This window comes from Equus quagga, chromosome 6, assembly GCF_021613505.1.
Source record: "Equus quagga isolate Etosha38 chromosome 6, UCLA_HA_Equagga_1.0, whole genome shotgun sequence".
In the NCBI taxonomy this organism is placed as follows: Eukaryota; Metazoa; Chordata; class Mammalia; order Perissodactyla; family Equidae; genus Equus; species Equus quagga.
In genome coordinates, this window is record NC_060272.1 from 40,541,763 (window position 1) to 40,613,851 (window position 72,089).

Sequence of the window (72,089 nt, forward strand, 5' to 3'; positions counted from 1 at the left end):
AGCTGCTCCCTACCCTGAACTCATGAACATCTCGCTGAGAGGCTGGAGATTCTAATGTTGTTGCTGCTACAGTTATTCCACCACATTGCTACTGAGCAGGAATCCAGGAGCTGGCCTGCTTGCTGATAGGACTGCAACTATTGTTAATTTAGCTGGAGTCTGCAGTCACCTGCAATCACCCTTGCTTACCCTTCAAGGATGTTGCTATTGTCAAAGGCACCTTCAGAAGTAGAGAAATGTGACCTTTCTTTTCCTCCACCTTTCAGCCTCCACCATTGTAGCCTGTTTCTTGTGTGTATTTTGTACATAATATATTTTAGCCTTTTGAAACAGGCAGGAATAGTTTAAATATATCCATTTTTAAGATGAATGAAGTAATACAAAAGGAAATTGCAAATATCAATCTGAGAGCTTATAGGGCAGGAGAAAGTAATTGTCATAAACTTTATCTTAAATTAGGTGGAGGAATTGTATTTTCATACACATGAGCATCAGCATTTTTTTTTTTTTTTTTTTTTTGGTGAGGAAGATTTCCACTGAGCTAACATCTCTGCCAATCTTCCTCTATTTTGTATGTGGGTCACCATCACAGCATGGCTGATAAGTGGTGTAGGACCATGCCCAGGATCTGAACTCACATACCTGGGGCTGCCAGGGTGGAGTGCACTGATCTTAACCACCAAACCACAGGCCAGCCCCAGCATCAGTGCATTTTGACCTGGTTTTACCTATTACATCCTTTTCCTCAGAGTACTGCTTCTCCAAATGATGCCAGAATAATCACCCCTATATCATCATCTAAGATGATGTAATGTGAACATTTTCTCTCTATTGAAAATTTTCTTCAAAGAAATTATAAATATATATATATGACGATGTTTCACAAACTGTAAAGTAGAACAGAAATGTTATGCTGCATGATTATTTATAGCATAGTACTAGAAACATCTGTAATTCTTTGGAAAATTATAATTAAAACATTGATGGAAACATAATGTGGATACAGTTATTGAAGCTTTTTTTATTTTCTCCACATAGAAGAGAGACATTGTTTCTGGAGAAGACTTTTTATAAAGCACATACACTGATATTACCCTAGAAAGGGAAGATAGTGTCAAATCACTGTGCAAAAGTAATTGTTTTTAAAATTAAATAGTAGAAGAAACTAATCAAAAATCATATATTTTCCTGTCATGTAAGACAATTTAGTCTCTAAATGTCATTGCTGACAATATTTAGGGGTCAAAGCACTTTTAAGGTCAATGGACAGCTCTGCTTTCATAAAAACGTGTAAATTTTGAAGAAAGTGAATCTGCAGAATTCCCTGCAAAACTAAGAGGAGTATTGGCACCCAAACATCTATGAAATGTTTAATGTCAGGAAGCACTACAAACAGATAAACATAGACTTCTCAATATTTTCAAAGCACCATTATCCAAAGTTTTAACTTACTATGACATATTCCAGTAAGTATGGCCACTATGCTTTGGGGAGTAATATTTGTCCAATAATTATCTCAGATCTGCTTATTAGACGTTTGCCCTATTTTGCTTTTTATTTATATGTGTGTATGTTGTCCCTATTATTCTCTACCCAATTTTTATCTTAACCTTTCCTCTTACCTTTTTTTTATATTCCCATTAGATTATTTTTCAAAAATATTCTCTTTATAGTGCTTTTAACTCACTTTATTCTTATAGAGATAAGGCATTTGACAAAAATGCATTGAATAATCAGTATCAGTAAGATACCTTTAGATGCCATGAATAATCCAAAGATAGGTGGATTCCCTCTGTCTCCCTCCATAAAGATGTGCAATCTAGAAAGGGAACAAGATGGCTACAAAAAGCACTATAGTACAGTTTAAAATAAGGGAATTGCCTTAAGGCTGAAAAGGAAAGATATTTTCAGGATGTTTTGGCCCAACCTTCTCCTAATCAATAGAGGAATCCCTAGTAAAATGCCCTTAATAGATACTTAGTCTGTCTCAATATTGCATAGAGCCTTCTAAGTTCATTGATTGTATTCATTACAAAATCTCTCAATATGTGAAGCTGGAGTCTAGCTCCCCATTTTATTTCATGATGGATAGATATTGTGGGCAAAGGCCTTTAAACAGGGCACAACAATACTAAACCACAAAGACAGAAAAACACTGGAGATTTTCTGACGACAGTGAAAGATTCAGTTTAAATAGTGGAAGTAAAAGTGATAAAGGGACAAAGAAATGCAGTGATAATGACGTTTATCAGGAACTTCAGCACTCTAACAACTTTTTAGTAAATGATACCTTTAATGAGTATGGAAACAAAAAAATATGAGTCAAGAGATAATTTGTAAATAATCTAAGCTGATAGTTTGCAAATTGTCTGAAGATCTGTCACTTATTAGCTATGTTTCATTGAAAAAAGTCACATTCTCTGTTCCTCAATTTCCTTCTTTGTAATATAAGCTGTTTAACATCTACCCAAACATGCTCCTTTAAGAATTAAATGGCAAGTTATCTTTGAAAGTGCTTCTTAAACTATTTTCTTGTTCAATTTCAAATTGTTATTTTGTATACATGATTCATAAGATATTACCACTTTCAGTGATTATAAAACTTGGTATTATATATTTTCCTGAGGAGTCAGTCAAAAATACTTGTTGCTTTGACTTCAGTGAACAATTTCTCTGCACTTAGGAAGAAACTGTTTTCTGTAACATGTTATTGGGAATACAAAATCCAAGTACTATCATCTACCATTTATATTTAGCACTGATTAACATTTACGAGAGTAGTTTTCAGGTCTTAACTCCATAGCACTAAGTAAAAAAAATTTTATCAGAACTGTAAAGGATTTTTAAATGTTGGAAAGGTAGTCAAAAATGATAAGTTCTTTGATTAAAGATAAACTTAGGGCATCAGTTAGTTTTGTTGTTGCTTTAATTTTCTTTTTCATCTTTGTAACAAAAGAGAAATCTTAGGACTAATATAATAATATGAGTTCATATACACAAATTGCTTTGGTATTAGTCTACCTCTAGTACTGAAAAATAATACAGGAAATTGGTTAAAATATACACAAAAATATTTAGGTTAGGTAAAAGAAGATAGACGATATTACTCTAAAAACATGATCTCTAATTAGGACTGGAGTATGCATAACACAATCTGGAAGGGTAATTGTTGCTTACCATTTTTGTCTCTGATCAACAGCATTTAAAGCTAAGGAAAACAGAGAAACATACCCAGATCAAATTACAAATGTGAGTGGTGAATAAGAATCCAAAAGAAATGATGATTGTGACTAGTGATTTTTTAATGAAAATAACAAGAAAAAAGGTAAAATATTTTATATTCCACAAGTCTATTATTTCTGTGTATGGGAATTTTAACAAAAGAAATATTATAACTTCATAGAAAATAAAAAATAGTTAACATTTGTTGAAGTCATCTGACATACACACTTCACATATCCACTTATAATTATCTAAATAATATATACATATGTACACATAGACACACACACATTTTGTGGCTTAGACTGGTTCAGTAACTTGTTTAAAGTTCACACCTAGTCAAGGCTTGATGCCAAAGCTTGTAGGTCCATCCATCAGGCAGGCTTGCAAATGATTCTGCTGTATGGAGTTCATAACAGAAATATGATATTAGAAATACGGATTTTCTCCCAAGAATAAGTCTTTCATTATTTGGAGTAAAAGCGTAGAAGCTAAATATATATATAATATATATATATATGGAAATCCAAAGACATAAAGCATTCTAAAAGTTATTTAAAAGGACAAAAGGAAAGGCAAAAGGATAGACAAAAGTTGGAGAACATAACCATGTGACGACAGTACTGACTGCTTGGCTAGGCAGAGTGTCTGCCTTTGTACCACAGTTAAAAATATCTATGTAAAATGTGCTTTTTGAAAAAATGGAAGTTTTCAAATATCTACCTTTTCTGCAGTAGTTACAAGCTAAAGCAAGATATTTGCAACATTACTAAATGGAATAAATAGTACTTTGTGACTCAAAAGTCAGAAGTAAGAGTGGACAGTCATACATTGACTTTATGATGACCAAAAATACAGAATAAACTAGTGATAGGAAATTGAAATAAATGCAACAAGTGATAGTCATATCATCACAGAAATTATCATAATAAAATTAAGAAAAAAGCAATCTTCAACAGACAAAACATCCCTTGTAATTGAGCAAAAGAGCCTTCTAAAGATTCAGATAAAATAGGTCTTATTTCACCAAAGAGATTTTTTTAAGTTTCAAATGGTGTGCTAAAACACTAATATCTGACAATAAATTACAAATCTCCATAAATAGACATAAAACGTGACATGGATGTCATCCTTCAAGTAATGCATCTGTTACCATAAAGACGCTACCTTTTGAGACCAAATCTTCCAAGACTATATGTAGATCACATGATCAACAACAAAACAAACACATAAGTTCACCTAGAATAGAACTAGAAAGAATCTTCTGAAGCTTTAATGACATGTTACATAAAGGGAATGTCATTTAATTTAGGAATGCATATTTTTAGAGAGAAATGATAAGGATTTGTGATCTCTGGGTGGGTGATAAGGATAGCAAGAAGTCTTCCACAATCTTTACATTGGAAAATTATTTTTGGATTGTTATGTGTGCAAAGCCAAAATTATGCCATTTGGAAAATAAAGTTAATTAACATTAATGACACTGATCTAATTTTGAGGGGTTGTTTAATAGTATTATGGAGGAAAATAATAATTCTTACATTTTCCTACACTGATGGACTTGGTTTTGGGTAGATTGCAACAGAGAAATGACTATTGAGACAAAACTAACATTAAAAAACACCATCCTCTTTTTATCACTATAGTGCAGCAGAAAATTCAGTACTTAATAAAAAGATGCAGTTACTAGAAGACATAAAACACTCAAGTCAGATAGTTCATTAGTCATGATGGCTAGCCTTGGCAACAATAAGTCTCAAATATGTAAATGCTCAATGCAAGAGCAGTCTGCCTCTTGCTAACGTAACAATAGTGAGCAGAGGAGCAGGTTCTCAGGGCAGGTCTGCCCAGAGTTACTCAGAGACCCTGGTGGATGGAGCTTCTGCTGTCTTCAACAGGTGATATTTAAGGTTTCCATAGTCTTCTCCATACCACAAAACTGATTTTATGGGTCAGAGGAAAACTCACATCAGTGAATGGGAGCTGAAGGCAGGTCCCTGGATACTATGAGAAACTAACAGGGTCTGGAACTTCAATACTGGCAAGGAAACAGGATGAAACTGGCCCCATATATACTGAGGACTGGAGGTAAACATACTCTGGGGGAAGTCTGGGACTGGTACTGTGTTTGTCCACACGTGAAAGGAAGTGTAAAAAGATCTAATGATCTCCTCAGGTTTGAATCCCTAATTCACAATTTGCATTTAGAAAAGGGAGAACACAGAACTAATTTCATATTCAGAAGGCTAGTACATGTCTGCACTGTTGAAGATTATTGTTCAGTCTCCTTGAAAGTATCCACAAGCAATACTGCCTGTGAGTTGTCATTCCTATGAAGTAGCTGAGGTGAAATAACTGTAAAAATGCTTCAGAGGAAGAATGAATGTAAAGAAAGAAAAACTCACATGAAGTCTGGCCCCTCAGAACAAAGTTACAATATACAGAAAGAACCCAAAGCCATGGAGAAAAACTAATAAACCCACAACAAATAGATGAATTTACAATGTTGAATTGAAAATAGCAGAGTGCTCTGAAAGTTCTAAAATAAGTATAATTTTAAAGTACAGAGTGACTATGAAGAAAATAGCATCCTTAAAACAAGCTAAGAAAAAGAAAAATTAAAAATAATAGAAATGAAAAAATGTGGCTATTGAAATGAAAATAAAAGGATAAATATAACTGAGGAACAGAGAAAGAAAATTAATGAATCAAAAGTTAGAATCAAGAGAGTCATCCAGGACATTATGAAGTGAAAAACATGAAGGCAGTTTGAGCAATTCTGAATTATATTTAATGGAAGTTCCAATAGAAGAGAATGGAATAATCAGGAGAGCATGCAAATTCAAATAGACAATGGTTTAAAATTTTTCTGTAATTGACAAAATATACGTTAGAATGAAAATATATTGCACTGCCGAATGAGACATACAAACAAACATAGGGGCAAAAAAATACCTAGGAAAAATAAATTAGAAAAATAAAATTTCAAGGAAAATTGAAAAATATTAAAAACTACTAGAATTAAAAATCTGTAATCTGACATAGGACGTTCTATCAGGAACGACAGATACAATAAGTCACTATAGTGAGAGAAAGTAAATTCCAATCTTTCCCTCTATATCTAATTTTACTGAGAAAGAAAAATATCAAAACGTTTCTAACAATAGAGTTTATTACTCCAGACATTTGATGAAAATTTACTGAATGATGTATTTTGGCAAGAAAAAATGTAAACCCATGAAAAAGTGAGGAGCAGGACTGATGTCAGCACCTTGGCAGAGTGAGGTCTCCCAGTGAACTCTCCCCTCAGTGATACAATAAAAATCACATTCATATTCCAACAGAGGACAACACAAAAGACATCTGAGAGACCCACACAGCCATACCCTGGAAAGTGGAGGTGCTGGAGGCCCACTCAGAGGACATGGATTGGGGTAAGAGAAAACTTCACTCTCTCCCCAAAAGGCTGTGGTTTGGGGATTGTGCATGGCCTGTGAGAGGGAAGGAAGAGGGGAGGGGGTGACCCTTCATAGGATCTATGGGAAAACCATAGATCCCTGAGATCCCTCGCAGATTAGGGGAAAGCCTCCTACTAAGGTGACTAGCTATTACAGGAGTGACTTCATCAAGCCAACACCCCAGTACAGCAGATACCAAGGGCAGAGTGAGAAGCCCCCAAAAGCAGGCAGGAGAAGAAAGCACCCCGCCCCCACCCACCCAGTGCTTGGCTCCATCACCTAGGATCTCAGCAGAATGCAGAGGGCTCAGAATACACAGCACTTGACATCTACCCAGTGGTGACATGTCATAACCACAAGCAATAATACTGCAATGCAGAAAACAAAGCCACATTCTCTAGCAGTATCAAAAATTATATTAAATCTCCACACCAGAAGGAAAATGACAAATACCCAGACATCAGTCCTGAAGACACAGAAATATATAATCTAAATGACAGAGAATTCAAAATAGCTATCATCAAAAAGCCCTATGAGTTAAAAGAGAATATAGAGAAACAATTCAATGAGTTCAGGAGCTACTTCACAAAAGAGATTGAAACTATAAAGAAGAACCAATTAGAAATATTGGAGATGAAAGACACAATGGATGAGATTAAACAAAATATGGATTCCCTGAACACTAGAGCAGACATCATAGAGGAAGGAATCAGCATAATCGAGGACAGACATATTGAAATGCTCCAGATAGAGGAGGGGAGAGAACTAAGACTAAAAAGAAATGAAAGAAGTCTCCAAGAAATATCTAACTCAATTAGGAAATGAAACATAAGAATTATAGGTATTCAAGAGGGAGAAGAGAAGGAGAATAGAGCAGAAAATTTGTTCAAAGAAATAACAGCAGAGAACTTCCCAAACCTGGGAAGAAGATGGAAATCCAAGTGAAAAAGAGTATCAGATCTCCTAAATATGTCAATGTAAAAAAAACTACTGTAAGACCTATAGTAGTGAAACTGGCAAAAGTGAATGACAAATTAAAAATACTAAGGTCAGCAAGGTAGAAAAAAATAACTTATAAAGGAACCTCTATCAGGCTTTCAGTGGATTTCTCAACAGAAACCTTAAAGGCTAGGAGAGACTGGAATGATATATTCAGATCTTTGAAAGACAAAAACTTTCAGCCAAGAATACTTTATCCAGTTAAAATATCCTTCAGATTTGATGGAGAAATAAAAACTTTTCTAGATAAACAAAGGCTAAGCGAGTCCATAACCACAAGACACCCTCTACAAGAAATCCTCGTGAAGGCCCTCATACCTGAAAAAAAAGGAAGAAAGGGGTTACAAAGCCTGGTGTAAGGGGATAAACAGGTAGACAAAATCAGAAAATTGTAGCTATACATCAGAACAAGTTAGCAAATACCCAAGTATAATATTAAAGATAAAGGGAAGGAAAACACCAAAAACAAAGATAATCTTGTCACTTTAACCACAAACTCACAACACAAGTTGGAATAAGATGTGACAAAAAACATATAGGAGAGGAAGAGGTAGGACACTGAATCAGCTTAGTCTAAGATAATAAGAGGCCATCAGGAAATAGACTATCTTATCTACGAGATTTTGCATACAAACCACATGGCAAGCACTAAAAAAAAAAGCAGAACAGAGACACAAATAATAAATAAGGAGAAAACTAAGAAACCCAGCACACAAAACTACATAACCCAATTGGTAGGCCAAAGTACATGGGATGAGAAACAAAGGAAATACAGGAGAACCAGAAAACTAGTGATGAAATGGCAGCATTAAGCCCTCATATGTCAATAATCACTCAATGTAAATGGATTGAATTCTCCAATAAAAACAAAAGTGAAGAGAAAAAACAATAGTGAGCAAAAACATTAATGACATGTTAATAATCAGATTAAATCTGGAAATTTTATAAAATAAACAATTTTTATTTGTTTTAAAACAAAGTATAAATACAATTTTAGAAACAAAATCTTAACACATGGGTGGGGAATATTTAGAGAAATTTGATAACATGCCAACCTCTTTAAAAGTGAATAGGTTAGAAAAACTATTTAAAAAACTTATATATGTTAAAAATTTAAGGAAAATTACTAAAATTGTACTTAGAATATACAGCTTTCTAGCATGGTAAAAATGAAAGAAGAAAAAGAATTAATTTTCAATCCAACAAAAGACAGATGAAAAGAATAAGAAGTCTTTGGTAGTGTTTTGTTTTCTTGGTAACTGGACAAAAACTGTATAACATTTTTATCAAGTGCTTGAGGATGTAGCTATATCAATTAGAGAAGAATTATTGGATACATTTCTAATAACTTAGCAATCAGAAATCAAAAACATATTTATAAGCTAAAATGAGTGTATAAAACCAATCATTTATCAGAGCAAAATAGTGTCCAAGCATTAAGTTTCAAATATTTTTTGAGGAAAAATCTATCCAGAAGTAACTGTAATCTATGTGGGAAAAATCCAGTGAGTTATAGTAGACCACAAGTTCAATGATCATTCAGAAAATTTTTTAAAGAAATAACCATGTGATGAGCAATGTACAATGTAGATTAAAGTAACAAAATATTCATAACGTTTATTTAGTTCTTAAAATGCTTCGGGAACTAGACCAACCACTTCATACATTAAACATTAATCCTCATAGCAACCTTATGACATACGTGTTATTATAATTATTATATTGTGCAAAGGAAAAACTAAGTCACAGCCTAAATAACCTAGCACAATATTAGATGAAGAAACCAAGAATCTGACCTAGGCAAATCAGTTCCAAAGTCTGTAATCTTGACCACAATGCTCTACTGCCTTATATATTGTTCTCTCCCATTAGTTAGGCTCCAGTATCTTCACTCTTAATGATTATACTGTCCTTTATCATATAATATCATTCTGTTTCACTAAAATTACAGTGTGCTAATTGAGGGGGTTGTAGTGGATTAAAGTGGTATTTTTTTTTTTGCTCCTCCTCCCACAAGAGGTGAGATCTAGTCCCTTTCCTTTTGAATATTGGATGGCCCTGTGGTTTCTTTGATCCATAGAAAGTGTCCCTGTAGAACTCTGAGACCCTATCAGGCAGGTAGGCACAGTTTAGCCTCCCTGAAGATGAGAAATCACATGAAGAGAGACATCACAAGGACAAAGAGCATCCAGCCACCCAGCAAAAGCCCCAGACATGTAAATGAGGTCATCTGGGACCATCCAGCCCCAGAGACCTGTAACTGCCTGAGTCACCACAGGCAAGACCATCAAAAGAACTGCCCAACTGAGCCCAGCTCACCAAACTATCAACTGAAAGAAAGGTGAGCAAATAAATAAACGGTGGTTGTTTAGAGTCACTAAGTTTTGGAGTGGCTTGTTGTGCAGAAAATATTCCCTGAAACAGGGGTTAATAAGCCTTCTGTGATTTTGCTGGTCAGAAACATCATAGGTATTGAGTCTATTTCTGAGCTCCATGACTGCAAAATATCTGACAAAATATGTCTAAAGGCTGATAACCATAATGATGACATATTCAGATACCATATGCATATAAAAAGGTAACAGCTGCTCTAAACCATTATCCTAGACTCAGACACTCCTGGAAGTATGACCCAGGACTACTGCCTCCAGAAACAAGTGTGAGATGATACCTTATCTATGCACTACCAAGCTGAGCAATCATATCTAGCTGTCAGAATTCTTTATTGTGAATCCCTGACTGGTGGATTGCAGCTGCAGTGGGAGGCAAGCGCCTTGACACGTACTCCTTGATGGGCTACATAACATGCAGAGTATAATAGATAGGAAAGAAATGACAGGGATAGGTTTAATGTGTTAAAATAGACAGAATTGTCTTCATCCTCGACTTTATAGCTAAGTGCACCATGCAGTGAAGAGACTGGCAAGCTCTGCTTGAGATGGAACCTCATCTCCCAAAGCAACTACAGATTAGTATACCATATTGCTTATTGTGTGTCATTTGATGGAAGTAAAATGGGTTTGGGACACAACATTTCTTGTGACTATTCATGAATTCTAAACTTACTATCGCCTGACATTGAATCAATTGTGTGGCAGCAGCAGAAGTCGAATTGACACAAAGGCCACTATTCAATATGGCAAAAGACTTACAAGGTGAGAGATATTATGAGAAGAAAGAAACAGATAAGACTTTGATCCTTGGGTAGAGTCCAATCCTTTTGTGCTCTGAGATGGGGAAAATTTTGCCATGGAAATTGTATGATGTAAATTTGACTACAACTGAATAGAAAACATGTCAAAGAGTCAAAGTGACTATGACTCCCCCCAAAATACAGTAACTGCAGTTGACTACATTGGTAGAAGTGAAACTGTTAACTAGAGAATAACAGTAAAAAATTTAAGATCAATATTTTTTTTTTAAAAAAAGGTTTATATTGAGGTTCCAGTACTCTTTTGAAGATTGCAAGAAAATTAAAGTTAATCAAATAGTTTGATGCTTAAGTATTACAGAATAAAGAAATCTATTTGGAATGAGTACCTACCCAAGATTAGTTATGGTTTTGTCATTCAGCTCATTAATGACAAAAACGTAGCAGATCTTTCTTCTTCGTGATAGTAAAAGCCAGAGTCAGGTGAGTGTTCACAAGAAATTGGAATTGTCCTGTTTCCTCTTCCACGTGATAATGGAACGTGCCTGTTGAACAATGAAAATGTTACGAATGACAACCCTGTTGGCCTGGTTACATAATAATCAAAATAGAGTTGCTGCTAATGACAGGCTCCTTCCCCAAACAATGATGGTACAATAATTCAGAGAAACTCCAATATCTTGTTGAGAGGACCAAAGAGCATTATAATACAATAGTGGATTAACTTCCTCAATTATCTTCCATGGAGTTTGAGAGTGTGTAAAAGGTTAGATCAATTCAAAAAGGGCAATGAAAGAGAAAGAGAAACTCCAAGCCTAAGGGTAATGGTGGAATAAAAAGAGACGAAGTCAGGTAGAGATTTTCTGCTATATATTAAAAAAAAAGGAGAGGAATAAATAGAAAAGAAAATCGGACAAGTACCCACAAAACATCTACTTTACAAGTTACCTCTCTTAAAGGATCTTGTCACAATCAATCTATCCTCACCTGGATGAATTTAACACAGATAAAGTGAAAGAACTAAATAGGGGAGTTGATACATGGTGCAAAATTCTTCTTATCTATGAAGTAGGATTTAGTCCAGGAAATTGTAACTCCATCTCTCAGCAGGCTCTCCAAGGCTATGCCAAATTTTTAGGTTGAATATCAGGGTATGTGGAGCAATTCTTCTTTGGCTTTTTGGATACAGGGCCCTGATATACCAGCATCCCTGCTGGTGACAGTGAGGTGACTCTGCAGGGGCTTCAATGGAATTGGGTGGTTATGGAGATGCTTCCTTGGAAGGTATTCAGTGAATGAAATTATTCATGAAAGAAATGAAATTGCAGATCAAAATACTGAAAGCTAAAATGTATTTACCAAAGTCCATATTTGCAACGAATGTGACCTAAGCAGCAAACGTCTGTTATCTCCTTTAGGTCAAATTTCGGCCAAGTCTGTCTTCATTCAGAATAAATTGGACATGCAAAGTGAAACTTCCTAGGCTTATATGATGATGAGTATCAGGCAATATAGAATTCCCAATGAGCAGCAGAAAATTTCAACTTTAACTTAAAAAATGGTAGAGGTGGGAGTAATAACCTCAATGCACCCATTTTATAACAATTTTAGTTTGATAACAAGAAAGATAAGGAGATCATGGATACTGATGGTGGACTAACAAGGAATCAGTAATGTAGTGCACTTGATAGGGTCTGCAGTACCAGGTGTAAACTATCCAAAAGATGCAATAGGCTAAAGGAAACTGGTATAATGTGACTGATTGGGCTAACGTTGTGTTTTTGTGGTTACAACAGAAGAAAATAAAACTCAGTTTGCCTTTATGTGGGAGGAAATTTAACACATTTTTACCATATTGTCAAAGGTATTTAAATTCTACCACATGCTATCATACTTTTGTGAGGAGAGTTTGGGGCATTGGTGAAGAGCAGGCTGAATCATTGTGTTGTTGGCATTATAATAGTAGCAGGATGGGAAAAGGAAGCAAAAGCAGCTTGATAACAAAAGTTACACATAAGTCTTAAAGAAAATGGTTGATAAATTTCAAAAATTCAGAATTGGCTAAGTCTGAGAAATTTTGAGAATCCTTTGCCTCGTACCTCAAGAAATCTTTTCAAAAATAGAGGTAAATTACTGTTTCTGAAGGATTTGACTTCTAAGAAGACAGTCCAGCATTTAGTGCATATATTTCATTCTAGATTATGTACCTTCCTAATGTTGAGAATTTTATTTCCTGTTTAAGATAGACAAAGTGAAAGAAGAACTAAGTGTCTAGGAAGAAGACAATTCAAAGGGAGAACTGAACAGAGTTCTACATTGTGGGATATAAAAAGTGCTGTAGCACTGGACTTGGGCTGAGCCTCTGGGACCATAAGATCCAAATGAATATATGATATTAGACATTTCACCAACTCATCACTATGCTCATTGGACTTTGTGGAGGAAGTCATATCTTGCCTCCACAATCCCCCATTATAGGCTGGTAAAGTTGTAGACCTAAAAGCTACCAAATGCTGTGGCTATGTGTTGCTCTTTTCCACAGAAACAATTGACCAGGTATGGGGCTCTAGCAGAAACAGCACACAACACTAAAGGCATGCAGGATACCGTAATAGATTTGCTTTCTTGATTATCTTGCACAAGATTTGTGGTGGGTAAACAGGTTGGAGTAATTCAGAGAAAGGGCATTAGAAGACAAAAGGGAAACTCTGAGCCTGTGATGGAGGCAATTGAGACTCTAATGAGGAAGTTTCCCAAGAGAGTTCATTTATCAAGTGAAAATAATGTGTGTGTATGTATACTTATATATGTGTGTGTATGTGTGTGTATACATTTATAGATAGATATTGTATATTATAGGTGTTGCTTCAGGAGGATTGTCACATAATATGGCTACCATTTGCATGATAATCAGCCAACCCTAGGACCTTCTTTCTCCCTTAACCCATGGCTGAATGACCTGACCATATGACACTCTTTTGATAAAATAATGTAAGCAGCATAGTGCACTCTCAGAAGAATGGGAATTTCAGCAATTCAGCCAGTAGTGGGAAAAACTCTTGGAAAAGTAAGAAAGGGCAAATCTGTACAGTAAACCAAATTACTTGCAGTAGTACATTTAGCTTTTGTACAAAAACTGGAATCTTATTCTAAAGGGATATGTGTAGATTTTTTAAAATTCTTAGCAGGGATGATAGCCCACCTAGATGTTTTGTTAAGTGGGTCATACACATTAGAAAATTAAAAATACTCACATATGGAGTTCCCTAATTTTGGAAAGTTTCTGGAACCTCAATGAATAAAGAAAAGGTAGTATATGTTGGATGATCCCTAAAAAACCTAGCAGAAAGTTTTGAAGGGACTGGAATGGGATGTTTAAAACAATAGTTGAAGCAGCAGGCTGAGTATAAGAGATGAGTTTCCATGCAGGCTACAGGCTATGCAGTTGGTCTGAATGAGGATATATTTCCTTGTTCTCTATTGAAGTACAAATAGTTGCCTATGACTCTTCAGAATAACAAGAAAAGACCTTTTTACTGTTTTTAATTTGCCATGGAATGAATGCCACAGGGACAGAGTCCAGCTGATAATTATTAAGTGGATCACATTGAACCATTACTTATAGCTTCCAGAGGATTTCTAAGGGTTCTGGGAGGCATTGGTACAGTCTCCACTTTTTTTTATTGTAAATGTGATTACTGAAGCAATGATCAAGAATGTTATAAAAAGATAGGAATAATGTGAATTATTTCAATTTGGAGTACCCATATATATTTTTTTAGCTTAAGGGACCTATTTCTCAATGACTATAATATACTGATGGGCTAAAAACACCACATTATTTGGACATATTTTATTTATTCTCATCTTCAGAGTAGTGTTTTGATAAGAAATTGAAAAGGGCAATAAAAAATTTGCTTAAAAAATGGAAAAAAGGAACAAAGAACTTGTCTGCAGGACCAGGTGACTGGGTTTAACACTTTAACAGGGAGGATATAAAATGGGAGGATTTAGGGTGCCGAAGTGAGAATGCTTGTGTAGGAGATGATGCCATAATACAATTCTGTCTTTCCCACTTGACGAACTGTAATATAGGATCCCATGGTTCCAAAGCCTTGCTTCAGTTTGTTGTCTCCTATTGAGAGACATTTTGCCACATGACATTATTTCTAAGACTTCAAACCTTGCAGTACTTACTCATAAAGAATTTCTGGGTTGGATAGGTCTTCTGTTGGCAGCTCTGACTTTGGCATGAGGAATATCTGTATTGCTCACAAATCCAAGAACATGAATGGATGAAAGAGAAGACAGTGTTGCAGTTACATCCTTTGCCAATTTTATGATTGAGGACTGAGCCTGAACTCAACCCAATCCAGGTAGGAAGAGTCAGGGTAAATCTGGGGATAACTAAAAACAGGGGAAGTAGTAACTTAAAGGAACTTGGAAATGAGTGATAACACCAGAAAAATGGCTCATGTTTTGTTCCCTCAAGAGTATCTCAAGGCAAGAGAATGACCAAAGTTAGTTTTTGTTCCCTGCGGAAGACCACCAGCACTATTTCCTTCTGAAAAATGTCCAATGTACTGAAGATGCAGTAGGAAATTTGCCACAAACTCTTCTTGTGTAATCCAGAGCAAAAAAAAGTGATGTGACGCTCTTTAAAGACCCTACTGAATCTTGGTCATTTGGAACCTTCTTTTAGTTAAAAGTATATAGACAATGTTCACTAATCAATTTCTCATGCTGGAATCTGAAAGAGATTTTATCATTGAATTGCACAGATCTGTGATTGTACAGTATTTGATCACTTGGGCATTAGATAACTGTGAATCAGGCTGATGTACTGTGGAGACAGTTGCCAGAATCTGAGGGATGTTGTATTGCTATGGCTTGCTGGGTATGCCAGAACCTGCTCTGCCTTTCTCAATATACTAAATGCGAATGTGATAAACTGAAGAACGAGACCTGAGAAGAGGTTGATGATAATGAGGAGGGCTAATGTAGAGATGATGCAGGGTCCACACTCATTGATGTTTTCTTCTAGAGCTCCAAGGAGATCCTGTTTAGGCAGTTCTTATGGTGCACATAGACTGACTAGATGTTAGGAGTAGAATATGCACAATCAATGATTTCCTAATAACCACAAAATACGTGTGTGCCTAAGTCCCACTTTGCTAGACTACACTCATGCTCCACAGTAGCAATGGCAAGGGTAGTGGTGAAATCAACACTGACTCTAACGGTCTTGAGGAGATTTAGGTATCATTGATTTGTAGCTAGGTGTTTTGAGCCAAGCACAAATAGCATTTTTGGAAGCATGCCACAATGTTAAAAAGTACATACCATCCCATATAGAAATTTCAGAGGGATTACTTTGGCAAGAAATTAGCCAAATTTGACAAGATGTGGAAAGATGAACAATAGGTGTGTGGAGCACACATATCCATAAAAGGAGAGGCAATTTTCCTGAGGGACACTTTCAGAGACGGCATGGCCCCTGGCCTAGGATGCACTATCTTATATGTTGATGACCATGGAGTCAAATATGTTGTGAAGAGAATAACCGAGTATCGTGGAAGTCCAACCTGGAGGAGCTTACTCATGGGAACAGTCTGAACAGCCCAAGTCGTGAAGAGTGTCACAGAGAAGCGGGGATCAGGAAAGGCTTCCTGGTAACACCATTGGTAAGAGCAGGGCAAAAAATAAGCTGCAATATGTCATCCCAGTGAGAAGTAGATGCCCCATAGTACACAATGATACTAAAATACAATATTTGTCAAAGCTGATTCTTTGTAATTGGATTATGACTGGGAGCACAAACTTGATAGGCCCCAAATTTAATGAACAGTGACTTTTAATAACTACTTGTCTTATTGGAAATATAAAATATAGATGAGACACCGTTGATATGTTGTAGATACATATTTGGTGTACAAAACATTGCTTTAATAACACATCTACCGATATTTTGTGTAATAAAAGATTTGTTGGTTTGAGGAAACTGAGTGTGAAATGATATGTTCCAATGAGAAATTGCAGAATGTAAAGTTATTTGGGAAAAATGACGTTCAATCCTTAATCGGTATGGATCCCATGGATATTGACTTGACTGAAGAGGAGATAAATTTAGTTTCAGAATAATTAGATACACATTTAAAAATAGCTCTCATATTTATTTTATGAAAAGTATAATTAGTAATAAATACAGGGTAAAAAGTTAAATGGGTTAAAAAATATTAAAAATATGAAAAGATGCAGTCAAGACTACAATATCTAGTCAATCATATTAACACTCACTGAATTTTACATATCCAATTGACTAAAGACAAGAAAATCTGACTTTTTTGTTTGCAATATCAAAAATATATCTTTCAAAAGAGACATAAAAGTGTGTTAAAAGTATATATGACATGACTGTATCCAGAATTCAGGGGGAGGCTGTTGTTAAAGGGTTAACAGTGGGTCTGAATTCATACTCCATACCCAGGAAGAGCTGGGGATTTGCCTTCTTGCAACTCTGCCCCCTGGAATGTGTTGACAATATGAACAATGATGTACTAAGCACATTATACCTGGTTATCAGAATTATTTATTGTTAAACTCCATGAATGAGTTGTGGCTGCCCTGAGAATGATGTAACATGGCACAGACTGCTAGAAGGACTCCATGGGAAGACAGTAGAAAGGTTAGGTGAGGAATGGCAAGGTTGCTTCTCTGAGTTTCTGTCTCTGGGTCCTCCTCAGCTTCTTTTGCAATCAAACATGCCCTGTGCAGTGAAGACACTGGAGAGCCTTGGCTATTAAGAGATCCACGGATGCAACTTCTATTTTCTTGTGTGGTGTATTCTCTGCTTTCAAGTGAAGGAGAGAGTGAGGAAGGGCAAGCCAGACGGAAGTCACAGTCTTTTGTAACGTAATTTTAGAAACACCATTTCATAACTTTTGCCATATTCTATTTGTTAAAAGTGAGTCATTAGATCCAGCCCTCATTCAAGGAAAGAAAATTATTTAAGGGAATGAATACTAGGAGGGGTGATTACTGGAGAACATCTTAGAGGCTACCTACCATACTCGTGATAGAAAATATTCAAGTATTGAATTAGCATTTGTCTGGAGTGAGTTCATATGACTTCTAAATTCAATTTTCTATTTTTATAATTTTATAAATTAACAGCGGAGTTAGATTATAAAAATGTTTTTTAATATGTTCTAACAAGTTGAATGGATTTTCATATTTTTATATTTTTCTCTCAAAAAATAGATGCAGAAGATAAGAATTCAAAATACTTTGCCAAAATTCTATTTTTGTAATTTTAAAACTATTTTGAGCGCCTATACTTCTATAAACTTATTTTAAATGAAATTTAAAAGACTCTCTATTTAAAGAAAAATGTAAGTATTATCATGAATTATCAAATTTTTTGCCAAATCTATTTGATGTTTATTTTTTTAATGTAGTTTTCTCGAACAAGGCAAATATTTTTCCTTAACTGATTTCATAATGGTAAGAGTACTATAATTTTGTACTTACAAAAGAGTTTACATTCATTTTTAGCTATCTGTCAGGAACTAAATGTCTTGGTGCAGTTTACAAAGTATGAAGTAAAGCCCTGAGTTTCCAGTTTACTTTTTAAATGAATGAGTCATACCAATTCATGCTTATTCAAAATAAAGATTCTTTACGATCTCTGGCCTTCCCACACACAATTGTAGTACTCATTGTTTAACCTAGGATAATGTTTAAAGGAATGCAGCAAGCACTTCTTAACCCTAAGTGCCTACTTTATTTTTTAAATGCAAGATTTCTTTAAACTGAAATTTTGACTTATTTCTACTCTAATACACAAAATTAAGTTGTATCAGAAGTAATACAAACACATAGGAACATTTTTCTTTTAAATAATAAGGAAAAGTAATTGAATTATATATAAAGTATCAATACCCATGATTATTTTGGAACTCTATGAAAAGATTCAAAAGATATATATTTTTTTAATACTCCAAATTGACTTTTCAAAATCCATCAAAACTGGTGGCCAAGTTACAGATATTTGAATAACTGATTTAGGGCAAATATTCTGAATGACCTTCTAATATTAAAGTAAATAACATAATTTACTTCACCTCTATTGCTGTAACCAGGATATGAGCAAGTGAAAGTCACACTTATGGTGTCCATACTATTACTCTCTCCATATTCGTATATGCTGGGCTTTAAAAAAATCTCTTTGGGCCTTCCTAAGCATTCTCAGTACAAAGTATGCATCTGTGTGATTGGTTGCTGGGTTAAGAGGTTGCACAGATTACTAGATCAAGCTACATTTTATATCCAAATTACTGTCACAACTCTAACAAATTGGGATGCTCAGCTATTGTCAAACAATGTAGGGCCAAGGCTGGCAAATTAGTTAGTATTAGCATATAGACCTTTTGGCAGGAAAAGAAAGCTTTTTACTTGGAGCTGGGCATTCTGGAGGATTTGTCAACTCAAATCTGCCACTGGTCTCATTATCTCATTTGTCTTATTTAGGCTAAATTGGCAGTTATGTCTTCATGGCAAATGTTTGTTTTTACAAATGAGCAATGAAGCAGAATCTGGGATACACAACACTAAAACAGCTTTACTGCAAGTTTTTAAGGTATTTCTAGAGCTGGCTCACTGATCTATAGCCATAGAAAATTTTCTTATTCCTTGGCTTTATTTTATATTGTAAATTTGTGGCTATTCGGATCCCTAACACAGAAATTAGGGATCCTCAAGTCAGTTGAACAAAAATGTATCAAGTATTGAGAATGTGAAAGACTTATTTTTGATACTGGATAAGTTAAAGCATAAGATATTATTTTCAATTTTGATTTTTTTTTAGTACTGTAAGTTAAAATTTTCATACACGATCCTGATTGGCACAATCGTATACCTTATTCACTTACGTGGATGTCTATATGTGTGCACAAAACCACACACACACACATATATTTATATACATACACACACATGACCTCACAGTAACGTGATTTGTTCTGATCAATAACATGCAAGAGAGGATGACAGGCTTATTTTATTTAGCTTGTGAACAAAGAAGCTTAGAAAATTAATAGAAAGACTCTATTCCCTTTCCTTGGAGTCATATAAACACAGACTTACATGTACACATGTACATATAGCCTCAGAACAGCATGGTGTGTGTGTATATGTGAAAGTAACGTGTTAACAAGAATATGTATATAAACTAATATTTTTGTTAAGACTAGATCAGCTAGGTATATTATATTTTACAAAAATAATGCCACATGGAATTGCTAGCAAAAAATTATAATAAAAAAGATATTCTAGGTACCAGCCCAGTGGCATAGTGGTTAAGTTTTGCACACTCTGCTTTGGTGGCCTGGGGTTCACAGGTTAAGATCCTGGGCACAGACCTATATCAATCATCAAGCCGTGCTGTGGTGGTGACCCACAAACAAAATAGAGGAAGACTGGCACAGATGTTAGCTCAGGGCCAACCCTCCTCATCAAAAAAAAGAAAACAAAGATGTTCTAGTTAATGTATGTAGAAAAACAAATGCAGAAAAAGAAAACAATATATGCTACATCATATGAATTTTTCATAGGATTTTCTAGTTCTGTAATCTTACTTTAAGTCACATTCTTGAAATTACGGTTTAAGATCTACCAGACAAGTACTGCCATTCTCTTCACCCCAAATCATTACAGACTTTGTAGATTATGGATTTTGAAAGGAATCTTTGCTCAAATTTACAGATGAATTGGTTATGGACAAATAAAAAATTCCTTGTGAAAACAAAATAATGATTACTCTTTATCTAAAAATGAGTGACAGAAAAAATGCATTTCTCTCATAAGTAAACAAAAGTAGTCACTCTCTCTGTTTCTTATTTAAAATGTGATTAGTGAGATATTGTAAGGAAATTCACAATGCACAGTTTGATTTGGTCTTTTGTCATAGATATTAATTCATATTTGTTCTTCCTCAGGTTGTGGAAGTATACACACCAACATTCCATTTGCTTCAAAGTCAATGACAAGAATAGAACATCACCTATGGATTACAGTAGAGACTCCATTTTGGAAATGCTAGTAAATTAAATCCTGATCTCCAGCAAAAAGAGGAAGATTGGCAAAAGATGTTAGCTCCTGGCCAGTCTTCCTCACGTACGTACAAGACAATGTGAAATGTTGCCCAACAGCAAAGGCATATAATCCTTTGAGTAGTTCCTATATCACTATCACCTGCATAATATGTATACTGCCTTGTACTGTGCTACAATTTCATGAGTTTACCATATTAGCAATTGCTCCATTGATCTACATATACAGTCATCCCTCTGTATCCACAGGAGATTGCTTCCAGGACCCACCCTCCCAATCTGTGGATGCTCAAGTCCCTGGTATAAAATGGAATAGTATTTTCATATAGCCTATGCGCATCCTCTCATATACTTTAAATCATCTCTAGATTACATACGATACCTAATGCAGTGTAAATGCTAGGTAAATAGTGGTTATACCCTATTATTTGAGGAATAATGACAAGAAAAAAGTCTGCTTATGTTCAGTACAGACACAACCATCATAGGCTTTCCTTCCATGGTTGGTTAAATCTATGGAACCTGGATGTGGAAGCTGTGGATACAAAGGGCCTGACTGTACCAATCATAACACTCAATATTTACATATAGCATGAGGAGAGTGAATCTAACTGTAGAAATTATTTATTGTTCTAATTGCTAGGATTCCTCCTTTTTTCCAGAAACAATGCCTTCTCCTTTTCTCTGCCTCTCTATATCTAGCATAAAGTCCCAATGTAAGCAAATATTACCCCTTTCCTCTGGCCGGAACGACTGTTGAATAAAATGGGCCCCTAATCAAAACTACAAAAATGTGTTTGCTGTGATTAGGTCACAGCATGGACAGGCCAATAAAGCAGCCATATGAGAGATTTCCCCATTAGTTTTCATCTGAAGCTAGTGGAAGGAGCTGTTGCCATGTGGCTCAGCTGTGAGGGTTTGTGTCTGTGCAGTTGGGGGTGCCTATAGCTTCAACTACAATGAGAAGCTTGACCAATTTTAGGAAAAATGAAGCCAAAATGAGAGAGAGAGGCAAAAGGAGAGGATGCTAATTCTAAGTCCTTGATTCTCCTTCCTGGATTCCTAGGGCCCCTTGTTTGCATTCCCAAAGTTTGACATACTAACTCTTCCTTTGCTTGTTTGAGCTAACTCAGTATTCTTTAATACATTTTTTTAAACTAGCTCAATTTAATCTTACTTTACTAGAAGACAAATTTGACTTCTAACTAGTAATCATGGGCCAATTTTACAATCTATTTCCCTGCATTCTATTTTACACTATATAAATTTTTTGATGTCATAATTAGCATTGGATCCACAGGAAAACCTATACATCTTTAATTCGCGTGTCCACAGAATTTGACAGGGAAGAAAATCTTTCCGAGAGAAATGAAAGTGTCTAACTTTCATTGAGCTTTATTCTAAAGGCAAGGTGGTAAATGAAATACATTTTACTTTATTTTAATCTTTAGAGCAACCCAATGACGGTATTATTGTTACCATTTGAGAGAAGCAAAAAGGGGCTCAGAGAGGCTAAGGGAATTGTGCAAATTCAATCGATGTCTGTATCGCCCCAGAGCCACGTACTTAACCACTACACCATATTCACTCATAATTTGCTGGGTTCTCTTTTAAGAAAAAGAAAACCATTAATGAACTAATGCATCAACTTTCTATATATCTTTAACAAGATGCATTAAAAATTATGGTAGCTGACATATGGCTATTGACGTTAGTCAGTGAATCCCCCTGAAAAACGCTGATGCTGGCTGATGGAAATAAATATACTGAAGCTCCCAGTATGCATTGTTTTGCTGTTATCATTTGGAGACCATGCTTATACGCCCCTACAGGTTTTCTTATTGGCCTTTATATCAAACCTGGAAATAAAAAATCATAAAGTAAGCAATAAGATATGTATACCATTTATTTATTTATTTGGAAAATGAATAATTTATGATGTCGATTAGGTTTGTCACAGTGATAGGAAAGCTTAAGGAGATGAAGGGAATAGCAATAGGGCTTCCTGCTATTCCTCATTATACTCTCTCTCTCTTTCTCTCCTCTCTCTCTCCCTTTGTCCACCTATATTTCTTTCCATCTATCTCTTCCTCCATCTATTTCATCTGGCTTTCTCCATTGTCATAATCTAATACATGCAAAATATGTACATCCACACCTTCCTACTTTATATTTTATAGAATCAGCCAAAAAAAAAAAAGAAAAGGGTCTGCATTAAACAAGTGTACTAGACTGAGAGCAATTTTAGTGTATTGAGGCAGACACAAATTCTGCCTGAGTAACAGGAAGGTAAAATACATGCACTAAACATAATCATATATATCATATATGATTTATATGTCACATGAATCAATGTGGTATAATCTAGGCTGTGCTGTCCAATGGAATTTACTGCAATGATGGAAATGCTCTCTTCCTTCTCTGTCCAATTAGTTAGCTACTGGCCATGTAGGGTTTTGAGTACTTGACGTGTGGGGAGTGAGACTACAGAACTGAAGTTTTAATTTTATAACAGCATGTGACTAATGCCTACTGTGTTGAACTGTGCAAATATAGAGGAAATAACAAATTTGGAAGGGATAGATTCATAAATATCTAGAGAAATGTTGATTACCATGATGAAACTTTAAAAACTTATTCTGTTCAATTGAATGAATATGCTAGTTAAAGAGCATTTCTGAGTTGACAAACTGAAAATGTTAAAAAGAAAATCACTTAGAAAATAAGTGTATGCCATAGATTCTAATATAACTGTACTAGTTTTTCAGACTGCAGATATTTCAGGGTTATTTACTCTGCAATAATTTTGCATCTATTTTTTTTTAATATAAAGGGGACTTGAATCATCCATAGTAAGCAAATAAGTCAAGTAAGTAAATAAGTAAACAAGTAGACAATGACAATTACATAACACCCACTAGATATATTTAAAATATTTTAAAATAAATCTTCCCAGGATGAGTCACTTCCCAGGATGAAGGGATTAACTCTTCCAGTTTAGCCTTATCCTGTTTTGTACTTGGTGCAATGATACACTTCTGCTCTGAACTTTATTATTAATTTCCCAAGAAAAAGAGCAGTTTACTCAGAGAAATTAAACACAAATCTTACGAAAAGGAATCTCAGAGTCTTCTGGAGTGTTCAAAACTGGTTGGGACAAACACAGTTTTAGAAAGAATGTGGAAATTCTTAGCTGCTAACAACTTTCATTTTCTGATTCAAAAGTCCTTGCCCTGAGGTCACTATTTGAATCACAAAGAAACGTTCCCCAGTTGCACTCCAGGTCTCTTTTACAAATTCGGGACACAGTTCCTTTAATGTGTGGCTGAAGCTAAAGACAGGAATCACTAATTGAGCTGTGTTTTGTATTTATGTGTCGTCTATGTTTGGAAATTGAACTGGGACTATCAAGTAATTTCACTTAGGCCATTGAAAAAGCCATTGGATATTATAATGTTGAGTCACCAGTGGTTTGGTTTGAGTTTAATGCATCTGTGAGCTAAAAGTTAACATCTTTGTATCCTATTACTAATCTCCTGAGAAAGCTAGAGTTATTTATTTCCCCATTTTAGATTCAAAGGGGTCATTTGTTCCTGATTAAAGATAAACATTGATCCTTAAATTAAAAAAAAAAGTTTTCTAATGTCTGGTACTTGGTTTTCCTACTTTGACTTTTAAGTGTGAAAATATAGTTTAGTCAAGCAGAAAAGCTCTTTACAGAACCAATTTTGCCCTAAGTATCAATCTCAACGTATTGGCCTTTTTGAGAAAGCACTTCTCTTTCCACTGCACCAAAATTGCTCCTGGTATCATAGAGATACTGAGATTTCCTTCCTTTTATTTCGTAGTCCTTACAGGGTTCAAAACTTGTTGAATTCTTTTTTCTTTTCCTTGCAGACTTAAGATGCCCAATCGCCAATGTTACTTCCTTCCTTTTCTGTGGTAAGAATGAATATGTCACTGACTTCAGTAATCATTGGAAAAGTAGTTTAAAGGGTAATGCTGTGCTGTGCCTTGTCAACAGTCAGCTACATGAGCAGTCAGCCTCTGCTAGTCCCCAGGTCTTATTAAAGAAAATGTGTGGAAAAGTAGAGCTGACCCTGCTGGATGTACCCCCACTCTATTTTATCACAAGGATTTACATTCCCGAAGAACATGGCAGCAGAGTTATAAATAAACCAACGTCTGTGACTCATGCTAAAGGACAATAAAGCATCTGCACCAGACAGAGAGTCACCTTCTTGTTCTATTAAGTTATCATTCCAATTTTCCAGGTTTTCTGGGACTCTTAAATATGATTTTTCCCCTCTCAGTCACGTATCTCCTTTTATCTTTATTTTCCTCTCTCAAAATTCCTGAAGAATATAACTTACTTTCTCATGCCACATTTTAGAAGTACGTCTTTGTCCCTCACAGATTTTCATCACTGTCTTCTGTTATTTGTTGATGAATTCATCTGCTAATTCAGTCCACAAATAAATTTTGACAGCCTGCTGTATGCACTGTTCTGTGCTAGGCAACACAAAAATTATGCATGAGCAGCATCTTCTGGAAAAAGAATATCCACATAATTTACCTGTAAAAAGTGATCACCTGTAATATAACTATTGCCACCCAATAGATTGGAATATGCAATCTAAACTAAACTATCTAGTTGCTCTAAATTCCCAGATAATGTAGAATGATCTGTGAGGCTTTTAAAGACTACATTCTTCAAGCCTCACTTCAGGCCTACTGAATTAGACTCACTACTGGTAGGTGATAACATGTATGCTATGAACAATGAACCCAGGTAATTCCAATAATGCCAGTGGAGAACCACTGCACTAAGATATTTCAGAAATTGTATCTTTATTACGATGGGTATAGCAAACATGTAGAAATAAAGCACGATCAAGTAAGCAAATACTAACACTAAGTTATAGAAATTATCTTATAATTATGTAATTCAAGAAAAGAATTGTATTTAAGTGTATTTAAGGAAAGATATCTGTTATGGACTGACTTTTATCCCCCCCCTCCCCAAATTCATATGTTGAATCTTAACTGCCAGTGGGACTGGAGATAGGGCCTATAAGGAGGTAATTAAAGATAAATGAAGTCATAAGGGTGGGGTCCTAATCTGATAGGACTAGTGTCCTTGTAAGAATAAGAGACACCAGAGATCGTTTTCTCTCTCCACGCATGCGCAGAGGAAAGGCCACATGAGGAAACAGTGAGAAAGCAGCCCTCTGCAAGCCATCAAGGAAGGTCTCACTAGAAATCAACCCCACTGGCGCCTTCATCTTGTGCTTCCAGTCTCCCAAACTGTGAGGAAATAAATTTCTGTTATTTAAACCACTCTGTGTGTGATATTCTGTTATGGCAGCCCGAGCAGACTAATACAATATCTTAAGGCTACTTGCCCTGTCCTGGTGTTCAGAGGGGACAGGAAGAAACCAGGCATAAGTAAAATAGAAATCATCTAAATTAATATAGTTCCCATCAACTACCAGAGGTACCCATTACTGCTATAGTTGACAGAAAAAAACAAGGTCAAAGAGAGATATGTGTCACATGTAAAACAATGAGTTCTAGCATATAACAGATTCCTCAAGGCCCATCATGTTGTTAATGAATTATCAAAACTGATTATATCAACATTAGTTAGTTATTTCAGAAGCATTGATATCACTCACTGTACTAATTCCTCAATGATTCTTTGAGGTTCTTTCTGAGTTGCTACTAAAACAGAAGAGAAATCTACATGTGGTCATGGTATTCAACAAAAGAAGAATATTTAGGCTGCAAAGCACATAGCACTACAATGAGAGGCAGCAGCTGACTTCATGGCTATTACTAGATTGGTATTTGCCTTCAAATAAGGAAATAAGACAAAAGAAATATCAATAGCCAGAGGGCAGCACAATTTATTGTGTAACATTTTATGATACATTTGTTTCTTGTATAGTTGAGTTTTATTATTTTGTGGCAGAATAAGGTAGAGAGATAATCTGCCCTATAACATGGCAAGGGAGAAAGAAATAGGTAAGTATTATTTATAGAGCAACTATATCATGCTAAGCAATGTGCTAAATATTTTACAATGCAGAGTCAGTATAATCTTAAAAGTTAATGTAGGTCATTACTACAGGTAATAACCTAGAAGAGGCTTAAAACTATTAGTAATATTTTAAAGAACCAAATCAGGAATGTGTTTATTGCCCATACTAATTTGGTTCACTATAATTGTATGTGTGTATTTGGTTTAGAGAGAAAAAGAAGTAATTTCTAGCAACACCATGGAGTAGCTATCCCTAAGACAACAACAAAATTTCTTGCCTTAAATCACCCAGAAATGATGGATGACACAGAGCTAACATTCTGAAGCAAAAAGGATCTTGTCTGTCTTGTTCAATGCTGTGTGCCTTATGTTAAGAACTAATGCCTAACATAGAGTAGGTGCTCAATAAATTGTGACTGACTATGTGAATACATACTTTCACTTTCTAGAAAGCAACAAAAGTCCTAGTGGCCATAAATAAAGAGGGAACAAAAACCAGAGCAGTAAACTTGAGCTGAAACTTAGCACCTTCGTGGATCACTGGAGGGAAAAACGGTCACAGTTCTCAGAAACTGAGGTAGAAATGACAAGTCTTAGATAGGAGACAAATGGTCCTGTAGGAGATGGTGCAGCTGAGACTGACACTGCTGTTTAAGGCTAGGATGTTCCATGGCCTATAGACTCAGCACTCAGGTGGGCTAGAAAAAAAATCTCTCAATCAAAAAATAGAGAGAGCACTAAAAAGCTTGTATGTCTTTTCTTGGGCTGTGTGTGTATTGGAGGGGGTGTTGGGGCCAGGAAAGTCAGGGTGATCTCACTACTGTGATTCTTTGATTTTTCAGGAATAAAATAGAAATGTTAAATAAATTCAGCCTTTACTAAGTGAACTTAGTAAAGTATTCATGTTAACTTTTAAGGGTGACGGCTAAAAGAATAGAAATATGATTGAATAATTCTCAAGCCAGTAATCAAAAAAGGAGGAATTGAGAAAAATGATTAAATTAATAAATCAAATGAATTTATATAAATTGTTTATATAAATGAACAGAATCTCCAAAAATAATATGGATTATAGCAGATGGAAGAATAAGTCTACTATAAAAAAATGGGCCAAAGACCTTAAGAGCTACCTTACCAAACAAGATATACAGATGGTAAATAAGTATGTGAAAAGATGCTTCATATCATATGTCATCAGGGAAATATAAATTGAAACAACGATGAATACTACTACACACCTATTAGAATGGCCCAAATCCAGAACACTGATAACACCAAATGCTGGTGAGGATGTAGACCGACAAGAACTCTCAGTCATTGCTGGTGGGAATGAAAAATGATACAACCACTTTGGAAGACAGTTTGGTGGCTTCTTACAAAACTAACCATATTCTTACCATATGATTCAGCAATCACATGCCTTGATATTTACCCAAAGGAACTGAAAACTTATGTACAAACAAAAACCTGCACCTGGATATTTACGGCAGCTTTACTCAGAATTATTGTAACTTGGAAGCAACTATGTCCTTCAACAGATGAGTGGATAAACTGTGGTGCATCCAGATAATGAATATTATTTAGTGCTAAGAGGAAATGAGCCAGCAAGCTATGAAAAGACATGGAGGAATCCTAAATGCATATTACGAAGTGAAAGAGGCCAATCTGAAAAGGGTATATACTGTCTGACTCCAACTACATGACATCCTGGAGAAGGCAAAACTATGGAGACAGTAAAAAGACTAGTGGTTACCAGTGGTTAGGGGAGAGGGAGAGATGAATAGGTGGGGCACAGTGGATTCTTAAGACAGTGAAACTACTGTGTATGATACCATAAATAGTGAGTACGTCATACATTTGTCCAAACCCATAGAATGTACAACGACAAAAGTGAACCCTAATGTAAACCATGCACTTTGGGTGATTATGATGTGTCAATGTAGGTTCATCAATTACAACAAATATACCCCTCTGGTAGGGGATGTTCACAATGGGGGAGGCGATGCATGTATGAGGTGTCGGTGTTGCAATCCAATGTACACATCAGGATAGATGCGGAAAGGGCTGATGGCCACTCTGAGTTTATTATAACCAGCATTTCAATATATACATAGCTTACATCTGTTAAACATACACAGGTGTTCTGGATGAAGTAATTAGCGAATGCCAAGAATTCTTAGTGGTTTCTCAAGGAGCCCTCCCTTGGCCTCTGTTTTGATATTATCATGTTATTGCTGTGCTCATATATTTTTATCTTGGAGCAGGCAAGGTCTCTTAGGCAATGGTCCCTCCTGCTCCCAATATCGATATCGTCTCTCCATCTGTGCCCCCGGGGGGCCGCCGCCTGGCTTAGGTTGCCCCCCCTCCAGAGGTCTCACCCGTCATTGGCTAACCGGCCTTCTCACCTCCGGGTCACGGTTTGTTGGCAAGCCTTTTCCAGTGATTATTAACCCTTCCTGTGTCAGGGGCGGCTGCATGAGGACAGAGGGTATATCGGAAATCTCTGTATCTTCCCCTCAATTTTACTGTGAACTTAAAATTGCTCTAAAAGATATAGTCTACTAAAAAATCTAAAACAAGAATAAGTACTCTAAATATAAATTATTTCCATTCAAATAACATGCTACATATGTATAAATATGCAGATGTTTGATAAATAAAAGTTGGGGCAGTGGCTACCTCTGGGGAGGGAAGGATATAAAATATCCTTCAATTATAACTGTAAAGATTAAATTTCTTTATTTTTCAATTATTTTATCGAGGTCATGTTGTTATAACACTATGTAATTTCAGGTGTACGTTATTATATATATATATCAGTTTCTGTATAGACTGCATCGTGCTCACCAAGAATAGTCTAATTTTTATCTATTACCATATATATGTGCCCCTTTACTCCTTTCACCCACCTCCCATCCTTTTCCTCTCTGGTAACCATTAATCTGTTCTCTTTATCTATGTTATTTGTTTATCTTCCACATGAGTGAAATCATAGTGTTTGTCTTTCTCTGCCTGGCTTCTTTTGCTTAACATAATGCCCTCAAAGTCCATCCATGTTGTTGCAAATGGGACGATTTTGTCTTTTTTTTATAGCTGCATAGCATTCCATTGTACACATATACCACTTCTTTATCCATTCATCAGTTGGTGGGCACTTGGGTTACCTCCATGTCTTGAGTATCATGAATAATGCTGCAGTGAACCTAGGGGTACATAAATCTCTTTGAATTGCTGATTTCATGTTCTTTGGATAAATAGCAAGTAGTAGGATAACTGGATCATATGGTATTTCTATTTTTAATTTTTAAGAAATGTCCATTCTGTTTTCCGCACTGGGTGCATCAGTTTGCATTCCCACCAGCAGTGTATGAGGATTCCCTTTTCTCCACATCCTCTCCAACATTTGCTAGTTTTTGTCTTGGTAATTATAGCCATTCTGATGGGTATAAGGTGATATCTCTTTGGAGTTTTGGTTTACATTTCCCTAATGATTAGTGATGTTGAAAGTTTTTTTCATGTGCCTATTGGCCATCTGTATATCTTTTTGGAAAAATGTCTGTTCATATCCTCTGCCCATTTTTTTATCAGGCTTTTTTTTTGTTATTGAGTTGTATGAGTTCTTTACCTATTTTGGAAATTAACTGCTTGTCGGAAATATGATTTGCAAATATTTTAAACCCATTTGGTGAGTTATCTTTTCATTTTGTTCATGGTTTCCTTTGCTTTGCAGAAGCGTTTTGGTCTGATGTAGTCCCATTTGTTTATTTTTTCTATGGTTCCCCTTGCCTGAGTAGACATTGTATTTGAAAAGATGCTGCTAAGACTAATGTCAAAGAGTATACTGCCTATATTTTCTTCTAGGAGTTTTATGGTTTCAGGTCTTACATTCAAGTCTTTAATCCATTTGGAGTTGGTTTTGTGTAAGGTGTAAGATAATGGTCTATTTTCATTCTTTTATACGTTGCTGTCCAGTTTTCCCCAGATCATTTTTTGAAGAGACTTTTCTTTCTCCATTATATGTTCATGTCAAAGATTAGCTGTCCATAGATGTGTGGGTTTATTTCTGGGCTCCTGATTTTGTTCCATTGATCTATGTGCCTGTTTTTGTGTCAGTACCATGCTGTTTTGATTACAATAGCTTTGTAGTATATTTTGAGATCAGGGAGTATGATACTTCCAGTTTTGTTCTTTTTTCTCTGAAATGCTTTGGTTATTTGGGGTCTTGTTCCATATAAATTTTAGGATTCTTTGTTCTATTTCTGTGAGGAATGTTATTGAGATTCTAATTGGGATTGCATTGAATCTGTAGATTTCTTTAGGTAATATGGATATTTAAAAAATGTTTATTCTTCCAATCCACAAGCATGAAATATCTTTCCATTTCTTTATGTCTTCTTCAATTTCTTTCAATAATGTCTTATAGTTTTCAGTGTATAAGTCTTTCACTTCATTGGTTAAATTTATCCCCAGACATTTAATTCTTTCTGTTGCGATCGTAAGTGGGACTGTATTCTTGACTGTATAGTGGGACTATATCTCTTTCCGTTAGTTGGCTGTTGGTGTATAGAAATGCAACTGATTTTTGTGAGTTGATTTTGTACCCTGCAACTTTGCTGTAGTTGTTGATTATTTCTAATAGTTTTCTGGTGGATTCTGTAGGGTTTTCCAAACATAGAATCATCTCATCCACAAACAGTGAGAGTTTCACTTCTTTCTTTCCAATTTGGATACTTTTTATTTCTTTTTCTTGCCTAATTGCTCTGGCCAAAGCCTCTAGTACTATGTTGAATAAGAGTGGTGAGAGTGGCACCGTTGTCTTGTTCCTGGTCTCAGAGGGATGGCTTTCAGTGTTTCACTGTTAAGTATGATGTTGGCTGTGGGTTTTTCATATATGGCCTTTATTATATTGAGATACTTTCCCTCTAAACCCATTTTACTAAGAGTTTTTTTAATCATAAATGGAGGTTGGATCTTGTCAAATGCATTCTCTGTATCTATTGAGATGATCATGTGATTTTATGTGTGCATGTGAGGAAGATTCATTCCGAGCTAACATCTGTTACCAAACTTCCTTTTCTTTTTATGTGGGTTGCTGCCACAGCATGGCTTTATGAGTTGTGTAGGTCCATGCCTGGGACCTGAACCCATGAACCTGGGCTGCTGAAGTGGAGCACTCTGGGCTTAACCATGAGGCCAACCCAATGATCATGTGATTTTTATTCCAAAGATGAAATTTTTTAAACTAGGTGGTGGTTTCATATGTGTTTATTACATCATGTGCTATTAGTTTTGTATGCCCGAAATATCTCATACACAAACCCAATAATTAGAAACATAGAATATACTAAGTATTATATACATGGGAAGGAAGATTTTAAGTGAAATATTCATGAGAAACAACTTCCATCCTCAGTAAATACTTTTCCCCAAATCTATTCTGTGGTTAACCCTAACCAGGAGCCCCTTTATTCTCTTTCCTTCTCTTTCTGCTTACATAGATTCCCTGATCACAGTCTCCTTCTTCAGGTTCTCCATGTTATTCATTTCTTAATTATGTGGGAGCATTCAGCTCTGTCTCTGTGCCCACTTCAAAATGTGTGCACCCAGATCTACTACAGAACTCAGCAAACAGATATGTCTGTAAACTTCCCTGTTTCTTCCTATGCACTTACATATACACACATGCATACACATAGATTCACAGAATGTTTAAGAAAATAAAAAATATAAATATATATAGTCTGTTTATATATACAAGAAAATGGATCTTCTGCAAAACAGAGAATTATTTATATTATTCTTTTTCCCCCAGTTTCTAGCACATAGCTCGGTACTTGGCAAGGCCTACTGAATAAGGGGTCACGATGTTGCTGGCGTGGCCTGACTGGCCTGCGTCTTGACAGGCTGGCTGCCTGGAAGGCTTGTCACTCATACCATGTACAAAGTACATTATGCTAGTCTTTTTTCAAATATAGATATAGAAAAGAGTGTAGGAGGAAAGAAAACATTACAAATCATGGTAAAAATATGAAAGACAGGGAGGATATGCTTCTCAGATAAACTTCATCAATTTCCATAGAAAGCAGTCTTCCTTAAATTTTTTTCAAAACAGTACTGAAATAATTTATGATCGAAGCTTAAAATAAAAGAGATTTACACAATATGCTAATGCTATGAATAAGGGAGAGATGCAGTTCATATATAAGCAGGCTGTTGTAACGATATTTGTTTTCTAGAATATATGTTCTGACCAAACCATAATTGTATGGACGTTTATGCCGTTGGCTCTTTTCCAAATTCTCCCAACGCCAAGCCCATCTCCGGTTGCTACAAACCAAGTGAGGACCACCAACAGCTCATGTTTTCTGGTAGTTTATTGTTTGGGGGCTCTCATAAATTGTTTTTGGTGTTGTTTTGTTTGTTTATTTTTGTTTTTCTCTCAACTTCAACCCACAGGTACCTGATGTTGGCTTAGGTAATTGTTGATACTAAATAGATGCCAGTTGAATTAGAATGCATTTGCTAAGCTTTCTATTGGCCTACTTTCCTGAAAGGCTATCCATTCAGGAGCATCATCTCTTAGAGGTGAAATATCTGCAAATTATGTGTTTTTGGTAAAGTAGCAGAGACTAGTCTAACTCTTCGAGCACACCAAAGTGTTGAGCATTGTCAGATATCTTTAAACTTTCACTGGAAACAGCTTACTTTAGTTAAGAATTTGAATAATTGTATGGATCCCTTTCAACACATTTCCACCATCCTCTATTTTTTGGCTTTGTTTTCTGTTGTAGTTGTTTCAAAAGATTAATAATCAGATTTCATCCACAAGTTGTACCTTTCCCTAGATATTTTTTACAAGCATGTAAAACAAGTATGAAATGCCAGCTGAATTTTAAGGTGTTTTGAAGAAAGAAACACTGAATAATCTTATCCAACAGGGATATGCTGCTAATATGTGAAGGAAAAACAAGTTTGGCTTTAGCATCTAGGAAGATATTTTTGGATGATTTGAGAACATTGAGGAAAGTGAATAGCAAATGAACAAATTGACTTTTGGCTGAGTACTTAGATTTTCTAAATACAACTCTTCCTGCTCTTTGGAAAATGCCATTTTGTGAACTGAATTTGAACTAAGAAGGTTAGCTTATTAAAGGTTGGATCACTACCCAAAAGAGTCCAAGAAAATACAAAACCTCTGTGTTGTATGTATCATAACTCAGAATAAAAGCGAAAACAAAACAATTTAAAGAAAGCCTTCAATATCCCATATTCTTTCACTAACAGCTCCATTTACTAGATCTTGTTTTATTTGTGTCTGCTAACTCATTTGAAGCATATTCAGAATTAGATTTAAATTGCTTCAAATATTTTTCTAATTGCAACAATTACATGTGCTACTCTGATAAGGCCAAATAATATATAAGTAATCTCATTATAACCTTCTCTCTAACCACCGTTTTGAGAGACAACATAGCAAGTATAGGCTTTCCATATCGTCAGAGAGAGAGACACATTACACCTCTGAGAACTCAGAATATGCGATTTGGCCTAAAAGAAAAAAATGTTAATGAATAACTTTACTCAGAGATTGTATACTTATTGGTCTATTTCACTTCAAAGGGGATCATAGACATATATTCCTGTTCCCTGTACCAAGGTAGACATTGACTGTGGATTGTACTTGGCATTTTCTAATATTATGACACATAAATCTTTTAAAATGTTGTGCCCTCACACTTTGCCAAGTCAAATATGTGGCACCAGTTGGATGAGTCTGCCTGCCATGCAGCAGTTGCTCAGTGACAAAATGAGGTGATTTCTAGTTCAATAAAAATGAAATTCATAATCACCAAGGGAAAATGTTACAAAAAATGATAAGAATTTTAAGAAAGGATAAACTAAATATGAAGCTAAAAATATATATAAAACATTGAATTGTTTCATTTTCCTCAATAAGATTACTCAGGATCTCTTTTCACTTTGTGTTTCCGTCTCATATTTTCCTCCCAACATTCTATTTTTGTTCCGTCCAATTTTTTCTGTCTTTCGTTTCTTTCTTTTTTTTTTCAGTTTGTGTAAGTAACTTTTGGGAGTAGCATGTCTTTTCTTTTTAATATCTTCTCCTTGTAACTGGAGATTTTAAAGTCCCCGTTTTTCCAAGAGCCTTCCTAGTTTGGAAGGAAGTTGGGCTTTGTTTCTTTCCCTTTTCCTAATTATCCAGCTGTATTACCATCTATAAGCTCATCAGATATTATAGCTATTTTTTTTATTAGCTAGATTTCAGCTTTTCGATTTGATGGCACTCAGCTTGTATTGTATTGTATATTTGTCTTAACAGGGCATTAACATCCCTTTAATTTGGGAGTCTCAGTCTTAAATGTTTTGAGAGGCCAAGGGGGTAAAGTCATGCATTTGCAAGCTCATGTAATACAGAGTGGTGAGAAACCTGGAGAATTAGCCCTTTCTAAAATTATTCAAATTCAACTTCTTAGAAAACACTACACTAGTCAGATCAAACAGAGGTACCATTGTTAGTCATAAACTCTTGCTATAAAGTAATCTGTACAGGAACAAAACGACCCACACACAACTGAAACTAAACAAACACTAGTTTTCTTACCTCAAGTAACTGAACCTTCAACTGAAAATTATCCTTATATGTTATGGTAAGGATCTCTTCATCAATGTTAAAATTAAAATAAATTGTCCCATATGATTATATATAGTTCAAAATGAAAAATATTTGACTATTAAGTTATAGACTCTGGATCGATTTGCATGATAAAAGAAACTGGCCAAAAATAAAAGAATCTATCTATTAGAATAGATTAAGTAAGAAAAAAATTTTGAGTGAAAAAAGTATTTTTTCAAAAATGGCTGAATATTAGCTTCATACCTAGAAGAGAATATTATTGATGCTGAGCTATAGTGAAGGGCTATGGAAAAGGACAGAACCCTGACTAACCAAGCAGTTACAGTCAAAGACGGTATGTCACTTTTGGACAAAATTAAATGCTACAGATTAAAAACCTAAAACTAAGTCTTTTGCGTATGTATAATCTTACCTGACTGTGAGTCAGATTTGTTTTTTAGGCAGCATTTGCACAACTTAGAAGATACAATCAACAGTAGCATCTGCCAATAAGAAAGAAAAGGAAAAGAAAAAATAAATCAAACCAGTGGTATGATTTCATGGGAATCATAACCCACAGGAAGGCTTCTCAAGAGGAGAGGGGAGGAGTTTGAGAGCACATCGGGGACTTTCTCAAACTGTACACGCAGAGGTGATATTCATCCAAGCAGCATCAGAGGACTTAGCGGCAGAGTTGTGAAGGAAGCTCAGAGATTCTGCTCATTCTGATGTATTGAACATCATCCCCAGGTATATATAAGCCTTCACCCCAATCCCATGAGGGCCTGGTCACATACACTGACACCTAGGCTCACAGTTATGCTCACATGTGCTCTTACGTCCTCACACATGCGTACTCCCGCTCACATTTACTCACTCACACTCTCCTTCACACTAACACCCATGCTCAGTCTCACTCCCACTCCTGTGTTAGTAGAGAGATCTAAATTCTATAGAAATTAAAAAGTCGGTCAAAATTTCCCTTTTAAGAAAAAAAATCTTCAATTGCCAGCAGATGGGTCATGGACTTAATATTTACATTTTGAGAAGTTTTTAATTACAATAATAACTACCAACATTTTTCAGTCTATATTGAGCTATTCCTTTCTATTTGGGATACAATCCCGTTTTCCAACTTTGGCTACACTCAACTTATTTTAGAAATACAATTATCCATCAAAATGAGGTAGCTTTACAACTGGGCAAAATGCAATATTTGTGTATTTATTTTCTCCTCTGAAACATCATCAATTTTGATAAAAACTTTTTTTTCTCTCTTTCTGAAAATTACTTACAGGATCACTCCCATTGCTGGATCTCTGATTCCTTTAAGAGAAGTAGAAGCAAATAGAATATGGGGATTTTAATCTTTGAATTGAAGAGGGGAAGAGAACGCACTATCATTTATTGACATCTAGGTACTGCACTAGACCCTACAATAGGTGTGAGATAAACATACTCTCACTTAGGGAGGCCAGGGCTTTATTCTTGCTTCTGGGACAAGCAGCAGTGCAACCTGGGGTTCCAGTTAAATGCTCTGGTTCAAAGCTATGTCTTTTAAAATTAACCGTTAATGAGATTATTCATATTATCATTTCCAGATTTAAATTTATATCCTTGTAAAGGAGTAACAGAACCTTATTTAATATTATAACTTTATTAACAAAATATTATTATGACATTATTATGGTATGACAGGGCCTACTCACATGTCCTTTCTTCAGCAAGTTTTAGCATAGTCCAACATTTATTTTTCTTATATTTTATTAAAATATAATTCTCTTTTTTGGGTTTGGACAAAGGTAGACTACATGTCATTATTTCTAAGTGTCTGTCTTCACTCAAATCTAATGTAAAATGGCTAAAAATTTTGTAGTCATTACTGTTTATAGAATGCTTCCTGAAATGTTAAATTGGTTCATCTTTATGTAACAGAGATCTACTATGTTCAACAACTTGAGGAAGACCTTGAGTTTAGAATTGCCTGATTAAAGAAAGAGGAGATGAGAGAGTTCGGGGGGGGGGGTCTACTGTCCCTCCTCTAATTTCTGAACTGATAGTCAGAAGTGTCACATAGATAGGGATCAAAATGTCAGTTATATTTGTGGTAAAAGTTGAACTGGAAAATTTTTCTTAGATACCTAGACACAAGACGGGATCTTAACACTTCACTGCTGATTGGTGTCCAGATCGTTCCCCAAGTCACTGGCATAGCCTGAATTGCAAACTTCTCCATCAGTGCCTGTCGTGTCCCATCTTAGAAGAGAGATCACATAAATCCAGAGAAGAGGCTGCTCCAAAGAGTGGAGACCCAGAAAGAGTTAAACCCTTTATGCTATAGACTGAATGTTTGTGTCTTCTGAAAATTCACATGTTGAAACCTAATCCCCAGTGTGATGGGGCCTTTGAGAGGTAATTAGGTCAAGAGGGCAGAGCCCTGGTGAACAGTATTAGTGCCCTTATACAAGACCGCAGAGAGCTCCCTCACTCCTTCTGCCCTGTGAGGTTATAATGAAAAGATGGCTGTTTATGAACTAAGAAGTGGGCTCCACAAGACACCAAATCTGCTGGTTCCTTGATCTTGGACTTCCCAGCCTCTTAAAGTGTGAAACTAAATTTCTGTTGTTTATAAGCCACCAAGTCTATGGTATTCTGTTATAGCAGTCCAAATGGACAAAGACAGAAATATAAGAACTTCCTTCTCCCCAGCTCATCAATTAACTGAGACGCCCCTGCTGTGGGCAGGATGAGAGGTTGTGTAGAGGAATATAGCAGAAGGGTCCTGTAATACTTCCCCTACAGTGGAGTAGTAGTTTCCTATCATCTGAAGAGATAGGACAAGTGAGTATTCACAGTTCTTTTCAATGGTAATGTCTAAAGAGACTCAAAGCAAATTGCCTGAGCTTCCATGAGGCTGCAAAAAGGAGACACGATTTCTTTCTATTTGAAGATTGAATATTTTAAATGTATTGTTGTGAGAATTAAATAATCTACTTTATATCAAACAATTAGCAGGCAAAGTGTTACCTAGGAAATGGCAATTATCTTTAAACAGGCACTGTGTCCTTGGTGGAAAAACATTTTTTGGACAGAGGTAGATTTTTGATTCTGGATTTTCCATTTACTAGCTATTTGACCATGAGCAAGTTAGAGGATTTTTAAAAATCTTTCATTTATAAAACTGGAAAATAGTCTGCAGAGTATTCATGAAGAAGTGTTAAAAAAAACAGAGAGAAAATATATGTAAATCATTGAAACTGGAACATGACATACACTCACTAAACAGTTACAATTATTTCCATGGGTAGTGCTCAGATTTGGAAGTTTGCTTAAAGACTCAGGTATCTTTTGTTGGTTCATTCAGCATAAATTCTCATATATTCTTAAATCCCTACTTCACAGCAGGCAGTGTTCTAGGCATACAAGTTACTTTAGGGAAATAAACGTTAAAAGATCCCAGTCCTGGTGGAACTCAGATGACAGTAAGACAGATTTAATTGTTAGGTGTCGTAAATATATAGAGAACATAAATACGCAAAAGATCTAATTCCATTCTGCACACAAATAATTAAGATCACTCTTAGGTAATTTTATATAAACAGTTAACTTTCTTTTCCTTAAATAAATACTAGAAAGAAAACACACACACACACACACACATGCACGTAATATCTGTAAAGAGAGAAAAAACGTGAAACCAGGACTCTCCTTACTTGTTTTTGATAGAGGTAGGTAACTTTAACAAAAAAAGAGAGGTTTTTATGGATCTGCCTCAGACTCAAATCAAGAAATATATGTTGTAGCCAAACCCCACGCAGATAGTGGAAGTGAAAGACCTCCCTCCCCTAGATAACTGAAATTCACAGAAGAGAAATGAGACCAAGGTAATAGATTGAACAGCAAAGACATTCATGCCTAGTGGAAATGTTCAGCAGCAGCAAGTCTCTAAAGAAGTATGTTCTAAAGAACATAGGGAGAACAATGGGATGGACATCACTAGGCAGAGAAATGCCAACATGGTGGCAAAGTAGGTATGAGACTATGGATAATAGGGGATTTTTAAGGCAGCAGCAATATAGCCTCAATTCCAATTAGCTTTGTACAATCCACAGACATCCGTCTATATTCTATATGTTGTGTTTTTCCTGCTTTACCAAGCTTATAATAATAAGGGCAATAGATTCTATAGACTTGGGTCACTGGACTATGAGATTCTGCCTTTATAAAATGTATTAAAATGTATATACTTCTTTTTTTATAGATCTTGCACCTTGCTTGCTAAATGTATTCTTGATAATTATATAAATTTTATCAAGACAAGTTTCTTTTGCATTTCTGTTTTTAGTTAGTTATTGCTAGTATATCCGGCTAAGAATATTCAGATTTTTTTTAATGAAAAATACACTACTTTTATTCTCATTTACTTTTACACTAAAAGATGGCATTTTCTTCTCACCTCTTAACAGGCTGCAAACATTATTTCTTTCTGTCTTCAAGAAAAGGGAAACTATACTTTTTTTACTCATTAATGATTTAAGATCATTGTTTTAATAAGCCATTAAGGTCAATGAAAAACAAAACAAAACAAAATAATATATTTTAGCAAAAGAAAAAATATAGAGAACAGGTATTTAATGAGTGAGGCAGTGAAATAAATACAAGGAGGAAATCTGAGTACTGGGGAGAAGAAAAATAAGTTAACTACATTAATAGCAGTTTTTCCCAATTGGGAGGCTCTGCTGTTAATACAGAAGTTGCCAAAGAAAGGAGACTCACTGCCAAGTGAGTAAATACAGAGGACCCTTTCCAGGAAAATGGTTCCTATGCCCCTTAGCCCAGGGAGCTAAGACATCATTCACTAACTTATCAGTCCTCACTTGACTGAGAATTTCTCACTCCCTGCTCCCAGAACCTCTGCCAGGTTACTCCCCACTAATGTCCAAAGAAGACGCCCCTCCAGCTCCATCTCTGAACTTGCTATTTCCTGTCCATCAGAAACGAAACCTATCTATGCCGTAGTTCAATTCTGCTTGATCTTCTTCTTATAACCCAACGTGGACTCTATCCTTCTAATGCTCTAAATAGCCAAAAGCTTCAGGAGAAAGTAGAATCCTGTGTACCTAGTGGGATGGATTTTGGAGGTAAAATGAAGAGTCAGGTTAATTTTAAGGTTTAAGTGCCATTATATTAGAGCTTAAAAATACACAGAAAGCACTTATGGAGCATCCAGCCATCTTACCAATCTATTGTCAGTTATAAGCCTTATCGAGTTGAGTTTATTGGGTTTTCTGAACTTGTCTGTAGAGTCAGATTCCACAGAGTAAGAGTGGTAACATCAGCTCCAGCAGTACACATTCTCAATTTTAAAGTTCAGTGAAACCCAGTTGGCCTGCTTTGGGTGATGTGCCCAACCCTAGCCAGTCACTGTGGCCAAGGTTAGGGCTAGTTTACAGCTTACATTCCTAGAGCCTGGGAGGAAGTCAAATTTATCGGAACCACAGACACTGAGAATGCAAAAGGATGTAGATTCTCATGGGGGCATCCTTTAATTGAAACCGTAAAAGAAAATGTTCTTAATAAATGGTAGATAAACGATTCTCCAGGAGGTAAAAACTTAATATCATTAAAATGCCAAATGGAAATACAAAGAATTAATGATATATTTATTAGAATCACATTTTTTTCTCTTTTTTTTTTTTGAGGAAGATTAGCCGTGAGCTAACATCTGCTGCCAATTCTCCTCTTTTTGCCGAGGAAGACTGGCCCTGAGCTAACATCCATGCCCATCTTCCTCTACTTTATATGTGGGACACCTACCACAGCCTCGCTTGCCAAGCAGTGCCATGCCCGCACCCGGGATCTGAACCGGCAAACCCTGGGCCGCCGAAGTGGAACATGCACACTTAACTGCTGCGCCATTGGCCCAGCCCCAAGAATCACACTTTTAACTTGATTAAATGTTTCTAAAGTTCATGTTGAAAATAAATGTACACAAGAAAATCTTGAAAAAGTGGAACAGTGAGTGAAGTTTTGACATATTCCACATTAAAAGTTAGTATAAGTCACTATAATAAAAAAGTGGTGTAGTATCTGTGGAGACATAGCCAAATAGACATTTGGAACAGAGCCTAAATATAGATCTAATTAAGACATAAATGAGGGAGGTAAGATGACAGTTAAAAAGGAAGGGCTTGATTATACAGGTAAATTAAATAGGCCAGTAAATTATTCATTTGCAAGAAAATAAATTATATCCCTACTTTGCACAGTATTCCAAAACAAATTCAATATAGATTAAATATCTTAAGCCAATAACAATAATAATTAATATTATGATTATAGCTAATAATTATTGAGTGTTCATATTTTTCCAGCTGCTGTCGTAAAGCATTGCTACAATTGAGGCAATTAATGCTCCATCTTTACTTTACAGATAAGGGAACTAAGGTACAGAGAAGTTAAATACTTACTGGTAAGTATGGAACTAGAATTTTGAATAAGGGCAGATATTTTGCACTTAATTATTTTTATTACAATCCATAAAAATAACAAGAAAAACATGGTAAAAATATTTTAATATCTTTAGTATGGTAGGAATAGTTATTATTCTGAATATTAGGATTCTAGGAAGCTGAATTTCTTTATTTCCATAAATCAAATTTAATCTGCTTGGAAACAGAGTGGTAGGAGATTCAGTGTCAGTGACTGGAGGGAAGGGACTACGGTTTTAAAGTGAGAATCTCTGTATTAGTTTCCAATACTGTGTAACAAATTACCACAAATTTCTTATCTCAGTTTTCATGGGTCAAAAGTCCACGCACAGCTGCACTGAGTCCTCTGTTCAGGGTTTCACCAGGTTGAAATCATGGCGTTGACTGGGCTGTGTTCTCATCTGGAGCTTGACGTGCTTTTCCAAGCTCATCCAGGTAGTTGGCAGAATTCAGTTCCTTGTGACTGTAGAACCAAGGTCCCTATTTTCTTGCTGTCTCTCAGCTGGGCTCACCATCAGCTCCTACAGGTTGCCCTCAGGTCCTAGCCACATGGCCGTCTAACAACATCCACATTGACCTTACTTTTTCAACGACAATAGGAAAATCTCTCACACGTCAATAAGATGGTCTCTTAGTTAACATAATGTTATCACATAACATTTTCCCCCAGGTTCCACAACAAAATCTGAATGAGGTTGAATTCTGGGCAGTAGGCCATGTCTTGGTTCTATAACTCATAACTCATAACCACATATGAAGAGAGAAAATGTAAAGATTTAGTTACCATCTTAGATGACAAAGGGATAATACTTCTTATTCTATCCAGGTTTTGACAGAAATATAAACTACGTAAATTAATAAACCCTAAATTATCTTTCCAGGTAAGTAGGACATATAACCAAAAACATATAAATAAAAAGATTAAAAAAATGACTAAATTAAAACAAAAGTGTTCATTCGGTAAAAGACACCATAAATAATATTGAAATATGTGTGATAGACCACTAGAAAAAAATATTAATGTATATGACAGAGAAATACAAAGAACAATTTTAAATTAATGCAAACAGTTTTCCTCCTATAAATTAAGTAAAATAGTTCAATTAAAAAATAGTAAAAGTTATAAACAAATAATTCATAGAAAAGAAAATGTAAAAGGCCAATAATCGTTTTGTAAGATGTCTAGCATTACTAGAAGTCAGGAAAATGCAAATTAAACCAGTAATGATATATCATTTTTCAACATCATACTGAAAAGTATAGAGGAATAAACATTCTTACACATTGCTGGTGGTACTGTAAATTGTAGAAATTTAGAAAGCAGTCTGGCAGTGTTTATTAAAATTTAAAATATATGTACTTTTGGAAATGGGATTTTTCTTCTTTGAAATTTCTCTACAGATAAGAGAGTATCAATAATTGAGAGATATAGGCATGATGCAATTCATAGAAAAATTCTAGTAACAATGTTGATATCCCAGTATAGAAAAATGGTTGAATATGAATTGAGTTCAATTTATAGGAAACTATAACCTCTTAAAAGATGACAAATTAAATGTATACCAAACATATATCCATTTGGAAGCACATCCATGGCATATTTTTAAGTGGAAACAATTAAGTTAAAGTGTTTTAAATACAATCTCATATTTTTAAAAATTAAGCAAGTCAAGCCAAAAAATTTTACTATGTGTATATATGAACAAAAGCACTACTTTGGAAAGATATAGTGTGTACCAAAAATTTAATAATTTTTAGTTCTATTTCTCTATATTCAATCAATATAAGTGCTTTTAATTGTTTGCAGGAATATATTAGTACCATATAAATGTCATCTATCAGTAGGTTGGTATGACCTTAACCTAGGAAAATGTTTTGCACTACTTCTGTCCTAGTCTTAAATATACTTGCTCCCGGAGCTCTAATTCCCGTAGTATTTTGCTTTTTCCTTTTCCTGCACAAAACAGCTGTCTGACCACAATGCTGTTGGCTCTAAGCCAATACCTAGGGCTATTTCTGCATTTCCAATTCTATGTTTTACTTTTGTCTGTTTATTGCTTTCTACTAAGTATTGACCATTTCATAGAATATTAGTTTCTTCAAAGATATAAACGAGATATATTTGAGAAGGGCGATAAGACCACTATGTGTTGAATAATTGTTTTGTGCCACACAACTTGCTAGTTGCCTTCAGTGTCCATAAACGTGAAACTTAATTGTACAAACTGTTATTTGTAGAGCAGTGAGCAGAGTCCTGATTAGCAGAACCCACCCACGGGAAAAAGACTAATATCAATGGGGACAAAAATAGAGTGAAGGAATTTGACTCGAAATAGAGTTAAGGGAGATATCCAGAAGCAACATGAAGGAACCAAAAACTGTGCTTATTCTCCCATACGATAAACTGCTCATTTTCCCTCCCACAGGAGGCTGTGTGTTCTGCTTTCTTAAGTAGGTCTGAAATAGGATCTGATCATGGCGCCATTATCATTCCGCAGGCAGGGTAGAGGATAGCCACTTAGAGAAACAAATAAATGAAGTTCTATATTTTCAGTCTTCTTTTTTCACAATTAAAAAATATCCAGTTTATTTCTCTTAGACACATTTTACTCCCATCCACAAGTTTCTTCTTAGTGCTCTTCAGCTTTTAACACCATATTATCATCAATGTAAATTTGACAGTCAGAAAATCTTTTTCTGTTTTTCTTTTCACACGATCTTAGTCTGCTCAGGCTGCCATAACAAAATACCATAGATTGGGAGGCTTAAACAACAGGAGTTTACCTTCTCACAGTTCTGGAGGCTGGGAAGTCCAAGATCAAGGTTGCAGCAGGTTTTGTTTCTGGTAAAACATCTCTCCCTCGTTTGTAGATGGGTACCCTTCTTCCTTTCCTCAGTGCATGAGCATGGAGAAAGAGAGGGAACTCTATGTCGCTTCTTCCTGTAAGCCACCAATCCTATAGGGCTAGGACCCCACCATTATGACCCAATTCAATCTTACTTCCTAAAAGCCTCCTCTCCAAATATAGTCACGTTGGGGATTAAGGCTTCAACATATGGACTTGGGGGGCGGGGGGATACAATTCAATCCATATATACCAATGGTTATTATTTGAATTATTTATTCCAAAGCAATTTCTGAATGTCTCTTATAAACAGGAGAAGTGGAGGATAGAGTGGTATACACAATTAACTATAACACAGGCACTATATGTAAGTCTATGTATTCATTCATTAATTTATTCTTTTATTAAACATTTTCAGAAGCCTATTCTGGGCACTACGAAACATAAAAGCCCAGAATATTGAGTGAATAATTTTAATCCTTGAAATCTGGGGAAAATCTGAGATGTTTGTGTTGTGATATTAAATAATCAGTCACTAATATTTTTGATCACTTGCTCTATACCCAACATCCTAGGATCTCTCTTGGGGAATAAAAGTGGTAGCATATAACATAGACCTTGCTGTTAAAGGCATAATATGCTCATAATTGGGAATCATTGGGTATTATTGGGGATCATTATAACTATCTCAATTAACTATGGACACAACAATGCTGCATAATAATGGATCACCAGACTCCCATGGCATACAACAACAGATAATTATTGTTACCCATGGGACTATATGTCAACTGGGCAGTTCTGCTGGCTTACTTGGGCTCAGTGGAGGCCATTTATGCATCTCTGGTCAGCTATCCAGCAGTTGTCCTGCTCCGCTGATCTTGAGTGGGTTCTCTCACATGTTTGGGCCTTCAGCTGGAAAAACTGGTCTGACTTGGTGCAGCCTGATGAGTCTCATTGGACAAGATAGGCAGTCTTGGTCAAGGGATGAAAGCAGAATAGCAAGAGAGAGTAGAATCAAGCAAGGCCTCCTGTTGGTGAGTCTTGGAACTGGCCCGGCAACATTTCCTAATAATCTATTATGTAAAACAAATTGTAAGGTGAGTCTAGATTCCAGGGGTAAAGAAATGAATTATTCTGATGTGAAGAACTAAAATACCACATTGCCAGGAATGCATTAATATTAGGGTGGGTTTGTGGGTGGGTGAAGAAATGGGCCATTTTTTGCAATCAATCTGCCACATTAGCTCGCATAAAAATTGGGGAAAATGTAAACTTAAACTGCTACTCATTTTAATTTAATAGATAATCAGAGAAATTACCAAATGAATACACAAAGGTGCCCAAGTTAGTGGGTCACAGATACTAAAGGAAACTAAGTCAAGAGAGCTATTTACTGCTTTAAGTGCCCTATTGTCAGAAATGGCTGAAGATAATTTCAGGTTATATATTGTTATCCACGCACATGCACACACTTTCATGTTTCTTAATGTCTCCATACATTCCTTAATTGTCAGTTGTCCTACTGAAGTATATTATGACAAATGTAATATTTGCAATTGGATGTATCCTTTCTGTTTCCTTTCTTTTCTCAGTTGAAACCAAAGTTTCATTTCCTATTGTCACCACCCTAGTCCAATCTACCATCACCTCTAGCCTGGACTTGCCTCCTAACTTTGAGCACAATTCAGTACACTAGAGACAGGGCAATAATAAACCCACACCCACATGCACATATAATTAAAATACTGTCTACGGCTTTTTAATATGTACCGTCTTTAACGTGGATCACAAGGCAATTCATGCGCTGAGTTTTGCTTCAGTTGCTTAAAGGGGCATTACACTTTCCTCAGGACATTTGCACACTCTGTTCCTTCAGGGTAACACACATCTCCCACTTATTCTTCAGATTTTAGATAAAGCTGTATTTTCTCAATTCCTTTGACTTGTTAGAATAGAAACCCTGGTGTATGTTTACACAGATCTCCATTGTTCTTAAATAACCTTTATCATAGTTTGTAATGATATTCCTGTGCGATTATTTGACTAACGTTTGTTCACCCTCTTCCCTCCAAACATACCCCATCCTGAAGCTTCCTTAGAGCAGATGAAAAGTCTGCCCCTAGCCAGTGTCTACCACATGGTAAACACTCAATAACCCTCACTGACTGGATACATAAATCTGTGTATGTATACTTACACTTCCAAGATTAGCAACAAAAAAATTTCTCTTCCAAAAAAAAGGACTTTCAAAATCCAATTGTGTTGCAGAAATATTTAGGACTTACTAAACATCCATCTACTCTGCGTACTTCTCAGCCCAGTTTCCTGAGTCACTGAATGAAAGAAGGGTGCCCTGGAGAGTCATATTGGCATTTCATGACTCTGATATAAAACTTGTCGTTTTAAGCCACTGAGAGCTTGAGGTTTATTTGTTACTGAATCATAGTCTATCCTATCTTGACAAACACAGATGCTAAGATGTGTAAAGTAATTAGTAAGCTTATTACTAGATAAGTATGCATAAAATTATATTTGGACCTTTTTTAAAGAAGTACAATATCTAAGTATATATTAGATTCTATTTAAAGTCTCTACTTCAGAATCACCAATCTCTAATTTAAAGATCAAAGTCATAATCTTTAAAGGAATGCTAAAGGCTGCAAGCACCAAGTGCGTTTTCTCTGATTTGAGTCAACAAGTATTGCTGTGATGGTTACTACTCTCATTCAGTTATTCAGTCAACTTTGCTATACTTGCCATATTCAGAAAAATAAACTCATTTAAAGTCTATATCATCACTAAAATCTACAGTTTTTTTCAAATGCTATACATGCAGCAGCTATATTTTGACTTTTTAAAGAAAAATTGATGTGAATCAGTGCAAGCTCTGGACTAACTTTCTCCAGACTACTCTGTGCTCTCTGACGAATTGTCTGTCTATCAGGGCTTCCTTTGACTTAGGGTATTTACATATTATTATATTCTCCACTGAGGAATTTACTGTTTTCATTATCTAATACTTTCTTTTCCCCTTGTTTGATAAATTAACATCTTGATCAAGTTAATCTCTTAAAGATCCTTCTTTAATTTTCATGTATGGTACTTTAGCACTTGGCACAGAATTCACTTCTAGGGAAGATTATTTCTTCCCATTAGCAGCTTATCCTTCCCCCTCTTTGATTACTATGGTTTTATAAAATAGAAGGGTTGCTTTCAATTGTATATTAATGAAACTCTCCAGAATTATTACATTTATGTGACTTGAAGTTTCATTCCCAGCTTGAATCCGCAGACCTGGAATTTAATCTCTAGCTCTACAGCTTGCTCTTATCCCTTTAGTCAATGTTAAACATGGTGATAGGGGAGGCAGAAGTAGGGTGTAGTCAGTGCCAGAGAAAGTTGCATGTTGAGTGTTTGGCTGGAGGGAGATAATCTCCGAAGTCTCTCCCTGTGGAAGTTCTTCTTTAACATCTTCAAGCACGGTGTTTTATCCAACTTGGGAAAGGAAGAATTTAAAACTGGTTCTTTAAGTTTTGTCGATGAAAATAATCCATAGCCAATCTATAAATGAAAATTTGGGTGAGTTTATTCTGAGCAAAAATGTGAGGACCATGCCCTGGGGACTTTCTTCCCAAGGGAAGAAAGGGCACCAAAGAAGAGGGGTATACAGAGTGGTTATATACCCCCAAAGAGGATGTTTCACACATGATTGAAATGTCCCTTTTACAATAGTGAAAGACTGCTCTGTCGGCACAGTGGTTGATGGACACAGCAGGTAGGGCTGCTGTCTCAGAGGATACAGCAGGGTGGCAGGTCTGTTGTCTTGAGCTGGGTGGTCACAGATGAGCTGGGTGGTCAAAGGTGAGCGTAGCAATCAGTTCCTAGCCTAAGGAAAGATGCTTATCCTTAAGGAAATACCAATGTGGGGGGAAGTTGCACTTTTATCTTAAGAGCATTTGTTCTTGCCATAGTAAATGTTTAAAGCAGATATACAATGCTTGCTCAATGGCCATGTGAGGTCCTTTTGGAAAAAACAAAGTCAGGTCAAATTTATTTACACCAAATGGCTTCCTCATATACTCCAATGTATCCTATTGCTTGCCATTTCTATTTGTCAAGTTTTACGATAATGTGGTCAACATGTCAACAGACTCTTTTTCTAGAGTTAAATTCTTTTTATAATAAACTCAAACTTTTATTGGTAAAAATATAACAACTTAGTAGGAGTTATTTAAAATGTGTTTTTAAAATATGATTTTATGATTAATTATGGATGACTCTATAAATTAACTGCCTGCGATTTTGATCCATAACATTCAAACACACATTGATTCTAAGCATTCTGATATTTACACATAATTAGGCCCTTGTTACAGTCAGTTGTGTTTAAATTAGTAAATGAATGTAAAGAAAGGAATTTGAATATTGAAATGTTAAAAAGTGCACTCACAAATAACAATCTATATTGACATGTAAAGAATTGCTCTTCAAAGTGAGAATTTATTTGCAGTCCTCTTGTACATTGATGCCAAATCTCAGTTTTTTTAAAAAAGAAAAGATTTAAATAATTACAGAATCCTAAAAAAGTCATTCAATAGTTTTATATGTCTTTCATCAAAGTAAAAACAAATATAAGCATTTCTATCTTTAAAACAGATACGCCATACCTTAAATATATATAATCATTAAGATTTGAGTTCATAATAAAGCTGACATTTCAAATGTTTAGCCATTGCGTTATTTGGCCCCTTTATATAAAACTGAACTGGAAATTAAAATAAGATAAAAGAAATAAAATCCAAGTATTTTTGGAGTTTTCCCCTTTTTCCCCAACAAGAAATTGTCTTGTCAGAGATTTCTTCACATTTCTCCATGTGATCAGCCTGAAGAACTTCTAATAATAAAGGAGGTGATGGAAATGGCAGTCAGACAATGAAAATAATACTAGTGAACTTTGTGAAGCTTTTTTTTTGTCCCACTCAATGTCAGTAAAGTATTGTGCTGTGTCCCATGACCTTTATACTGTTATTAAGTTGTTATAAGCTTGTTTTGCTTCTAGTTTGCCTTCACTCACAGCATGACTGACATATATACCCTAGGTCCAGCACATTTGAAATATTTTGCCAACATTGTACAGGGATTTTATATCTATATAATAAATATATATTTTAATTAAAGTAACTGGTTTATAACATTATATAAGTTTCACATGTACAATATTATAATTCAACATCTGCATACACTCCTGTGATCATCACCAAATGTCTAACTTCCATCCCTCAGCATACAATTGGGCCCCTTTACCCATTTCACCCACCCACAAATCGCTTTCCCTCCAGTGACCCTCAGTCTGTTCTCTGTATCTATGAGTTTGTTTTTGCTTTGTTTTGTTTGTTTGTTTTGTTTTATATTCCTTATCAGTGAAATCTTGTGGTATTTCCTTCTCTGACTAATTTCACTTAGCATAATACCTTCAAAGTCCATCCAGGTTGCTGCAAATGGCAACATGTCATCTTTTTTTATGGACTAGTAGTGTTTCATTGTATAATAGATATACATACATACCACATCTTCTTTATCCGTTCATCCATCGATAGACACTTAGGTTGTTTCCATATCTTGGCTATTGTAAATAATGAGGCAATGAAGAGAGGGGTGCATATATCTTTTCGAATTAGTGTTTTCATATTCTTCAGATAAATACCCAGAAGTGGAATAGCTAGATCATAAGACAGTTCTATTTTTTGGGGATTCTCTGCACTGTTTTCCTTAGTGACTGCACCAATTTACATTCCCACTAGTAATGTACAAAAGTTCCCTTTTCTCTACATCCTCTCCAACACTTCTTATTTCTTTTTTAGATAATAGCCATTCTAACAGGTATGAGGTGATAGCTCATTGTGGTTTTGATTTGCATTTTCCTAATAATTAGTAACATTGAACATCTTTTCATGTGCCTGTTGGCCATCCATAGGTCTTCTTTGGAAACATGTCTATTCAGATCCCCTACTCAGTTTTTAATTGGGTTGTTTGTTTTTTGTTGTTGAGTTGTGTGAGTTCTTTATATATTTTGGATATTAAACCCTTGTTGGATATATGATTTGCAAATATCTTCTCCTATTTGGTATGTTGCCTTTTTGTTTTGTTAATGGTTTCCTTTGCTGTGCAGAAACTTTTTAGTTTGATGTGGTCCCATTTGTTTATTTTTGCTTTTATTTCCCTTTCTGTTGGAGTCAAATCCACAAAAACATCACTAAGACCAATGTCAAGGAGCTCCTCACCTATGTTTTCTTTTATGTATTTTATGCTTTCAGCTCTTATATTCAAGTGCAAAGATTATATTTTTATAAGATATTAGCAAAAATATAGATAATCAAAAGTTTAATTTGCCGGTTTACAAATACACCACTTGATCTTAAACTTCTGCTTTTTGATGTCAACATATATACTATGGCTCTTTTTCTCCAAAAATCTATTACAAAATATTCTTCACATATCCTTGAATTCTATGTTAATTCTATGCAATTAAAGAAATCGTTACTTTATTACAGTTACTTCGGAAAACAGTGAATAATTGCTATCCACAAGATCTTTGTGCTGGGAACTGTTTTTTTATAAAAATGAGCTTCTATTCTCAAAGAGCTTACAATCTATAAGGGGGATATGATCACACTGTTTTCAAGACAGAGATAGAGATAGATAACGACCTGGAATGTAAATGTGGATATGGATATCAGAGGTGTAGACATAAAATGTGTAAATGCAAACCAGAGTATCTCAGATAGTTACAAAAACAATTACCATTGGAGATTCCAAAGAAAGAAATTAGTACTGTCTTCATGAAATAAATGACGTTTAGCAACAGATAGACTCATTTGTTGAGATAAATGAAGAGTTTAGACAAACCTTGTAAAACACTTTCATACTTTTGCAGTTTATTATAGTTTCCCAAGCAATAGTTAATCTTTTAACTGCAGAAATCTCTTTCTTCCTGTGATTTCTAAGAAGACTGGATAGAAACAAATATTATCTTTACTAAAATGATGATGATGATAGTAGTGGTAATGAAACAATAATAATGGCTAAAATTTATTTAGCCCTTACTCTGTACTAGAGACAGATTATTTTTAACACACAGTCTTACTTAATTCACACAACAAAGTATGAAACTAGTTTTATGAGTAATATCATCAAAACTTTTCGTATGAAGAAACTGGACTTTATAGCGGTTTTAAGACCTCATACAGTAGTCCCCTCCTTATCCACAGTTTCACTTTCCAAGTTTTCCCTTTCCAAGCTTTCCAAAGTTTCTAAGTTAGCCGTGGTCTGAAAATAATGCTACACCCCAATGCCTACATCATTCACCTCACTTCATCTCATCATGCAGGCATTGTGTCATCTCACAAGAACAAGAGCAAGTACAGTACATTAAGATATTTTGAGAGAGAGACTAGATTCACATAATTTTTATTACAGTGTATTGTTATAATTATTTTATGATTCATTACTGTTAATCTCTTACTGTGCCTAATTTATAAATTAAACTTTATCATAGGTATGTATGTATAGGAAAAAACATAGCATATATAGGGTTCTGTGCTATCCATGGTTTCATGCATCCACTGGAGGTCTTGGAATGTACCCCCCATGGATAAGGGAGGACTACTGTACAAGTTTAAATGATAACTTGTTGGGCTGGCCTGGTGGCACAGCAGTTAAGTTCACATGGTCCACTTTGGTGGCAGAGGTTCGCTAATTCGGATCCCAGGGGTGGACATGGCACTGCTTGGCAAGCCATGCTGCGGCAGGCATCTCACATATAAAGTAGAGAAAGATGGGCATGGATGTTAGCTCAAGGCCAGTCTCCCTCCGCAAAAACAGGAGGATTGGCAGCAGATGTTAACTCAGGGCTAATCTTTCTCAAAAAAAAAAAAAGGTAACTTGTAAGTTGGCAAATCATGGTCTATCAAAATTTAGAGCCCATGCCTTTAACAGCAATTTTCTTTGCATTATGGGAATACTAATAAGTCATCAAATTGTATAGCATAATTTCAAAAAAAATAGGCAACTTTAACCTGAAAGTATGCATATTTTTTCTTTTAATTTGTCATTGCTATTAAGCTACAAAGCCTAAATATGGTCTGATTGTCATACATCATCAACTTGGAGTGAGGGCACTGAATCACACTCATTTGCAGCCATCCTCATGAATCGTCTATACACTCAGTACAGGTAATAAAATCAACCTGCTATTACAGGTTGTCTACTTGCTTCTATGGGGAAAGCATCTTCAATTTCACATCACTATCAGTTATATAATTTAAAAGATGACAAACTAAGGTCCCCAAAGGTTGAGATGTTTTCCTAGGTAACACAGTGACATCTACTCAATTACAACTCAAGTCTCCTAATGTAGATTTCAGTGTATGTCTATAGCACAAATATTGGTACATTTTTTTGGAAAGCAATTAATGGTAAGTTGTTATTGTACTTTATAAATAGTTCTTCTTCAAGAGATTTTCTTATGTAATGAGTCAGAAATTTTTCTGGTGGCTTTATCATTTTAAGCTGTGAAGAGTTTTCTCACAGTTTTCTCCTGTGCAGGCTGTGAATGTTATTACTACTTATCCTATTTCACTGTGAGGATCTGATTAGAATGTGTATTTATTATTTACCTAAAATTTGTATACGCAAAGCATGAGCTTAATAATCTGGAAATAAAATAATTCTCTTTCTTAAAATTCTGAATTTTGTTTCAAGATATTAGTCTAAGTTCAGGGAAAAATATTTTTAAGTCCTTGCTGATGAGGTTTATTTTAGACTGGTTACTTTTAAAAACTGCAGAAGGAAGGAGGCTCTGAGGAGTAGAATTTACTTACCCTTTGTTAAGAGACATTTACATTGTAAAGGAAATCTCCATCTGTAAAGGTGTCTCCCTGTCTGTACCAGGAAGAAGGGGGGATGACTTTATCTCTAGAAACTCTTAATCAATGCTAAAGGCAAGGACTTAAATCTGCATTTTGTTTACTGTACTTGTGTGGTAATTTCCCATGATTGACTCCCCCTCCCCCCTCAACATCCTCCTATGTCTTTAGCTAAAAATAACATTTAAGGTGGTGGCTTCAGCCATTTACTTAATCCAGTTTGATTCTTATCTAAAGTTATAGGACCACTCAATAACCAGACCCCACCTGCACTGATACCATTTTAACAACTCTTTTTACATATTCTTTCCTTTGTCTTGTAAAGAGATAACTCACATACCTATGCCTTAAATTTATCCCTACCCTCAACCCATGTTTGCAGCAGCAGCTCTTACTGCCCGTGGGTCCTGTCTCCATGCTATTCCACACTATTCTCTAAATAAAATAGCACTACTGGCAGACCTTGAGAGTCCAAGAAATCTTTCTTTTGACTCTTCAGCTCGCCCCCCACATCACTTGCCATCATTAATACATAGATAGACAAATCTCTGATGAAAGAGTCCTTTAGTCCTCAATTAGTTTTGCTTTCTTAAAGCAGCTCACAGCTTTAAACTGGAGTCCTCTCAAAACAAGTCATTTGTGTACCTTGTCTATACCATGGTCCTTTTAAACTAATAGGAAAAAAAATACTAACTTCTAGAGAATACGCTTAGTGTAGACTGATCTTTCCATAACATAAAAACTAACGTACTGTCTATTTATGATTTGACGTATAGAGAGGAAATTAGTTAAATTTTAATGTAATAGTTTTTTTTGATTACAGTCTTCAGAGCATTGAGTGTTTTTTTAACTGTTGAAAATTCCCAGCTGCCTCCTAATATAATAAAAAGAAAAAATAATAATAATAAAATAAAAATTAGTTATAATTTAGGTTAGTTATGACCTTTTTTGAGATCTTACTATGTTCTAGGCACCCAGGTAAATACCTTACATGCATTATCACATTTAATTTTACCCCAGCGGTATGAGGAGACATGCACTAGTATTATCATCTCTCATTTTTAGATGAGAACACCGGTGATTAATGGTCAAAATTTGTATTATAAAGCCAAAATCTTACTCTACGTGAATGAAAAAATGTAAATTCTTCATGTCATTGCACCCCTTCATAATGCTGTGTTATTAGGCATTTATTGTATTGAAGTTTAGAGTTTTCCTCACTCATAACTCTTGGCATTTTTTTCCCAAGTTTGTTTACTGATTAGAAACCAAAAAATTTTTTTTGTTGTGCTAAGTTTTGTCTTTTTAATCTTTATCTTAAAAAGGTTTAATCTTTAAAATAAACTTTCAGTTAAGCAAAGACATGTGTTTTTGTCAAATTGTAATCTTGCCTGGCTCTTCAATTACTGTTTTAACAAACATGTTATTATAACTTTAGTATATCTATACCACAGGAAATGCATTGTACGGTTGCAGAAAGGTGCAATTTACCAAGACCCTTGGTGTCAGATGATATCTTATGGGATTTAAAAAAATAATCCTTATGAAAATTATCTATTTTTTATATAGTTCCCAAATTATTCCAAAAAATTGTTCTAATTTTATTACATTCAACTTAAGAATAATGATGTTAGAAGATGTCCATAATTTATTCCTACATAATAAACATCTTTGATAACTTCATTTTCAGACATATTTTAATGGATGCTAAATGATATTTAGATTCTTTACTTCCTTAAGTGTGAGCTCTAGCAATCTCAAACCAGGTTAAGCTTTCCTGAAATGGCTCTGTGTTACAAATAATCAGACAAAAGTGGGCTCAGAATTGCTCTTTCAACATGAAAGTATTGCCTCTTGAGCCTTTTTTGTTTTGTTTTGGAAATTTTCCTTTCCTGTCTCTTTAATGCTTTGTTTGAGCCAAGATCTGAGGCATAGACGCAATTGAATTTTAATAAGTTGGGTAAATATCATCTTTAACGATATCCTTCAACGTAATGACAACATAACCCAATGAGTATTGCTTGTAGTCAGAAGTCCTGGAGACAGATAGCAAGTATTAATGTAGTGACAATTACTGCCTCAAATCTCTCTTACATATGTTTAAAGAGTCTTTGCTATTTTTTTCTACCTCAAATTATAGCTCAGAATCAAAGAAAAGCATTACTTATTAGAATTCTAAGCACGAAAAGATAGAAACTTTTATATCTATTAAGTATTCTAGATACCCTCAAGGATTTATTAAAAGTATCCTAGAGTTTTCTAGGCTCATATAGAAAAGTTTCCAATATTGGCTGATGGCTGTAATAAACTGCAGAAACTAAGCAACACAGAGTTCTAAGCCTTAGTAGCTCAGAGGGGAAGGAAGATTATACTTTTCAAAATGTTTTATAGAAGGGAATTCCCATTTATGGTAAGTGTGGAATAGCCTGGAACAGACTTGCCCTCCTGCAAGTAAAAATTGAAATCTCTGGATAAAATATTTTTAGTAACACTATTTTTTGAATACACTGGAGAGCGACCATAAGCAGACAGAAACTAGCAGTCTAACTTTGCAAAAGGGTGACAAATGGGGTGCAATTTACAATTATGTGACTTTTTTCCTGAGGGCACTCTGTAATGAACCTGCCTAGGAGAGTTAAAAAGCAATCAGAAAGCTAGTCTTCCTGACTTGAGGAGCCAGCCAGAGGGTGGTGTTTGCAGGTTCCAGAAGTGCCTGGAAAGTAAGATGGAAAATTTCAGAAAGAAAGAGTTGCTAAGGAGGAGATACAAAATTTACATATAAACTCCACCCATAATCTTATCTGAGCTCTATATATGCATTGAGGAAGCTCCAGTATACTCAGCAGAAAGCAATGGCTGTAAGATTAAACAACAGAGCAGAGAACTGAGCTGCTGACCACCACAGGAAGGACAGAGCTTAGAGTTTGAGTTCAGTCAATTTATCTCCATGACCATCTTCAGAGGAAGATAACAGGATCCAGATCTGTACTGGATTATCCATAATGTCCAAGATGTAACCTCCCTATGAAGAACTCTCTGGACCTTGATAGTTTTACTGGTAATTCTATTAGTTGTTAAAAAAAGAACTAAAGCCAATCTTACATAAACTCTTTTCAAAAATAAAGAATGAAGAAACAGTCCCCAATTGCTTTATGAGGCCAGCATAATCTAGAAATTAAAACAGGGAAAAGATATCAGAGAAAAAGAAAATTTTAGACTTCTATTCCTGATAAACATAGATGAAAATATTAATAACAAAAGTGCTCATTACAGGGGAGTTGGGGAAAAGCAGAGACCTAGTCTCATCTCCTTGTAAAGATACTAATGACAGACCTCCTGGCAGACAGTTCTTGACTACGGAATTTTCTTCTCTTAACGAGATGTACATGGTCTGGGATTGCTTCTGGTATACAAGAACAAAAACAAAGCACAACATTGAGAGGAAAAATCAGTTATCTGTTATTGGTTGAACATTCTAAAATAAAATATTTTAATTAATTTTTTTCCTAGATGTTGCCAATTATGATTGAGGTTTAGAAACCACTGCATTCTTAGATTAACTCTACCTATTGTGGCCAGTTGGCCGAGAGGGGCAGCAGGAGGATTCAGTGACTCTTAGGCAGTGATGGCAGAGACTAACCACCAAATTAGAAAACAATTGTTTACACCAAAGTTGTCCCTTATCCCAATGCTCACATTACTTTACACTTCAGAGCAGAAGCTCTCCACTAATAGGAAATTTCTCTTTCTCCTTAGCTGCCTGCATCTGCTTATTCAGCCATTCACTTATTGATGAGCATATAAAATGTCTTGTATTTTTACTGCTTTATAATGTTTAAAATGTCCCTACCAGTTGAACACAATTCCTTGTGAGATATAAAATCAAGTTACTATTCAAAATATTTAGTCATTGCTCCACTAATTATGTCATAAATACACCTACAATTTTACCCAGTGCTTTCATGACAAATCATTATATTGAAAACAAACATTAAAAATTGTTTGGTTCTCTTACAAAAGAAAAAAAGTAAATTGCAACACCAGGAGTTATCATCACAATAAAGTTAATACTTTTAAGCTGTCATTATTTGCCTGTCATTATGGCAAGCGTTTACATACGTTCTCTCAGTCCATCTTCAAAACCACACTATAACTACACTTTTTATTATCTCTTTCCTCAGCAAGGCAGAAATGATGGGAACTCTTCAGTTGATTCTAACAAACCCTCATATCTAAGTTTGTGAACCACTACTTTAGACGTGCTGCTTCAAATTTGCATGCTATTAGTACTTCTCAGGTGAAAATTTAGATCCATTTATTTTGAAAATGCCACGTGTGACCTCTATAGACATCAGAGATATAGAATCATTTATTTGAATTGTATTTCAGAGAAATTAACTGGAAAGTTTATGAACAGTTCTGCATCTGTCTGATAGACTCAATTTCTTTGGGTCATATATTTGCTCACATTTCATTAATTATATAATGATAGGTTACACTTTGTTTTTGAGTTGTAACATGATCCTGAGTACTTGTGAAAGCAAAACCAGTCCACTTTGGAGCTCATTGTGATAAATCAATCCTATGGCACGTTGGTCACTTCACATTTGTGAGTCAATCAAAATGAAAGCAGAATTAATAGTCTGACTAAAGAAGTACCAGCATGACTAAGACAACACATGGAAAGAATGCCCTGGAAAGAATTCTGCTAATGAACAAGATTTTTAAAAGTAATCCACCAAACCACCAAGCCATGACCATTTCATTAGGGGTGAAATAGGTAGAGAGAATCAGGAAACAAAAATCCTATCTGATATCTGAGTTGGTGTGTAATGTTCACATGCCGCTACCAGATTGTAGAGAAAGTGCTGAGGACTGATAACTGATAGCTCTGATCCAACTAGCAGCCCCTAGATAACAAAATCCCTCAATATCTAAGCGTCTAGTCACATGGAAAGCGCCCTGCTCCCCCCCATCCGGCCTCCAGCAAAAGACTCTTGGTTGAATACATCTATAAATTGAGGTTATTTTTTCATTTCCTTGGGAAGCTTTTAGAATTATGTATTAAAGCCACATATCAAGGGAAAATATGAGATTGCATAGATGTAGAGAGGACTTTTGTAAGCTGAGCCAATGTTGCTCAAGCACATGGGTTGTTGAACTATGGCTATTTGAGAAATCTGGCCTACTGCTTGTAGTTCATTTTATTTTATTTTATTGAGGTCATAATAGTTTATAACATTGTAAAATTTCAATTGTACATTATTTTTTGTCCGTGACCATATATATGTGTCCCTTTACCCCTTAGGCCCACTCCCCAACCCCCTCCCCCTCTGGTAACCACTAATCTGTTCTCTTTTCCATGTGTTTGTTTATCCTCCACATATGAGTGAAATCATATGATGTTTGTCTTTCTCTGTCTGGCTTATTTCAGTTAACATAAAACCAGCAAGGTCCATCCATGTTGTTGCAAATGGGACGATTTTGTCTTTTTTTATGGCTGAGTAGTATTCCATTGTATAGATGTACCACGTCTTCTTTATGCATTCACCAGCTGATGGGCACTTGGGTTGCCTCCATGTCTTGACTATTGTGAATAATGCCGCAATGAACATAGGGGTACATAAGTCTCCTTGAATTGTTTATTTCAAGTTCTTTGGATAAATATATAGTAGCGGGATAGCTGGATCATATGGTATTTATACTTTTAATTTTTTGAGAAATTTCCATAGTGGCTGCACCAATTTGCATTTCTGCCAGCAGTGTATGAGGGTTCCCTTTTCTCCATATCCTCTCCGACATTTGTTATTTTTTATCTTGGTAATTATAACCATTCTGACAGGTGTAAGATGATATCTCATTATAGTTTTGATTTGCATTTCCCTAATGATTACTGATGTTGAACATCTTTTCATGTGACTTTTGGCCATCTGTATATCTTCTTTGGAAAAATGTCTGTTTGTATCCTCTGCTCATTTTTTGACTTTTTTTTGTTGTTGTTGAGGTGTGTGAGTTCTTTATATATTTTGGAGATTAACAGCTTGTTGGATATATGGTTTGCAAACATTTTCCCCCAGTTGGTGTTGTCTTTTCATTTTGTTCAGTGTTTACTTAGCTTGCAGAAGCTGTTTAGTCTGATGGAGTCCCATTTGTTTATTTTTTCTTTTATTTCCCTTGCCTGAGTAGACATGGTAATTAAAAGATGCTTTCAAAACCAATGTCAGAGTGGACTGCTTATATTTTCTTCTAGGAGTTTTATCAGTTCACATCTTAGCCTCAAGTCTTTAATCCACTTTCAGTTAATTTTTGTGTATGGCAAAAGATAATGGTCTAATTTCATTCTTTTGCATGTGGCTTTCTGGTTTTCCCAACACCATTTATTGAAGAGACTTTCCTTTCTCCATTGTATGTTCTTGGATCCTTTGTGGAGGATTAGCTGGCCAGAGATGTGTGGTTTTATTTTGGGGCTTTCAGTTCTGTTCCACTGGTCTTTGAGTCTGTTTTTGTGCCAGAACCATGCTGTTTGATTGCTGTAGCTTTGTAGCATATTTTGAAGTCATGGATTGTGATGCCTCCAGCTTTTTTTTTTCCCTCAGGATTGGTTTAGCTATTCAGGGTCATTGGTTGCCTGCATATGAATTTTAGGATTCTTTGTTCTATTTACGTGAGGAATGTTATCCAGATTCTGATTAGGATTGCATTGAATCTGTAGATTGCTTTAGGTAGAATGGAAAATTTAACTATGTTTATTCTTCCAATCCATGTGCATGGAATATCTTTCCATCTCTTTATGTCATCCTTGATTACTTTCAATAATGTCTTATAGTTTTCATTGTATAGGTCTTTCACCTTCTTGGTTAAATATTCCTAGATATTTTATTCCTAGATATTTACTAGATAAATATTCCTAGGTATTTTATTCTTTTTATTGCGATTATAAATGGGATTGTTTTCTTGAGTTCTCTTTCTGTTAGTTCATTATTAGAGTACAGAAATGCAATGGACTTTTGTAAGTTGATTTTGTACCCTTCAACTTTGCTATAGTATTCCTTGTAATTGTTGATTATTTCTAATAGTTTTCTGATGGATTCTTTAGGGTTTTCTATATATAGCATCATGTCATCTGCAAACATCAAGAGTTTCACTTCTTCCTTACCAATTTGGATACCATTTATTTCTTTTTCTTGCCTAATTGTTCTGTCCAAAACCTCCAGCACTATGTTAAATAAGGGTGGCAAGGGTGAGCACCCTTGTCTTATTCCTGTTCTCAGAGGGATGGCTTTCAGTTTTTCACTGTTGAGCATGATGTTGGCTGTGGATTTATCATAAATGGGCTTTATTATTTTGAGGTCCTTTCATTCTAAACTCATTTTATTATTTTGTCATAAATGGATGTTGCATCTTGTCAAATGCTTTCTCTGCTTCTATTGAGATGATCATATGATTTTTATTCCTCATTTTGTTAATGTGATGTATCACATTGATGTATTTGTAGCTGTCAAACCATCCCTGCATCCCTCATATAAATCCCACTAGATCATGGTATATGATTCTTTAATGTATTGCTGTATTTGGTTTGCCAATATTTTGTTGAGAATTTTTGCATCTATGTTCATCAGAGATATTGGCCTGTAATTTTCTTTCATGTGTTGTCCTTGACTGGCTATGGGATCAGGATGATGTTGCCCTCATAGAATTAGTCAGGAATTGTTCCATGTTCTTCAATTGTTTGGAATAGTTTGAGAAGAATAGGTGTTAAATCCTCTTTGAATGTTTGATAGAATTCTCTAGAGAAGCCATCTGGTCCTGGACTTTTGTTTTTTGGGAGGTTTTTGATTACTGTTTCAATCTCTTTATTAGGGATTGGTCTATTCAGATTCTCTATCTCTTGCTGATTCAATTTTGGGAGCTTGTATCAGACTAATAATTTAGCCATTTCTTCTAGATTGTCCACTTTGTTGTCATATAGTTTTTCATAGTATTCCTTACAATCTTTTGTATTTCTGTGATGTCCATTGTAATTTCTCCTCTTTCCTTTCTAATTTTATTCATTTTAGCCTTCTTTCTTGTTTTCTTAGTGAGTCTAGCTAAGGCTTTGCCAATATTCTTTGTCTTCTCAAAGAACCATCTCTTAGTTTCATTGATCTTTTCTAGTGTCTTTTTTTTGTTTCTGTTTCATTTATTTCTGCTCTAATTTTTATTATTTCCCTCCTTCTGCTGACTTTGGTCTTTTTTCTTTTTCTAGTTCTGTTAGGTGTAGTTTAAGATTACTTATTTGAGATTTTTCTTGTTTGTTACGGTGGACCTGTATTGCTATGAATTTCCCTCTCAGGACTGCTTTTGCTGCATCTCATATGAGTTGGTATGTTGTATTTTCATTTTCATTTGTCTCCAGGTATTTTTTTACTTCTTCTTTAATTTATTCATGGATCCATTGGTTGTTGTGTAACATGTTGTTTATTCTCTGCATATTTGTCACTTTCCCAGATTTTTCCTTGTGGTTGACTTTTAGTTTCATAGAATTATGGTTATAAAAGATACTTAATATAATTTCAATCTTCTTAAATTCACTGAAGCTTGTCTTGTTTCCAAACATGCATGTGGTCTATCTTTGAGCATGTTCCATGTGCACTTGAGAAGAATGTGTACACTGCTGTTTTGGATCATCCATCTGGTTTAGTTTTTCATTTATTTGTTTGTTAGTTCATTTATTTATGTTTACAGATTGACTCTGAGCTAACATCTTGTTTTTTTTTCCTTTTTCTCCCCAAAGCCCCCAGTACATAATTATAAATTCTAGTTGTAGATCCTTCTAGTTCTGATGTGTGGGATGCTGTTTCAGCATGGCTTGATGAGCAGTGCTAAGTTTGCATCCAGAATCCAAACCACTGGAACCCTGGGTCACCAAAACAGAGCACATGAACTTCCCTACTCGGGCATGGGACCAGACCCTAGTTTTTTATTTAATTCTATTATTTCCTTGTTTAATTTCTGGATGATCTATCCATTGATGTAAGTGGAGTGTTGAGGTTCCCTACTATTATTGTGTTGCTTTTACTTGCTCTTTTTAGGTCTGTTAATAGTTGCTTTATGTACTTCGGTGCTCCTGTGTTAGGTGTATATATATGTATAAGTGTTATGTCCTCTTGGTGGAATGTCTCTTTTATCATTATATACTACCTTTCTTTGTCTCTCATCACCTTTTTTATCTTGAAGTCTACTTTGTCTGACATAAGTATGGCAACACCAGCTTTCTTTTGTTTGCCATTAGCTTAGAGTGTCATTTTCCATTCCTTCACTCTGAGCCTGTGTTTGTATTCAGAGTTGAGATGTGTTTCCTGGAGGCAGCATATTGTTGGGTCTTATTTTTTAATCCATCTTGCCACTCTGTGTCTTTTGATTGGAGAATTCAATCCATTTACATTTAGAGTGATTATTGATATATGAGGGCTTAACACTGCCATTTTATCACTTGTTTTCCAGTTGTTCTGTATTTCCCTTATTTCTTGTCCCATGTGTTTCCCACTGCCCATTCAGTTTGGTGATTCTCTTTGATGGTTTTCTCAGTTTTATCTTTATCATTTGTGCCTCTGTTCTGATTTTTTGTTTGGTGGTTATGGTGAGGTTTGTGTGAAAGGTCTCGTAGATGAGATAGTCCATTTTTATGACAGCTTATTTCCTTAGTCTAAGCAATTTCCATCCCTTTCCTCTTCTTCATATAAGTTATTGTTGTTACAACTTATTCTATTTTGTGTCATGAGTTTGTGATTAAAATGAAGTGACTATAGTTATTTTTGATGTTTTCCTTCCTTTTATCTTTTTGTTTTTAGGAATGGACCTTCCTTCCTTTTATCTTTAATGTCATAATTAAATGTTTGCTAACCTGTTCTGATAGAGAGCTTCAAATTTCTGATTTTTGTCTGTGTATTTATCTCCTTGCTTAAGGCTGTGTAAACTCTATTTTCTTTCAGGTATGAGGGCCTTCTTGATCATTTCTTGTAGGGGGGGTTCTTGTGGTGATGAACTCCCTCAGCTTTTGTTTATCTGGGAAAGTTTTTATTTCTTCATTATATTTGAAGGATAGTTTTTCTGGATAGAGTATTCTTGGCTGAAAGTTTCTGTCTTTCAGAATTTTGAATATATCATTTCACTCTCTCCTAGCCTGTAAGATTTCTGCTGAAAAATCCTCCAAATGCCTGATAGGGGTTCCTTTGTAGGTTATTTTTCTTCCACCTTGCTGCCCCTAATATTTTTTCTTTTTCATTGACTTTTGGCAGTGTTACTAATATATGCCTTGGAGAAGGTCTTTTTATACTGATGTAGTTAGGAGTTCTATTAGCTTCATTTACATGTAATTCCAGCTCCTTCCCCAGGTTTAGGAAGTTCTCAGCTATTATTTCTTTGAAGAAGCCCTCTGATCTTTTATCATCTCTTCTCCCTCTTGAATACTTAAAATCCTTACATTGCTTTTCCTAATTGAGTTGCATATTTCTCAGAGAGCTTCTTCATTTATTTTTAGTCTTAGTTTTCTCCTCCTCCATCTGAAACATTTCTGTATTTCTGTCCTCTAAATTACTAATTCTGTCCTCCATAAGATCAGCTCTGTTTTTTAAGGATTTCATATTTTTCTTTCTCAATCATTGTGTTCTTCATCTCCAACATTTCTGACATTTTTATACTTGCAATCTCTTTTGTGATGAATTCCCTTTGTTTATTAATTTTATTCCTGAATTCATTGAACTGTCTTTCTGAGTTTTCTTGTAAATCGTTGAGTTTCTCTATGATAACTATTTTGAATTCTCTGTCATTTAGATTGTAAATTTCTGTGACTTCAGGATTGACTTCAGAGTACTTGTCATTTTCCTTCCGGTCTGGAGTGTTAATATACTTCTTCATGTTATTTGATGGGATGGACTTCTGCCATCACATAGTGCTAGTATCTGGCCTCAGGTTCCACCTGCTGCCACTGGAGGGGTAGGAGCTGTGTTTTATGAGCCCACTGAGAACCCTGACACTTATTCTGGGCCATTGGAAGCTTTGCCAACAGTGTCTGTCTGTGTTTGCCAGCTGGCCACTGCTGCTTTACACATGTATGTGAAGGCACTCTGGCAGGGATCCCCTGCTCTTGTCAGCCAGCAGAACTAGTGCACCAGGCAGAGAGGAGAGATACTTTCTTTCAGGTGTGAGCTCCTACATGCTTCTGCTCTGCACTCACTGTCTGCCCACCTGGGCTGCTCAGCTGGGAGAGAATGCCCCTGACATTGCTTAGCTGCCATGGTGTGGAGTGTTCTGCAGGCTGGGAGGCAACTCAGAGAGTGAGAGCATTCCTGTGGAGAGGTGCCTATTCCCCCTTCTCATCTCAGAGTTATGTGCTGGCCACCATGTGAGTTCTTGTGCCCTAGATCACTGCCCACTGCCACTGGGGGAGGAAGAGGAGATCTACTTACCTCCTTTCACTGACTCCTGGAGGGGGGCGGGGTCCAGCATCTCCATCTTCAGACATATGGCTATGTGGATCTCTCAGATGTCTATTGTGTTATGTGAATGTCCTCTGCTGGTTTATGAATGTCATTTTCATTGAATCTTGGGGGGAGAAACTGAGGGAAGACCTCATTCTGCCACAATGCTAACATCACTTTACTGTCTGTTTTAATACTTAAATTTTTATTGGAACACAGTCACTCATTCTTTAAATATTATCTATGAATGCTTTCATGCTACCCAGACAAAGATGGATAGTTGCAGCAGAGACCATGTGGACTGCTCAGCCCCAATCTTTTATCATGTGGTTCCTTAAAAAAAAAAGTTTGCTGACCCCTGCATCCAACAGAGTATGTCAATTTTAAGGACTGCATAATGTTGGAGAGAAGGCTTCTCCCCAACTCTCCTTTTGTTATGTAGTTATCTCCACTCTAAAAGCATCTTGACGCACACATTACTTATTTTTCCCCATGGTGGAAGAGTGAGTTATCTGGTTGGTGAGTGATATTCATTGGCCTTTCTTGCTGCATTAGATGGAGCTAATCCATCAAGGGACAAAGTCATAAGGTCCATCAAAGTCATAAGCTAATCCATCAAGAGACTATAATTCCTAGGACTTCAGTCTTTCTCCTTTCTTTTTTAAAATTTGTTGTTGTTGTTGTTCTAGGCACCAGACTTGTGAATACATAATCCTATATAAGTGTATCGGCTCTGTAGATCATCATTTTCCTAAAAGACTGTCCTGTAAACCTGACTGGGGGAGTACGAAGTACATGCAAGCCTATTTGTTTCTCATTCCCCAAAAAAGCTCTTGACCACTTTTGTCAGTAATAAAGGTAATATACTGATCTCTATCTGCAGGCCTTCTGTATCACCTTTTATTTTCAGAACTGTGGTTTGGAAGAGGGGTGTGATTGACTTGACATTTATGATTCTAAGAGCTCTAGTGTATCAAGTGCCACATGTGTTGGTTTTACTTGCAAATTGTTCACATCCTCATGGAGAGAAAGACACATTAGTATATAGTTAGAATATTATCTCAAAAGTACATACCACGAAAAATACATGCTATGGAATCAAAAAGACGAGAGAAGAGAATTTACAAAATACTTAGAAGAATATGGCATTGAATGTGACTAAAATATGTTTCACAGTCAGGGCATGTTGTGTGTGTTGTACAGATAGAGTAGAAAGAGATGTGTCAGGTTTGCAGATAAAGTAAATTGAGAAGAAAATATGCAGCTGTGAAAGAATGTGGTTCATTTGAGAAGTACATTAATTAGTTTGGTATATCTAGAGTATAGAATGAAATTGAGGAAGAGGATTAGGATAGACTGGAACATTAAACATGAGCAAAAGCATCCAACTCCTCAAAGAATAGCAGATGTTCATTGTTTTACTGGGAAGAAATATTCAATTTCCTTTCTGATAATTGTGCTCCAATGTTCCTCCAGAAAAACTGTTCCTCTTATCCTTTCCACCCTTTTAATTAAGTGTAATTCAGATTGACCTCTATTACAAGCTCAGTGATGTAGCTTATGACTTTGACCCTATACTCCTGAACATAGCAATTGGTTCAGAATATGATCATGTGACTTGCTTAAAGCCAATGAAGAAAAATGTGGTTTTTTTCTGAGAATTTGGTGAAAATAGATTCTTACTATTCATGGGGCTTGATTTTTTAAATTTCTGATTATTGGAGTCATTGTAGATTTTTTGACACCACCAGGGAAAGGCTTGAGAATTGAACTAGCACAGGGGAGGCCAAGCTGTGAAATCAAACAAGCATTTTGATGAAATTTAATCCCTGAGTCAAGTTGTACCTGAAATAAAGTCTACTTCTTTAGTTTTGTGCTCCAATAAATTGCCTTTTTATTTAAACCAGCTTGTGTCAGATTATGTGGAACAGTATGTGGTCAGATTTATTTGGGAAATTTAAGATAGCTCTTCAAGCAATCTGGGAAGATGAACTAAATAAAAAGATTGTAAATATTAATCTGCTTTGGTTGAATTCTCACACTGAGTCACAGAAAGGTAAATGGGAGAATAGTGTCTCTAAAATACTGAACAAGGGCAAGAATTATACATTTTACTCTCCTGACTAAAATTCTTTAATGACTGTGATAGGCAGAATAATGATTCCCCAGATTGTCCATATCCTAATCCTTGAAATCTGTCCATATTTTACCTCGCATGGCAAAAAGAACTTTGTAGATGTGATTAAATTACGGAAAAAGAGATGAGAAGATTAGCTTGTATTATTCAAGTGGACCAATCCAGTGACATGGGTCCCTGAATGTGAAGAACATTTTCTGGTTATAGTCAGAGAGAAAGGTGACTATGGAAGAATGATCAGAGAGATGGACATTGCTGATTTTGAAGACCGAGGATGGAAGCCACAAGCCAAGGAATGTGAGTGACTTCCTGGGGTTGGAAAATCCAGTAAAAAGATTCTCCCCTAACTCATCCAGAAAGGAGCACAGCTCTGCCAAAACCTTGATTTTAGCCAGATGAAACCCATGTTGGACTTCTGATCTCCAGAACTGTAGATAATGCATTTGTGTTGTTTTAAGTCACTGTTTGTGGTAATTTGCTACAGTTTCAATAAGAACTAATTCAATGACCCTCTAAAATTTTTAGTGTGAAGTCTAGATACTTAGCTTACCAATACTTTTCATGACTCAGCACCTCTTTCCCCATGGAAATATCTGACCCATCTAAACAAATTAGGCTATTTCCACATTTTGCCCTTTTGCATACATCTAAAATGACACTTCCTCTCTACTTGCCTTCATCTAGATACTCAAAACTGAACTCAAGAATCATTTTCCCAAAAGCATTTCCAGGTATCCTGGTATATTTTAGATATTCACTACCAATGCATTCTCATTTTCCCCCGACCTTATTGTAGCACACACCATGTTGTGCAATAATCATTACATTTTTATATATGAACCTCCATTGGACTTTTTTGTGTTTTTTTACTTTAGGAAGATTTGCCCTGAGCTAATGTCTGTGCCAACCTTCCTCTATTTTGTATGTGGGTTGCTGCCACAGGATGGCCACTGAAGAGTGGTATAGGTCCACACCTGGGAACTGAACCCAGGCCGCCAAAGCAGAGCACACCAAACTTAACCACTAGGCCACAGGGCTGGCCCTCACTAGATTTTTAAAGATTTTTACAATTAATACTAATGCAGCATTTTCCCTGGGGCAGGTACTCAATCTTTTGGTGATTGAATTGATGGATGAGAACAAGAATGATTTCGGGCTCTGTGTCAGAAATCCCCAAGACATCCCTCAGCTTCAGTGATTCATTAGGAATACTCCTAGGACTCATCATGTAGTTGTACCCATGGCTATGTTTATTATAGCAAAAGGATATAAAGCACAAAAAACAAAGGGAAAAGGAGCACGGGGAATGAATATTCCAGAGAAAACCAGGTGCCATCTTCCAAGAGTCCTTTCCCAGGGGAATCACAACAGGATGCACTTAAATTCCCTGGCAATGAGTTACGACAACACTTATAAAATGTTGTCAATTAGGGAAGCTCATCAGAGATGCAGAGTCCAGGGTTTTTTATTGGAAGCTGATCATATAGGCATGCCCCGACTGGCGCATAACCATATTCCAGACTCCCAGAAGAAAAGGAGGTTTTCAGAATAAACCAGTTTGTTCATACAAACAATCTAGGCACAGTGAAGCAGTTTTAGCAGTTGATAGTGGAAACCCGCCTGAAATCCAAGTTCCCAGATGCCAGCTGAGGATAGAACTTTAGGTCTATCATATTGACTCTTTTCTCCACAAGGTCATAAATATCATCTAGAGGCAGAACTGCTGTCTGAACTTATCATTCTGATTATAGGTAGTCTCCTTTTAGCTGAGAAAATACTTTCTGTCTACAGACTGTGAGCAATGTAGAAACTTATCTATAAATATGATTAGATAATCAAGAATCACCAAATATTTAAGGCAAAAATGTAAATACAAATGAAACACTAAAAGAATTAACCACTGTAGAAATATAGACAACAGAAGAGAACATTAGAATTAAATATTTTAATAAGTATCAGTTACATTTCTATACAATAACAATGAACTCTCTGAAAGAGGAATTAAGAAAACAGTCTCATTTACAATAGCATCAAAAACAATAAAATATTTAGTAATAAATTTAACCAAGGAGATGAAAGATCTATACGCTGAAAACTATAAAATATTGATGAAAGAAATGGAAGAAAATACAAGTGAATGGAAAGATATTCCCCGCTCAAGGATTGGAAGAATTAATATTGTTAAAATGTCCATAGTACCCAAAGTAATCTACAGATTCAATGCAATACCTACCAAAATTCCACGGGCATTTTTCACATAAGTAGAAAAAACAATCTTAAAGTTCATATAGAATCAGAAAAGACCTCAAATAGCCAAAGCAATCTTGAGCAAGAAGAACAAAACTGGAGGCACCAGACTTCCTGATTTCAAACTATATTACCAAGCTATAGTAATCAAAACAATATGATACTGGGATAAAAACTGACACATAGATCCGTGGAATAGAAGAGAGAGCCTATAAATAAACCCACACATATGCTGTCAACTAATTTTTGACAAAGATGCCAAGAATACACAATGGGAAAAGGATAGTCTCATTAATAAATGGCTTTGGGAAAACTGGATATCTACATGTAAAAGAATGAAATTGGACCTGTTTATTACACCATACACAAAAATCAACTCAAAATGGATTAAAGACATAATTGTAAGACCTGAAACCTTAAAATTCCTAAAAGAAAATATAGGTGGAAAACTCCTTCATATTGGCAATGATTTTTGGATCTGTCAACAAAGCGCAGGCAGCAAAAGCAAAAATAAACAAGTAGAGCTACATCAAGCTAAAAAGTGTCTGTACAACAAAGGAAAAAAGCAACCCATGAAATGAGCAAAAATATTTGCAAAACGTATATTCAATAAGTGGTTAATATCCAAAATATATAAGAAATTCGTACAACTTAATAACAAAAAAACAAATAACCTAATCAAAAAATGGTCAAAAGACCTAAATAGACAGCAGAGAAATGCAGATCAAAATCACAATGAGATATCGCATCAGCCCTGTTAGGACAGCTATTATCAAAAAGTCAAAATATATTAAGTGTTGGCAAGGCTGTTGAAGAAAGGGAAGCTTTATACACTGTTGCTGGGAATGTAAATTAGTATCACCATTGTGGAAAACAGTATGGAGGTTCCTCAAAAATTAAAAATAGAACTGTCATGTGATCCAGCAACCCCATTTCTGGGTGTATGTCTAAAGGAAATAAAATCGCTATCTCGAAGAGATATTTGTCCTCCCATGTTCATTGCAGTGTTATTCACAGTAGTCAAGATATAGAAACAACCTCAGTGTCCTTAGATGGACGAATGTGTATAGAAAATGTGAGATATAGTTGTTAGTGTGTGGAGTCGATTTCAACTCCTAGTGACTTCACGCTACTTCTCTCATCAGCTATCAGTTTGCTTTGCTACCTGCCCCTACTCTCCACCCTCACCAATAATACAGCAGACCTGCCCGGTCTTTTTGCGCCATCCTCTCACTTTCCAGTGCTATATCAGACAGCGCTCCACTGCTTTTCACAGGGTTTTCATGGCCAATTCTTTGGGAAATGGGTAGCCAGTCCTTTCTTCCTGGTCTGTCTTGGTCTGGAAGCTCTGTTGAAACCTGTCTGCCATGGGTGACCCTGCTGGTATTTGAAATACTGGTGGCATAGCTTTTAGCATCACAACAACATGCAGCCACCACAGTGTGACACCAGACAGATGGGATTGTGGTTCCTTGACCAGGAAACAAACCCAGATCACAGTGGTGAGAGCGCTGAATCTTAACTACTAGACCACCTATGAATCTGATTCATATATGTATGTATGAATTCACATATATATGAATATGAATCAGCCTTAAAAGGAAAGAAATCTTCCCATTGCAACAACATAGATGAACCTGGAGGACATTGTGCTAAATGAAATAACCAGACACAGAAAGAAAAATATTGATTCATCTCATTTTTATGTGGAATCTAAAACAGTCAAACTTTTGGTAATAGAGAGTAGAACGGTGGTTTCCAGGTGCTAAGGGACGGAAGAAATGGGGAGATGTTGGTCAAAGGGCTGGGACTTTCAGTTATAACGTGAATAAGTTTAAGAGACCTAATGTACAGGGTGACTACAGTGAATAACAGTGTATTGGATACTTGAAATTTGTTAAGAGAGCAGATCTCAAGTGGTCTCACTGCACACACAAACAAAATGGTAACTATGTGAGGTGACTGATACAATAATTAGCTTGATTGTGATATGATCATTTCACGATGTATGTGTATATCATAATATCACATTGTATAGCTTAAATGCAATTTTTATTTGTTAATTATACCTGAATAAAGCTGGAAAAAAGATAGACAATATAATCCAGTAAACTGTCATGAGTTAATATGATAATGAATTAAAATAATTTTTAGCTTTGTTACCCACAAAAATCAAATTAATTAAATATTTAAATTATTTTAAGGGTAAATCTTTTAATTAATTAATGTTTTTGCATATTTTGTTACTGAATTCATGATATCAATGCCTAGAGCAGTAGTACATTTTTATAAAACATAAGACAAAGACTTTTTCATTCAATAGTAAGATTAGGAAGCAGGATAACAGCCTTACTAGTCAGGCTCATGT